This window comes from Sorex araneus, chromosome 7, assembly GCF_027595985.1.
Source record: "Sorex araneus isolate mSorAra2 chromosome 7, mSorAra2.pri, whole genome shotgun sequence".
Lineage (NCBI taxonomy): Eukaryota > Metazoa > Chordata > Mammalia > Eulipotyphla > Soricidae > Sorex > Sorex araneus.
This window is the reverse complement of record NC_073308.1, coordinates 25,840,751-25,912,839: the sequence shown is the minus strand read 5'-3', so window position 1 is coordinate 25,912,839 and position 72,089 is coordinate 25,840,751. Positions and strand designations below refer to the sequence as shown.

The window sequence follows — 72,089 nt, the reverse complement described above, 5'->3', positions numbered from 1 at the left end:
ATACCAACTGTGCTATCACTCCAGCCCTTGAGAATTGTTAACATTTTAAAACTTATAGCAGCTTCTTTTATTGTGGAGTGGAAGGAATGGGTTTGGGCCACATCTGGCCGTGCACAAGCTCTGTGATCGGGGGTCACTCCTGGTGGTGTCCTGGTTACCATATGTGGAGCCAGGAATTGAACCAGATTAGTTGCATCCAAAGGCAAGTGTCTTAATCCTGTACTATCTCTAAGGCCTAGTAGTGGTTCTTTCCCCCATCTAATGCAATCACATTTTTTGCTAAACTCCTTCTTCATTTTTGTAGGGTAACTATTCTACCTTCAATTCTCAGTTTCCATAGCACTTCTTTAGGAATTTGTCGTTGGCATTTTCAAAGGCTCAGTGTCTTTATATATAACTGACAACTCTGGCTTAATATATTTGTCATAATTTGTTATATTTAATGATTCAATTGCTTGTTATACTAGTCAAGGTGGGCCTGTAAATTCCTATGATTTTCCCTCTTTATGTATCTGTCTTTATCCCTTTTAATTACCAAACCTGAACTTCTGAAACAACACACAAAAATACCTAAAAGATTCTCCAAATCTTTGTTAAATAAATGATGAAATAAAATTCTGACTCCCAAACTCTTTTTTTTTATTTTTCTTTTTGGGTCACACCTGACGATGTTCAGGGGTTACTCCTGGCTTTGCACTCAGGAATTACTCCTGGTGGTGCTTGAGGGACCATATGGGATGCTGGGAATCGAACCCAGGTCGGCTGCATTGGAAGGCAAATGCCTACCCGCTACGCTATTACTCCAGACCCTCTGAAACTAATTGATTTCCTTTTTTTTGACTCTGTCCATAAGTTTCTTTCTAGACGCATTGTACACAAAGCCTTATTCACATATCCTCATTTCCATCTCTAGCTTCCTGTATCATTATGCTCCAAGGTACCAACAATTTATGGGGTATGACTTGTATGACTTGTGTCACTTGTCTTCCCGTTGATATTAGAATTGCTCAAACGGGCGCCAGTAACGTCTCCATTTGTTTTTGTCATGTGTTAGTGTAGTCCAATGATATCTGCTTGCTCCAGGAATAGGGAGAACCTCAAACCGTTCATTCAGGGTTCTGACGAAGAAGTCTGACCATCTCGTTGGTGGGCGGCCACATTGTGTTTTGACGTCTTATGAAATCCAGTCGGTAACAGCTCTAGTCCAGGGGTCATCTCTGAAATGCATTACATGTCTGGTCCATCTGATTTTTGACGCCTTGGCAAATGAGACAGTGTCCCTGATTCTTGATTATTGACAGAGGTCGGAACTCCGGATTCCTTCTCTCACTTGAGTGAGATGTGATACTCCTAGCATAGCTCTTTCGATTCCTCTTTGGGATACCCCAATAGCATTCTCATCCTGTTTTTGCCCCAGGTCTCTGAGGCATATGTTAGTGCACGAAAAATGGTGGAATCGAAAAGATGTGCCCGACGTTGGAGGTCCTTCATCCTCTTAACCACTTCTTCAATGTTCTTGAAGGCATTCCATGCTGCTCTCTTCCTCCTGCACAGTTCTGGTGCTAAGTCGTTTCTCATATTGAGTTCTAGACCCAGGTACGCATAGCTGCTGCATTCGGAGATGTTCGTTCCATTGAGATCAAATGGAGCTTCATGGACTAGTTCATTTTTCATGAGCATCATCTTGTTGAGGTTCAGCTGCAATCCGACCTTTCCACACTTGTGGTCAAAGCTGGCCAGCATTTGTGCCACTTGGCTAATGTTTGGTGTTATGAGAATGATGTCATCAGTGAAGTGGAGGTGGTGTACTTGCTGACCATCTATCTTCACTCCCATTCCTTCCCATTCCAGTCGTCACATGACATTCTTGAGGGAGGCACTGAGGAGTTTCAGGGTATGACAAGAGCTTCCAAATATCTAGACTTCAACTCCCTTTCCCTCACAGGTCTGATAATGCCTGATTTTCATCTCCTTCATCCTTATAATTCTGTTTATTATATACAAAAATGTCTCATTTCCATCTTACTTTTGAAATAGTCTTAAAACAAACTACCTTAAGCCTCTACTGTTCCACCGGTAATTATGTTATTCTATACTTGACCCAGATGCAGTACATAGGTCTTAAAATAAAAATGTATACAAGTTATCGTGTTAATGTGTCAGGGAATTATTTAAGATTACCTTCGTAGGATATTTAAGGACATATTCTGTTAACCTAGGGTAAAGAAAGCAGTAATTTTAATGATTATGTGTATCTCTCTGATGGACTTTTTGTATTTGTGATTTTTGTTGTAACTACACAGTCTTATATATTTAATGACTAAGACAGAAAAGATATAACTCATTTTTACCCATTTTCCAAACTGTCCTCCATGAATCGTTTAATTTTTTTTCCTATTGATCGCATTAATTTATAATGGTTTCCACTTTCACCTTTGATTTGAAATCCAGAAACAAATGGTAAAAATAGAATGCCGTTTCTCTTCACACATAAGCAGAAAGATCAGATAATGGTACAGAATAGTCTTTAGACAAAAGAAAGCAGGAACAAAACCAGAATTGCTACATTCTAAGTTCTGAAAGATGACAGGAAAGTCTTTGTTATACATGTGACCAAGTACTTGGCATGCTTAGTAATGTTAGTAATGCCAACCTCATAAGTACACAGTGCCTATGTTTTATTAATCCTTTGTTTAATTATTCTTATATTGTATGACTAAAATAACTTACTCTTAATATATCTTTCTTCTTTGATTGAGAGAATATTAAATTTTTATTTTTTTCAGCAGTTAGTGCCTATTAGCATATTTGAAATGAGAGAAAACTGTCTGTTCCTGCCTTTGATATTGTAAAAGGTAATTAGACTATTTCCTAAAATTACTTTTCAGAACTTTCTTCATGATTATTCTTTTTTCCCTTCAGCAGGATTTCCCTGAACTTAATCTATTAACCATACCTCCTTGGCACCCCATGAAAACTCCATGGTAGAATGAGTTAATGTTTGCACAAACTTATAAATTCACAAATTATAGAGATAGATATATGAATTGTTAAAAATTAAATTTTAGGGAAAATTTCTTCTTTATTTATCTTCCTTATCCATAGTGTTTCATTTCCCTAGAAATGAACTAAACACTCTAAAAGGCTGTGGATTTCTATTTCTTCTCTGAACTGCCAATACATGGGGACAATGACAGAATCCTGTGCTTTGTCTCGAGTAAAGCTGAACCAAGACTACTATATGTTGTTCCACCTGCTCTCCCCTATTTCTACTTGTCCTTCTGGGGGAATCATTGACATAAAGTTCATCCTTATAAAAAGCTCAAATTTATAGGGACAACTTTGTAGATGCTCAAATAAACCAGCACTGTATCTTCCCACCAAGTCTCTTGACTTTATTGTTTCTGCTCATTGACTAGAGTAGAGTCAACTGTTTCACAATTGTTGAAGAGAAAGGGGTTTCTGTTTTCCTAAAAATGTGGATTCTTGGAACTAAAACATCAACACAAGGGTTAAGCGTTTGCCACGCATGGGCTAACCCTGGTTTGATCACCAGCACTGCATATGGTCTCCTAAGCATGGCCATAGGTCATTCTAGAGCACAGAGTCAGGAGTAGCCCCTGAGCACCTCCAGGTATGGCCCAAAGTCTCAACCCTACCCCTAAAATGTATTTGGTTTGGAATGGAGCAGTCAAACTGAACTCAGAGCCCATGCTACTGCATTTCTTAGTTCTAAGAGGTGGATGGTACCTGGTTGTTTTGGGAAACAGATGTAGAAATGTCGAGGTGCTTCTGTGAATGGAAAAGCATCAACTTGGCGTGGTAGAAAAACAAGCTGCCAGGGGCTGGCCTCCTCCTCCGGCCTCCTCAGTCCTTAAAGGATGGTCTTTCTTTGGATTAACAACTTGGCTTCTAGGTGATGTATATGTATTCACGTTACTCTAAATATATAGGTGGCTTCTTGTACATGTTTTTCTCCTGTGCCCATTCCACTTTCTAACTCTTGAATATAATTCCGAATATATTATGCTAGCTTATGGAAGATTTTGTAGGCTTGGATGAGAGTAAGAAAGTAAATCTTCGTGTTATTTACCTTCTCACTTTGATACATTTTTGACTGCCAAGCAAAGGTGTGGGTGACATTTGAAGTATAGTTAACTGATTTGGAAGACACTTTTTTTTAAAACATAATTCTAGAAGCTTTTTAAAAGTCTGAGTGGGCTTTGCACAGCAGGTGGTGAATGACAGCTGTTTGGGCAGAATACAAATGAGAATATCAGACACCTCCACATTATAAAACTTTCAAAAACAAAATATGTTGGGTCTGATATATGACAATGCATATGCAATTACCTATTACTTTCTTTCCCTTTGTTTTTTTCCTCCTTCTTTTATAAAGTTCTGGTTAGAATTCTCCTATAGTTTTAGGTTAATATAAGACTAAACTTTTTATTTTTTAGGCATGGAAACTCCCAAGCAATGTTAAGGAGACCAATTGTGGAAAATGATTTGCCAGAGTTACTGTCAGAGTGACCATAAAAATAACTTAATGTAGAATAAATAATTTAGAGCTCTGAGGTAGCTTTGCCACCTTTATCATTGTAATTAAATGTTGGGGCAGGAACAGCAAGCTAGATGGTCAATTTGAACAGTCCTAATTGTGTGTTTCCCCAAAATTTCATACTTCATTAAGTGAATTCATTTGTACAGGAATAAAGATATGAATCAGAATTTTGTCAAGTTCTTACCATTTCTATTCAGATTCCCCTTACCTGATGATAGAATCTATCTGCTACATAAATTTATCCTTACTCGTGATTTTCAAAAGGTAGTTACTAAAAATAACCAGAAGTGTGGCAAAGGCGACTGAAAGGACTCAATGCAGACCTAGAGTTTGGTTCCAGGACTGCATGACCTGAGCATTGCTTGGTGAACTCTATAAAAAAAAAAAAAAAAAAGTAAGTTGAGAACTGAACTCACATTTAGAATTGGAAGCTAGAAATGAGTGCTTAGTTATGTGCAGATAAACACATATGTACCCTCCTAAAACCTATTATGTAAATGAGGCATTCTCACAAACAAAATGTACAAGCATCCTAATATATCTGAAAGTACCCCTTTATTCATTTAATTGGGATTCATTTCAACTCATTAGCCATTACAATATGCACACAGTTCTGCAGGCCAATGTGATTTTATGGATGTGTTTTGGGAAGATTGTCAGTCCCTACATAGGGCTACGCTGTCCCCTCTGCCAGTAGGATCTCACTGGCGATGACCTCCTTGCGCTGTTCCTTTCATCTGTTTTTTTTTTTTTTTCCTCTCTGGGGCCAAGCAGAGATTTCTCATGCCTATAGATACTGTAACATTTTGCAGTCACGAGGGCATAGGATCCTAGAGGAAATATTCCTTTGCCTCTTATTGTTCATATTAACTTCAGACAGATTCGTAAGAGAAGAGAAAATTTTACCTAAAGACCTATGGACATGTATCTGGACCTGGGTTCCAAAGTAAATAGGACATATGAGTATGTCTGTCTGGAACTGAGGAATGGGGTAGAGGTCTGGACTCCCAAAGAGCAAACAGTGGGCTGACTTACAGAAGCAGATGTTCTATGATTAGGTGTCTGCTCTGTCAGGTAGACACATTTCCCTAATATAAAAATTATTTTTAGAATGAATTCTAAATCTTGGAGAGTCTCCCAATTTTGATTCTTTGCTGTAGTTCAGGGAAGGGAAATTGTTTCTCTTCAGTTCACAAGGCCTCCATTGAGTTAGCTTGGAATAACCCACATTAAGAGCTAACATGTATTTTGGGGGAGGCCCATTCTGGCTATCTTGGAGAAACTTATTCCTCAAGCACAGAGAAATATGAAATTAAAAACAAAGAAAAACGATCTTAGGAAGCTATCCCATAGATATATTCTTTGTATTTATTTTGGGGTGTTTCAAGTATTTCTCAGAGAGCCTGGAGAGCTGCCTGTGGTGATATTACTGTGGACTCAGCTGAACGCTCAGAGGTAGGGCCAGAGAATCCAGTAGGGCCACACCCACCACTGCTTGGGGCCTTGGGGGGTACCTTCTGGCAATGTTTTTAAGCCCGCATGGTTTCAGGGATCTACATTGCATGTGCCCTAACCCCGGTGCTATCTCCCCAGCCCCACACACAATTTCTTACACGTGCAGATCCCTGATTGGCACAATGAGATAATGGAAAGTTTTTGGTTTTTGTTCTTTTTTTTTCTAAATCACTATTATTTTTGACTAGTCGATTCAGACTTGCTCTTCAAGCCCATGTCATCTCCTGAACACAAACTAAGTAGCTTGAGTCTGTGCTTCTTTGCTTTCTTGTCACTGTTTCTTTGCTTGATGATTTCCATTCTGGAGAAGCCTGTATTCTCTTGAACAGATTTCTGCTCTTTCTCTCCTCTCACCTCTTTCTAAGTAATTTTTGTTGAAAAAAAAAACAAATTGCTTCACTAAAAAAAAGTCAAAAACATAGATTTGAATTGCTGGAGTGTCAGTATATCATGTTCCCCCACCAAACCTCCCTCCCACACCCTCCCGTCAACAAACATTCTGCTCATGTCATGGGGGTATAGAATAGATTTTCCTCTCCTTTTTTAAATTCTTGGTGATGATTTCCCCCTATCACAGAGAAAACACTGATTGACTTGTGCTAATTGGTATGAAGAAAAGTATTAATGAAGTAACTATCTTCTTATACATGAGTATGAACAGCCCCCAAACTGAGTAATTCCTTGTATTGCCTGAAATATCATCTTAAGCTAAAGACAGAAGATATTGAGCATGGCTGTGTAGTGATGGGAAGCTGCCAGGCAAAGGAGACTAAGTGAGGGTAAGATTGATTTGTTGCTCCAAGTTCCTGTCTTTTTCACTGACAAAAGTTCTGGAGGCTTAGTTAGTCTCTATATCCTATAAGTGGTGAGGAAGTTCTGGAGGTTGGTTATCCTACTACTTCTTGGTAACAGGGGCAGATTACCCTTGTAGAGCAAAATGTCTCTTTACTAAAAGGTAACTGTTGCTGCGTTCATTCCTTTGGGTTTTGCTTTAGATGCACTGTAGCACTGTCATCCCATTGTTCATCAATTTGCTCGAGCGGGCACCAGTAACATCTCCATTGTGAGACTTGGTGTTACTGTTTTTAGCATATCGAATATGCCATGGGTAGCTTGCCAGGCTCTGCCATGTGGGCAGGATACTCTCAGTAGCTTGCTGGGCTCTCTGAGAGGGACGGAAGAATCAAACCAGGGTGGACTGCATGCAAGGCAAAAGCCCTACCTGCTGTGCTATGGTTGCAGTCCTGAACTTTTTTTAATTGCTAATTGAAAACTTTGATATTAGCATAAGAAAATGCTTGAACTGCCACTGTTTTAGATAACAAACTAAAATAATTCTTTGGCTCATGAGTCATATTTTACAGAGACAAATCTTGCTTTCCTTCAGTTTCCTTAAGAAACTTAGACTTCATAGAAATACAGTTGAGCAAATAGCTTGAGAAAGGAGTAAAGTTATTTCAAATATAATTTTAAAAAAAATCCTCTACACATATGAACTTTTAGTGGGCAATATGAAATTTTTCTCAGGAAATAGAATGATAGAAAAACCAAAAGAACCTTCACATGTATGATATTTACTTTCTAAATCTATGTCTTTATCTTATATTTGTTTCTAGATGTGATAAAATTATTTAAAATGTTAATCATTTTGTTTCTTTTTCTTTTTCTTTTGGCACAACACCAAAAAGATCCCTGAATACAGTGCACAGACTCTGTGCTCAGGAGTTATACCTGGCAGTGCTCAGGCACCATATGTGGGCCAAGGATTGAACCAGGACTGACTGCATGCAAGGCAAAGACTTAACCTCCTGTACTATCTCTCTAGCTCACAGTGTTTATCATTTCAATGTACATCAATGATTCATTGAGAGTTGAATACATAGTATCATGCATGCTGCTCATAAGACAATTTTTATTATGGATCAATCTCCAAATCATAGTGCCAGTAGATATTTCTGGAAATATCAACTGCTTTCTAGTTTAGATTCATTACATAGCACCAATAGTACACTCTAATTGATATTTTACTTTTCTTCAAGCTAAAGACAGATGGGCATGCAAACGTGATATGAAAAGAAAGTGTTCTTACCTCCCCTCGTTCATAAATCAATGTAGAGTCATGTGTCTTTGGGTTATTTGAAAAGATGTGTATCTATTCTTTGCTGGGTTTTTCCCACACCCCATTCTTTACTGTAGCCTGACTCAAGGATTTTACTTTCTAGAGTCCTCATGTATAGCAAGAAAACAATTGGAAATTAGGGTTTTAATGTGACAACTGTGACAAATGTCTCTTTTGAAGACACTTAGCAATTGGTGGTAAAACAATGATAAAGTGATTAGATAACATTGCAGTCTGACATCTGTCTCAGGAAGTTCCCAATGTGCATATAAAAGGTGGGCTCAAATAAACATAAGGTTTCATTTCAATTTGCTAAACTACTCAAAATTACGATCATGATCAATTATAAATATGTAGTCTATTGAATTGATGTCAAAGTGATACTTATAAAATATGTCATTGAATAGTCATTTCTAGTTCTAATCATTGTGTTACGTATAAAAGGTCAAAGATATTTTATCTACTATATTTGCCAAAATTGAAGTGTATTTCTAAGTGAACATGACAGTATGTTATACAGTTTGATAAGAATGATTCTATAAATAGTCAATAAAATGCTCCAGATAGTAGTAATTTTTTTGTTTGCAAAGTGTTCATCTTTCAAGAGGTTTAAAGTATTTTTTAAAAATCTTTGTACTGTTTCCCAGTAACTGAAAAAGAAAACAGATCTGTTCTCTAAAAATGTCACTACAAAAGTAAATTTCTCTTCCAGAATAAATGACCTAATATTGAATAAATAACCCCTAAAATCTATCGTTACTTTTATCTGCTTCAAAATATGCAGTCAGGTCAATGGTCCTATTGAACTCTGCAGTGGTTTGAAATCACCTGATGTATTTGATCAATTTTTCTGTGGCATTTTTTAAAAATGAGTAGTCAATCATGTCTAATTTAACAGTTCACTCATCCTTAGCACTATATTTATGTGACTGATATGTAGTAGTTATTCAATAAATATTTAATGTCTGAATTAATGTCACATATTGGTTACATAAATTCTAAAATAATGCTCACAGAAAGTGTTTTTTGGAGGTTTAAGAAATATATTAATGTTTCTGTTGTTATATGACAATCCACCACAACTTAGAAGCAGGTCAGAATTCTGGGGAGAGCTCAACTGGCTGTTCTGTCAGAGGTCTCTCAAGACTAAAAGAAGACCACTGACAGGGGATTATAAATACAGGCCTGACTGCCCTGTCATTTTTTTTGGGGGGTCACAACTGACAATGCACAGGGGTTACTCCTGGCTCTGCACTCAGGAATTACTCCTGGCAGTGCTCAGGGGACCATACGGGATGCTGGGAATCGAACCCAGGTCAGCCTCGTGCAATTCAAATGCGCTACTCGCTGTGCTATTGCTCCAACTCCTGTCATTGTTTTTAAGGGTGTGACTACTCCCCATATTCAAAGGTTATACCCAGACTCAAGGTTCAGTGTCTATACATATCCTATAAATCAAGGGGCAAGAAACTGTAGAATATTAGAGGTCAGTTTAGAATTCTTTCTACCATAAGAAACAGCTATACACACATAAACAAGGGGCAAGAAACTGTAGAATTAGAGGTCAGTTTAGAATTCTTTCTACCATAAGAAACAGCTATGCACACATAAACACACACATGTTGGTCCAGACAATATGGAGAAAAATACTTATTTAAATTTTATTAGTGTTTCTTCTCTGTTATCTCCTGTTAAGTATAGGGACACATGATTGATAATTCTCTCCATTTAGAGTTAGCTCTTCGGAACTTACTCTGTTTCATAGAATAGTAACCAAAATGTATTGATTTCTTATTAAGTGTCAGTTGTTTTTCTACATTCTTTTATGAGAGTGCTCCCCGTCTGATGCTCTGGAATGCTGAAAGCCCTTACAGGGATTCTCAACCCACTGGACTAGCAGTTTAGTGTGAGGTCCTAAGGATGTGATGCTGCTTGGGTCCTGCTTTTTGGGGGATACTGGAGCCACACCAGAATTTGTGGATCTTTCAGGGCTGAACCTGTAGATGCTCAGATGTCAGGGGGATGTGGTCCCAGGATTGATCCCGGGGAATTGCATGCCAGACATGTGTCTTAACCCCTCTACTATCTTTCCAGTGCCACTTTCTTAAATTCATTATATGCATTAGTTCATTCAATCTTCTAGAAAATGTGTAATAGAGGTCATACCACTTACCTCTTTTACAGTTAAAAAACCTGGCACAAAGAAATGAAATAATTTATCAAAGTCAAAATACTGGTAAATAATAGTGATAGGATACATGTTAACAAATTATACACAGAATAGATATGATCCTTAATTTGATCACTGTGTAGGGTTATTTTAAAAAACAGCACAAAAGCCAAAAGGCATGACTATATGCATTTATTTCACTTAACTACTACTATTCCTGTTGTAGCTTAGGAATCCTAGCTATTCTAGGATTGACTTGAAATATAAAATCAAATTGAGAATGAACTTCAAATTCAAAATAATTTCTGTTTAGCAGTATTTGTGGTGATGCTAAACAACCTTTCTATCTATTGACATAAAAATGTAGGGGGGACGACACAAGGGGAGAGGGGACACAATGGTAAAATGACTGGCACATCCCGATAGCACTGTGAGACTCTGAAAGAAGAAGGGGTAGATGAAAAGCACTTAGCTCACTTTCACTGAGTCACAACGCCAGACGTTGACCTCTGGAAAGAAAGGAATTACAATTATGCAAGAAAATGTTATTTTTTTATTGTCAGGTGGTTTTTGGCTCTTTGGTGGGGAGTCTGAACATGCCCCTTTATTTCCCAAGAATTGATGGCGAGGCAGTTTCAACAGTTTCTCTTTGTTCTCTCCTACATCATGGTGCAGTTACTGATTGACACAGCACACTTCTGTTTATTCATCTAAAGAGACAGGCGCTTGAAACTCCCAAACCCATCAGGAATCTAGACGTTAAGACAGGGTTCCTCAGGGGGGTGGAGACTGGGTGTGGCAGCGAGAAGCTGCAGAAGGCAGAGGGCAATGTAGGAGGCTCGTTCCCAAGCCCCAAGGTCTTCGGGAAGAAACCCAGAGTGACAGAGGCCAAGCACTGGGGCAAGGCAGCGGGGCTAAGTAGCGCGGGGTCTGAGTGGTCTCTTTGCGATGTTTTGTAGCATTTTTCATAACATTTTGAGGAGTAATCCTCTTTAGTGGCTTAATAAGGTTCAAGAAAATTGGGTTCTTTATCAAGGAAAGTTCTTAGTTAATTCTGATTTAATGGAAACAGGGTTGGAATCAGTTGGGTAATTCCAGACTGACTGTAATTCTAGCACTTTTATTAAACTAATGTGATTTTAAGATAAAGAAGCCACAGATCAACACATATCTTTCACAGTGTTTTGGTTAAGAATGCAATTTTAATCCGGTTCAACTAGACAAACAGGAAGCAGAGACTATATAAAAATTTGTGTTGGGAAGCTGGAGCAATAGCACAGGGGGTGGGTGTTTGACTTGCATGCGGCCGACCCGGGTTCAATTCCCAGCATCCCGTATGGTGCCCTGATCACCTCCAAGAGTGATTCCTGAGTGCAAAGCCAGGAGTAAACCCTGAGCATCACCAGGTGTGAACACCCCCAAAAAACAAAAAAAAATTGTGTTGGTCGCCATATTTTAAAAAGTAGTCTTATTTATTTGGTGAGATGAAGAGAGATAATCAGCATAAATATAAAACTGACTTAGAATTGCCTCGACTTGTGGAACTGCAAAGAGAATAGCATTACTAGTGACAAACAGCCGTGAAACATTTTCTAAAGCCAATGAAAAGATAGATGTAACAATACAAAGGACTGCTCGCTCTTAGGATTTCTTGTTACCCACCAGATCATCTCTTCACGGCTCTCGGAATGAGATTGCATTAGTGGACATCACACACAAAAAAGTTTTTTTGTAATTGTTGAGCCATTTCCTATAATAATTGCTTTCTTAGCCCTGCGGTTGGTTTTAAAAGCTTGAATTATGAATATTTCATATTATATTATTTTCATATTCCATGTGCATACCTCACGCAAATTAACTTTCTTATAGCCTCACACTGACCTTTACCTCATTGAAGGAAATTAAATTGTGAAATGAATCTGCTTTGGAAAATCTGTTCTAGAAAATAAATGTCTCTTCATCTACATTGCTGAGGTCCCTGATATGTCTTTAGCATTTTGAGTTGTCAACATTATTATATAGGAAAATAAATATCTAGCTAATTGTTTTAAATTAGAACACCTTGTTTCATTCTGACTGGAAATGAAATAATAAAGCTTAAAATGTTAGAATGCAGTAGTAAAAGAATAAACCTTCAACAATTTGCTTTTAATTATTTTAAAATTAGAGGGTATTTTTCATACCATAGTCTAGCATACTTAAGATATTCTCAGGTTGCTGAAAATTAGCAAAACACATATTGACCCACAAAAGCAATTATGTAAATACACTGAAATGCCTAACTTGTAATTTCAGTAATATACTCACATGTTAAAAAGCAAAAGATAGGGGCCAGAGAGATAGTGCAGTGGGTAAGGTGCCTTGTCTTGCATTTAATCCATAGCGCCACATATGTGGTTCCCCAAGCCCACCAGTGGGCATATAGTTAGGCCCATAGCACCATTGGCTACAGACCTCAAACAAAAGAAACAAATATTTTAATATGTAAACCAAAATGTTTACATATAAAGAGTGACAATTAGTAGACCATTTTCATTAGGTAAAAATAAGCTATATTCTATTTAATTAGAGTGCTTTTAAAGTAATTTAAAATTTGAGATGAGTTTTGAGGAAAACAGAATTGCAGTCTCTATATTTTATGTTTACGAAATCTCAGCTGCCTCCTAAAAGCTACAAATGTAATCTTATGTTGTTTGGTGCCTTAATGTCTTCTGTGCTAAAGAAGAAAACCTTTAAATTTCCCATATACCATTTACTTTAAATTCACATTGCCTCCTACTTTCAAAAGTCTTCAGTAATATTACATGGACTTTAATCCTTTATCTAAACATCCTGATTCAATTTTCATATTAAAGTGTTTTTGAATGTAACATTATGCATGGAATGAAAACTAGAAGTATTGGTGTTTATTCTTTTGCCTAGGAACAGTTTTGCTTGTAAGCCAGCTTTAAATGGAACAGAGCTACTCAAGGAAAGTTTATGTAGTTTAAAATAATCTCGATGAACTATTACTTAGCTTAGGAAGATGAAGTCCAAGGGAATAACCAAGTTTGTGAATTCAGATTAACCTGATTTCAGAAATTTTAATTTTATTCTTTTTTACTATTTATTTATTTAGCTAGTTATTGGTTTTTGGGCCACAGGCCACACCCAGCAATGCTCAGGGGTTACTCCTGGCTCTGCACTCGGGAATCACTCCTGGCAGTGCTCAGAGGACCATATGGGATGCTGGGGATTGAACCCAGCTTTACCTGCTGTACTATCCTCCAGTCCCAGGAATTTTAATTTTAAAGGGAGTAGAAGAATGAGTAGCATAAAGACGTTCACTCTTCAAGATGGTTCATTTTGGAGGGAGCCAAAACAAAGACTATAAAATCAATAGTTGTTTTTGACCACTTACATGTAAAATATTAATGCACACATAAATCCTCTCTTTTATTTGAGTAAGCTTCATAGGAATTAATATTCTTCTTTTGAAAGCCCTAGACTACCCATCGGCTCACCCCTATTCCTAGAATTCTATCCAAGACTACATTTCTTTCTGTGTGATTTAATTTTTTTGTTACAAATTCTTGTTGGTTTGGGTGCCACCCTAGTACTATGCTCAGGGTTTACTCTTGGCTTTGTGCTCAGGGATCACGGTCACTTCTGTTTGTGCTCTGAAGACCCTGTGTTATACTTGAATATGAAAATGGGTCAACTGCATATAAGACAAATACCTTAAACCCTCTACTATCTCTCTAGTCCTTGTTTTGCTAAACATGTTATTGTCCCTTTATGTAATGCAATTTCTCAAATTATATTTGAGTATATTTATATATATCAAATATATTTCAAAGTATATTTGAGCTGGAGTGACAGTACAGTGGACTGGGCAATTGCCTTGGATATGACAAACTGGGTTTGATTCCTCATACCCCATACAGTCCCTCAAGCACTGCCAAGAAAAAATAAAAGGGTATTTTTATCAAACACTTGTAAATGTATATTCAATAACTGAACTTTTTCTTCCTCATTTGTGTCAAATTTGACCTACATAGTCACTTACATTTTGAAAATAGTTAAGTAACGAACCCATTTTTATATCTTTGTTAAAGATTCAACCTTATAACATAGAGAAAAATTCACTTGTGATCCACATTTAAAATGAAATTTTTTTACTTCTCATGCTTTTTATTACAAGCACTATTTTTCATATCAACATTTATTTTTAGATGCATAGAATTATGGAAGCATCAGATATATCATATACTTATTATCAAAGGTTATCAATAATACTTTTGTAACACAAAGAAATAAACAAGTAGCTCCAATTATGTCTATAGAATTTAACCAAATGTGTAAAAATTAAGTAAACATTTATTTTAAAATGAATTTATGAGATTAATTTAAATGATAGGTGACATATATCCTCAGTATAAATTCCAAAGGATGAATTACCTAATTGACATTTTATAATTGAATTTATTAAGCTAAATGTGCAGGTTTTCTTTAGAGTTTTGTCCACAACCAGCATATAATTCAGGGACTATTATTGGCTCTGTTTGATGCTCAAAGGATCATATATATGGTGCATGGGTAAAGGTGGGGTGGGGTGAGTGTGGTTATTTAGGTGAACCATCATTGACTATGTCTAAGGCAAGGTATGCATCTCACCCCTGTATTATCTCTTCTTATCCAACCAGCAGGTCTTATGAGACATAGTCTCTCAGTACTTCCAAAAATAATTACATCTATAATTGTGTATGCACATATGTATCTATAAATCAAATGTAATTCTGATAATTATGACTAACAAAATTTAGATGCTGTACAATTAACTTAATAAAATTTCCTCATATTCTCATAAAATAAAATTGCCTGTTCATTGCTCCCTATATTGCCATTCAACTAAGTTGCAGTGTCTTTGACATTGTATATATAAAATTAGAGGAAAATACTTGGCTTGAATATAGTTTTTATTTCCTTCAATATTATAGCGACACAGAGTCTCTGGCCCCTGAACCTGATTGTCTTCACCGGTGCTCCTCAGAGCGGGAGGGTTGAGTTTCCCTCCTCACCCCGAGCAGAGCCCCAGCAGCTGAAGACCTCTGGAGCCTAGCTACAGCCATGCTCAAGGCCCCTTTCCACACGTTTGGACGAGCCTCACACATGAAGGAATTGGCAGAGGAACCCAGGTGTGTGGGACCCGGGGCTGAGATCTCCAAGCCTGCTTGGATTGGGACTGGGCCTCTTTTGCCCAATCTCCCATTTTCCAGTAGCTAGGCAGTCACCCACAAACAGCCCCCAGTGCCGTATAATCCCACCAACAACCAACATCCAGAGACTATAAAACCAAGCTCCTATAAACGCATTGCCTGGAATATCTTATAGCCTAGTTCTCTCTCTCAGAGAACCTAGCAAGCTACTGAGAGCTTCCTGCTGCATGGGAGAACCTGGCAAGCTCCCTGTGGCATATTCATATGCCAAACCAGTAACAATGATGGGTCTCATTTCCCTGACCCTGAAAGAGCCTCCAATGTGGCAGCATTGGGAAAGACTAGTAAAGAAAGGCTTCTAAAATCTCAGGCTAAGACAAATGAAGACATTACTGAGACCGCTCGAGAAAATTGACAATCAACGGGATGATGATGATGATATAAAAGTTCACTAAAAGATTGATTTTGGCAAAAATAAATTTGAAGGAAGGAATCTAGTTTCATTCTACATTCTGGTAATAGTTTAATCAGAAGAAAATGAGATGAAATTTTGGACTGATTACTGTATTCACTGTTTTATTAAAAGAGAGTTCTGATACTAAGTATCCACTAATAAATTTTTGAGATAATAAATCAATGATGTTGAATATCTGAGTCATGATTTACTTGGATTCTTTATTATTGATCTAAAACGACAGATGACTTCATCATTCTGACTTATGAAATATGAAAGGTTGATGGAACAAGATCACTAAATCTCCTTCTAGTACCTGAACTAGTACCACAGAACTATGATGGAATAAAATTTAAGTAATCTGCAAATAGTGTAATACAGTTTCTTAGTAATGAAGTAGATTTTACTTATCAGAACAATGTCATGTTTTGAGTTAAATATTTAAAATCTTGCTAATGTTCTCATTACAATAAAGTCTCACAGTGCTGTATTTGTAATAAAACATTGCTTTTAGAAACTATTATTATACTTAATGTGTCTGTCGTTCTGATTTTGTACGTTCTCTCTCCCTCATCATCCGTTTTTGTAAGCCAGCAATTATATTTTCATGCACTCTATCTAGAGTTCATTTCAAAGGTAATATCATCTGTCATTTTGAGATATTTTAAATATTCTATTCATGGCTCCATTACTCTAGCTATTACAGGTCATATTTTTAAAATTAAGAGATAAAGTTATTTCAAATACTACTATTAATTCTAAAATTATGTTGTAATTAGTAGACATAAATCTGATCTTAATATTTACATTAATAGCAAATTGTTTAGATGATAAACATTAAGTAGATTTTTAATTATAATTAAATATTTACTTGTCATACAATGCCCCAAGGGACCCAGCCCTAGAAGTGGACCTCCACTACCCCATTGCCACCATGCTCCAGGCCACTTTCCACAAGCTTGGGCCAAGCCACACGCACTAGTGAAGTCCCACAGAACCCAGGTAATGCGGAAATTTGTGGAACTTTGTGATCTTGGACTCAGGGCTCAACAGGACCTGGGAACAGAAATCCTCTGCCTGCTACCCCCAATCTCCAGTGACCCTGGGATCACACCCATAAGCCATTTCCTGCTGGCTCCAGATAATCTCATTGGCCACCCTCCAGAACTCACGGATTCTCCTGGAAGGGAGCATAAAATAAGGCCCCCATAACCGTGCCACAGGACCCCAAGCCAGCCTGTTTCCACTCGGGGCTCCCCAGAGGTGGGGGGTGGGTGAGAGCTCTTTCTGCTCCAAGGGACCGAGCCCTGGCAGCTGACTGACCTCCACTACCCAACCGCCTCCACGCACCAGGTTGTTTTTCCACCCGCTTGGATCAAGCCTCACACATGACTGAACATATTCCTATTCCTGGACACATCATCATAGAGGGATGTATATATGTATATATATATACATATATATATACACATACATATATACATATATATATACACACACACACACATATGTGTGTGTGTGTGTGTGTGTGTGTACTACCGAGAGTATCCTGTCTGTATGGCAGAGTCTGGCAAGCTCCCTGTGGTGTATTTGATATGGCAGAAACAGTAACAATAACAGGTCTCATTCCCCTGACCCTGAAAGAGGCCCCAATCATTGGGAAAGACGAGTAAGGAGAGGCTACTAAAATCTCGGGGCTGAGACAAATGGAGATGTTACTGGTGCCCACTTGAGTAAATCAATGAACAATGGGATGACAGTGATTCAGTGATACAATGCATATTCTGATTAAAAGATTAGATATTATTTTAATTTATTCTCTTTGTATCAGAGAGTCTCTCACCCGCACGCCTGGCTGTCTTACCCTGGGCCCCTCAGAGAGGATGGGCTCCAGCTTCCCTCCCCACCCTGAGCAGAGCTCTCGGCTGCCAAAGTCCACCGGAATCCAGCTACAGCCATGCTGGAGGCCCCTCTCCACACATTTGGACAGGCCTCAGGCATGAAGGTACCGGCAGAGGAACCCAGGTGTGTGTAATACCATCAACAGTCAGCACCCAGAGACTTAGAAGCGAGTTCCCAGAAGTGTGGCCACGTGATAGCTTGTAGCCTACTTCTCCCTCTGGGAGAAACTGGCAAGCTTCTGAGAGTTTCCTGCCTTGCAAGTTTCCCATGGTGTATTCATATGCTAAATCCAGTAACAAGCTGGATCTCATTCCCCTGACCCTAAAAGAGTCTCTAGTGCGACAGGATGGAGAGGTTACTGAGCCCGCTGGAGAAATCGATGATTAATGGGGATTTCGTGATTCCTGATTCTCTTTGTATATTACATGTCATTAAGTCATATAGATAAACATGGTTTCTCTTTGTTATATATATTTAGAAGACCAGAATTTAAAAAATAATGGTAATAGAGATTGTAATTAATTTTAATTTTATTTTTTCTAGAATGAATTAATTTTGCGCAGAATTTATACATTATTACCATCATATATTTATATATTTGTTGCCAGCATATCTAGGCTCTTGGAATTTAGAGAACTTTCCCATGAAATCTTTACTGTTACTTCAAAGTCAATTACTGGACATGTCTCAAAAAATTGCTGAAAAATATCTTTGGAATATATGTACAGTGGTAAGTGCCTGGATCATCCCCTAAGGATGCATCCAGCCATTCAGTAACATGAAAGTCTTTGGCCAATTATTCCAATTTTTTTAAAACTTCATAGATTCTGTTTGAAAATGAGAAAATTGAGATTGCATGACACATTTCCTTAATAAATACTATTTGTAATACTCAAGGATTAAAAGTTCTATTCTCATGATTTTAATTTTTTATTTTATGTTATTTATTTATTTTGCGTCCTTAGTTTCTCAGTCTAAAATAGCTAAGATTATATGACTGCTATGATTTGTTCTCATTGTGAAGATAAAGTAGTTATGATTGCTTACTAATTTTAATGTCCAAACTAGAACTGGAATTCTCTTCTATTAATATTTTGTATCTCAATCTCATTATTCACATCTACACCTGAAGCAATCTTTAAAATATATCTTATGTTGCATAGTATTAAATCTTGTAATGCCCTGATTAAGTTTTTTAATGGCTTCTTTTGCTCACAAGCTGTTTAGCATGGCTGGAAAAACCTTCTATAAATAATATATTCTCTTCAGCTTTATTTACTGGGTTGAATTTTATTTGATAGGATTACTAGATTATTTCTAGAGTCCATTTTTTCATCATGTGTTTCTTTTAAGTTGTATCACCATGAGATACACAGTTACACAGTTGCTCATGACTGGGTTTCAGTCATACAATGTTCTAACACCCATCTTTTCACAGTGTGAAACACACATGATTTTTAAGAGTAGCTAAATTATGAATTTCTCCTCAATTGCTTTTAAAAATATTTATAAGCCTAATTTTCTAATTAGAATCTATGTAAAATATCATTATCTTATTATGCCAGTCCAAGAATTTGCTAAGGACTTTCTCCATGAAGTGAAAAATATGGTATTATGTGGCAGAGAAAGTGCACTTTATCCTGTAGACAGTAGAATGATTGTAGGTATAATCTTTTAATACTTGGAATATAAATATATATATAAAAGTCATACATATATATTTAGATGTATGTACAACACATTGAAAACTTATTTTATTTACAAATTATTGGCATTCAGTGGTTGGAAACATAGAAAGGAATAGCATCTGGAGAGATGGTTTAATGCAGCTGAGCACAAACTTTGCATGCAGGAGACTTGGGTTTGCGACTGCACCAGATGGTCCCCAAGTACTGCCAAGAACAACCCAGAACACCAAAATGTCCCTCAAAAAAGGGGAAAAAAGGATCAAATAAACACAGTAGAATGCTATACTCTAAACTTCTTGCAAAAGAAATAATTGATGGTTACCAGGTTATTGCTTTGCTCATGACTGTGCGATTATTTTAGAGATTTTATTACTGATGTTTCACAATGTACATGCTTATTAACAATATAATAAATCAATTTTATGAGTTTAATTATGAATTTTAATTAATTGCTACATAGTTTAGTTTTGTGCATCATGTGTTTTTTACATTGATGCACACTTATTAGCATTTTTTAACCTCTACTCACTTATATATGTCTTATTTTGCCTTCACATCATTTATGGTTTTTATTTAATCACCATTTTGTTGCCTTCTTTTTCCTTTACTTCCTCCTTGTCCTCTTCCTCCCATCTCCTTTTGCTTCTTCCTCTCCTTCTCCTCTTCCTCCTCTCAGAGATCACTCCTGGTGGTACTCAGGGTACCATATGCATTTCTTGGGATCAAACCCGGGTTGGCTGCGTGCAAAGCAAATGTCCTACCTACTGCACCCAAAGGTCCTATTCTGGCCCCCAAATGTTTGTGTGTTTAAGATGCAATGTTACCACACCACCACCACTATCAAAGTGCCAATAACCTCCTTCGTAGTCACTAAGACTGTTCCCTTTACAATCATCCCCCTTTGAGAGCCTCAGTTTCGCTCTGAGAGTTTATAAAAAAAAAAAAAAAAGCCTAACATTTTAAGGCAAGTTACCATGGAAATACATTAATTCAATATGTAACCTTAGAGTATAAAATATACAGATGAGTTGTAAAAACACAATGATGTGATCTGGTATTTTGCTACAATTCATAAGATTGTCTTGTCTTTTCATTCTTTAGGGTGAAACAAGACACTTGTGAAAATTCTGCAGCAACTGGTCATGTTTACCTGCATGGGAATACCAGTCGCTCTAACATCTTTAATGACATACTCCACAATATCTTCTTCACTTTAGTATTCCTACCTTCTGGTTTAGTGACTGGAAAAAAAAAAGATGAATATAACAAACAGTTACTGAGCAGTCGGGGTCATTCTAGAATTAAATTGGAATGGATTAAATTGATAACAGGCAAACTATATTGAATATTTAAACATGTATTTAATATATTAAATATTTAAACTATTTTAAGTATACATAATCACTTGTATCACTTGTTATCCCGTTGATCATGGATTTGCTTAAGACGCCAGCAACCTCTCCATTCATCCCTCTCGCATGCTAGTGTAGCTCAATGGCGTCTGCTCGCTCCAGGAAAATGAAAAGCCTCAAACTGTTCATTCAGGGTCTTGACAAAGAAGTTTGACCATCTCATAGGTGGGCAGCCAGGCATTCTTTTGATGTCATGGAATCCATGGCTTCTACTCAGATCATTTTGATAATCATGTCCACCTGCCCACATACCAAATTCTGCAGGATGGATATGTCATTCCCAGCGTTCTCCCTTCCAAAATTTGACACTCCATTTCATTGGTAAAGACGAGTATAGCACCTGGCCCAGACAAGGTCAGACCCAAACACCTGAAGAATCTGCCACCAGTACTCATCAATACACTGGCTCGGCTCTTCACACGCTACCTGTCTGAATGCAAGGTTCTGTCCCAGTGGAAAACCAGCAGGACCGTTCTGTTGTACAAGAAGGGAGACATCCATGACATTGGCAACTATCGCCCGATCTGCCTATTGTCTGTCATCTACAAGTTGCTCATTGGAATTATCCTGAATAGGATTGGCAGAACACTAGATGAAGGACAACCTGGAGCAAGCTGGGTTTCGAAAAGGATTCAGCATGATCGACCATAACCACATGGTGACCAAACTCATTGCGGTTTCGTAAAAGTTCAAGATGCAGCTCTGTCTAACATTCATCAATTTAAAGAAGGCCTTTGACTGTTGAGACTGAAGTGGTCATTGAAGCCCTAGACAAACGGCTTTCAAACTCAGTATATCAGGATCTATATACTGATTACAGATTCACCACCAGCATCTCATCATTCTACAAGGAAGTGATCATTGACATAGCCGGGTGATACCATTTCACCTGGGCAGGAGGAAGAGAGCAGCATTGAACGCTTTCAAGAGTGTCGAAGAAGTTGTTAGGAAGATGAAGAACCTGTGGCTCCAGGCACATATTTTCGACTCCACTGTTCTTCCTGCACTAACATACGCCTCAGAGACCTGGTCCTATGAAAACATGATAAGAATGCTATTCAGGTATCCCAAAGAGAAATTGAAAAAGCTATGCTTGGAGTACCACAGTAATACATAAAATATGTAATATATAAATATATTACATATTTTAAACATATTTAATATATTTTTATACAAACATACTACTTATTCCATTTCTACTGATTTTTACTCATTTTAACTAATGTTTAAATACCCCATATTTGTTCAGGGTGATAGTTCAAAGGGTGGAAGACATGTATTGCATGCAGGAGTCCCAGGTTTGAGTTTCAACATTACCCTGAGCTTCCACACACCAGTGTGAGTGGGACCCATCATACCTAGCTGGGCCAGCCTCTCTGCCAATGATTTAAAAACATTTCAATTTCTTCTCATGTAACAATATATTTATAGATTAGATTAGTCACTGTCATCCCGTTGCTCATCGATTTGTTTGAGTGGGCACCAGTAACGTCTGTCATTGAGAGACTTATTATTACTGTTTTTGGCATATCCAATACGCATGGGTAGATTGCCAGGCTCTGCCACGCAGGCTCGATACTCTCGATAGCTTGCCGGGCTCTCCGAGGGGGTGGAGGAATCGAACTCTGGTCAGCCAAGTGAAAGGTGAACGGCCAACTGCTGTGCTATTGCTCCAGCCGCAAACCAGATTAGATTAGTAATTAGATTAATGACCAGTGATTATATTAGTGATTAGGTCAATGTTGGGTTTCATATGTTGATGATAATCTTTCCAGATGTTTTAATTTGCTTCTTTGCAGCAGTAGTATTTTTTTAAGAATCTTTTTATTTTATTTTATTTCAGTTTTTGCTTTTTTGGGGTCACACCCAGCCATGCACAGGGGTTACTCCTGGATCTGCACTCAGGAACTACTCCTGTTGGTGTTTGGGGGACCATATGGAATGCTGGAATTGAACCAGGGTTGGCTGCATGCAAGGCAAGTGCCCTCCCCGCTCTGCTATCCCTCCAGCCCCGCAGCAGAGTTTTTTAAGCATGATTTTGCTATATGTTGGCAACTCCAAATTTAATATTTGTCTTCAATAAATAACAACTGTTATTTATTTTACCATCTATGGAAAAGTACTATAAATAAGTTTTACACTTATTATGCAGACTGTCTGGATTGATGCAAATGTTTGTTTCTATTAATTTAAAATATTTTAGGTATTTTGATTATAATTTCAAAGGTTTAATTTATACACTAAAATTTGATTTGAAACTAAGATTCCACATAGTTTGTACACTTTTCTATAAAGTAGATGTTCTATAATTACCAGTTTATAATGGATATTTTTATTTTTCAGAGGCAATTTTGCCTACCATAATATTGTTTTCTCTATTCTTTTTCTAATATAATCCTTAAACGTTAACTAAAATTATGGTATTTTGTTTCTTTGACAAAGTACTATTGTTGGTTGATTTATGAAGCTAATAAAATTAGCAAAATAAACACCAAGCCTTAAATAAAATGAAACATGCTTTGAGTTATTTCTGCATTCATTTTATGAAGTGCTTGACTTTTGTTCAAGAAATGGGTATATTATTATGAGTTTTTTTTTCAGGGGGGCACATCTGGCGATGCTCAGGAGTTACTTCTGGCTCTGCACTCAGAAATTATTTCTAGTAGTGCTTGGAGACCATATGGGATAGCAGAGATAGAGCTTGGGTCAGCCATGTCCAAGGCAAGCTACCTGCCCACTGTTCTATTGCTACAGCCCCGTGTGTGTGTGTGTGTGTGTGTGTGTGTTTGTCTGTCTGTGTGTTTAAAAGAAAATAAAGAAGTTCAAAATATGACAGAACTGATATTATATTTTATTTTCTGGGCTTCAGGGACCCCAAATGCTTGAATTCAACCCAAATCTATCTTTAAAGACATTTAGTTTTCCATATATGACCTATCAAAAAGAAAAAAGGTAAAAAAAAACAAAAAAGGAAAGAAAGAAAGAAGGAAAGAAAGAAAGAAAGAAAGAAAGAAGGAAAGAAAGAAAGAAAGAAAGAAAGAAAGAAAGAAAGAAAGAAAGAAAGAAAGAAAGAAAGAAAGAAAGAAAGAAAGAAAGAAAGAAAGAAGGAAAGAAAGAAAGAAAGAAAGAAGGAAAGAAAGAAGGAAAGAAAGAAGGAAAGAAAGAAAGAAAGAAAGAAAGAAAGAAAGAAAGAAAGAAAGAAAGAAAGAAAGAAAGAAAGAAAGAAAGAAAGAAAGAAAGAAAGAAAGAGAAAGAGAGAGGATAGAAAGAAAGAAACCAAATTTTATGTGATATATTCCTTCATGGATTTTCTTATTTTCTATAAAATTATTCTATCTTCTTAGAGCAAGGGTGCATATACTTTTTACCTCTGAAATGTCTCTCAGTAGCCACACTTCTTGCCTTGTTCTTTTGTTTGTTTGGACATGAAACAAAAGATACTTTAGAGGATTTCAGATGTTTTAGGTAGGATCAATAAATATCAGAGGATTGAAATGAACAATGCTAAGCCTTTGTCTTTAGCTCAATGTGTGGGCTACTGTTGTGCACGGGGAGACACCTTTCTGAGGATGTTCATGTGGTGAGGGAAACCAGGTGCTGGGTTTTCAGTCACAGGTAAATGACCTATTTCTGCAAGTCCTTCTTTCAGTCCGAGCTCAGTAGTTTGTGCACTTTCCTGTTGCCTTCTTTCACTTCTTTAATACTTTATTCTGTTTTTTTTTGTATTTTGTGATATTATTAGTCTTATTATCGTTATTGTTTTGGTTTGGTGGCCACACCTGTTGTTGCTTAATATTTACTCCTGGATCTATGGTCGGGATTCACTCCTGGCAGTGCTCTGGGTATTATATGTGCTGTTGAAGATTGAACAAAGATTGGCAACATAGAAGACAAACCTCTTAGTCTTTGAACTATCTCTCTGGCCCCAGAATTCAGCTATAGGATCTCTGTAGTTTCAAGATCTGTGAAGGTGTTAACATAATAAATAAATTCTGGTGTGATTATGGAGTGTCTTATTTCATAACTTAAATGAAATTTTGAGTACGTCTGTGAAATATTACAGATGAAAAACTTACCTATTTGTGGTCATAGAACAATGCTATTTTAATTTACCCAGGATTTTTCTGTGAAGATTAGAAAGTTAGCAACTTAATTCATCAATAAAGCAATCATACTTTTAGAGACTTAAAAAGAAAATACATATTAGTCAAAGAAAAATTAAAATTTAATTTCAGTTGAACTTTGAAATATATTTTTATATTTATAAAGTATTAGGAATTGATTTAACAGTAACAATATACATTCTCAATGATTTCTATTCTAATACAATTTTCATAAAGGAAATGTACCTATATTTAATAATATGGAGGATAACAAGTAATCAATGGAAAATATTAGCAGTCAAATAGATACTAAGTATATGAATGAAGGTTTTAACATATTTAATATAATAGAGGTAATCTATAGTTTTTATATTTTATATTTCAACTAAACACTTGCTAAGGTCAAATATATAAAATGGTTTAAATATATCTATAGACCATGAAACACACATCTAAAATATTTTCTTAAATTTGAGACATATAGTTATTAGCAAAATTATTCACATGATTATTAAATTATTGTTCAAGATTTGGAAAAGAGAATGATTAATAAGAGAACACTTTGGTGTATACAAGTCAGTGTGGCAGCTAGAGGAGCAAACAGAGTCTTAGTTTTCTTGCTTCTTTATCATCTCTAATTTATCTTTTTGTCTCAATCTTAAAAGTCTAAAAGTAAAGCCCTGTTAGTCCTCAGAAAATCTCTTGTGGACATTTCACAAACCAGTGACCATCCACTATTTCAGTAACAAGTGTATTCCCAGATAAGATGATCCACTCAGTACCAGCCAGACCTGTGCATTCTTTCTTGATGTTTCTGTGACCAGCAGAAGTGTGCATTATGTAGTTATGCCCAAGCTCATTCAGGAATGGTTCCAAATGTGAATCCCATTCTCAGTGATGAAACTAAGCTGAGTAGAAACTCAAAGTTCTGTAGAGATAAATGTATTCTCCCAAAGGGGATGTGTGTGTGTGTGTGTGTGTGTGTGTGTGTGTGTGTGAAGCAAGACCATTTTTGTTGAATGAAATTTACTTAGACATGAAGGAGAGAAATACATGTTCAGAGAGAACATGGGTTTTTCCAGAGTGGAAAAAGTAAGTATTCTATATAAATATTCAAAGGAGAACATAGGTTTGAGAGAACAATCCACCCTTAAAGATCTTATCTCTGGTTTTTAACTAGAAATGATTTGTTGCTTTTTTTAGCCAGTGTGAGCCAAAATTTAGGGATCAAATATTCCCAATGTAATCTATGCTCTTTGGAAGAGAGAGAGTTGAAGCAATATCATTATAGAAAGTGAATAAATATATGGGTATCTGAGCATTATATTGTTTATATTTATAAAAAATATACAAGGAAGATATTTGGTAAAACCTTTGACAGGGTCCTCAGAAGCTTAGCCTTAACTTTACTAATGTACTAATACTAATTTCTACTTCGTTAAACCCTTTTAATTTAAAAACTATGTTTATAGGTAGAATACAGTTGAGTAGAAGTTTTTATATAGAATATATTGGTAAATACCACATCTATTGTTCAAATAAAGATTCAGTTTTCTTTTAATTTATTCACATAATGTATTTATAACATATTCTCATTTTTCTTGAATATTTTCTATAACATATTCTCAGAAGTTTTCCTAGCAAACCTTATTTTCTTTATAACCAAATGGCAACATCTGACTTAACATCCTGAAATTCATCGTAGGTAAGTGAGCGTGATTTTCTTCGAAGATTTGATGCTCTTTGTGGTCTTCCTTCTACCAAGTCTAAATAGATGTCAGATCTCAGAAACCGTGTGTAGCTGTCTTGTTCCATAAGCTGATACACTCTGCTTTGTGCTGCCTCAAAACATTGAAGGGTGGGTTGACTGATATTCTTAGTAATGACTTCTTTGGTGTGGAAATCAAGGTTCACCTGGGTGTAATTGAAAATACATGATTGTCGTCAATCTGCTTAGGAAAACCCCTTTCAGAAACACTATAGAAGCAAACCTTTGTTGGAGCGGGCATAGAGCACGTGACTATTGGATGCGTTTTCTATTGCTGGTTTAGGGAGTCCGATGCTTTATTTCAGGCTGATGTTTCATCTGGCTCTTCTCTCCCTGTGCTTCTGGTCTTTCCAGGCTACTTTTAAGTACTGGGAAGTTGTAAGGGTAAGTACTGATGCCAGCAGGTGGTGAGGATTATCTCCTGTACTGCACAGAACAACTGGAGCTCAGATTGTGACCTGACGGTTGGGACTTGAGATCTGTGCCATGCAGGGGCTCATCACAGACTATCAACTGGTTCCATGATGGCAGAGGTGGATCAGGAGAAAGTGGCCATTTCTCTCTTTTCTGCCTCACATAAATCACCCAGGAACCGGCACCATTACCATGGGAATAATTAGGTTTTACTCATTTTCAGAGTGGAAACATCACAGAAAAATTGCACTGAATAAGTGCAAACAGTGAGCTCAGGGGCATATTTAGGATTTCATTGTGGTGCTTTTGTTTCATCTGTAATTTTTTATTGTATGCTGAAATTAGTGTATTTATTAAATACACAAAACTATATTTTTGTCAAAATATTGCTAGTATTTTGTCAAAATACTGCTAGATAGCATACAGTTGAGTAGAAGGTTTTATATAGAATATATTGGTAAATACCACCTGTATTGTTCAAATAAAGATTCAGTTTTCTTTTAATTTTAAAAGAAAACAGTTTAAACAGTGGTAACTTTTTAGGAAGAGGTTCTTTTCCCTTGTTGTAAGCTACAACTTGCTCTCTTTTTTCCATGTATAAAGTGGTCTTATAGAAAACAAAATAACACAGTGAAACACATATCAGATTGAAACATACAGAAAATAAGAAAAATAATTTTGTATGGAATGAATAAACACAAACAGTGAAACCTCAGGGATCATGTTTCTTTATAGGTAAACACCATTCTAAATATATAATAAAATATGTAAATTATTTTTTGAGAACAGCATAGAAATATTTGCTAGTTCATAACTAGCTAAGCAATTACTATGGATAATTATCTTATATTGCAGTAGCAGTCAGAAATCACAACAAAGGATTTTCATACCAAGTTTGCCTTATCACTTTATTAGGGAATTTTTGTCTATGAGGATTAGGTGAGGGAAAATTACTTTAGGGCAAGCAATATTTTATATAGAAAGATGAGCTATCATTAAAATGGAGCATGATATGAACTTCTTGATTTCTTTTGCTTCATCACTTACATAAATCCTGAGTTTCTAGAGATGTTGCCTGTGCAAAGGTGATTAGCATGATAAATGAATGATGCTAAATGTTGTGACTTGTAGTATTTGCTCTCAGTCTAGACTGTAGAATAAAAACAAACCTAATGAGTGACTTCAAATATCATTTCCTTTCAAGGCACTATTTTACAATGCATCTTATTTGTACTTAGAAATCGATGTAAATAACCATTGCTATTGTTTTTCCCAAATCCCGTTCTTTCTGGCAGAATGTATGGGGAAACCTATTTGTTTTTTTCTCTCACAAAAAATTCAAACTGCTGGGTGCAGTAAGATGATACATAAGAAAGGTGGTAAGGCATTTTTCTTGAATATTTCAGACACTGGTTCTATCCCAGGTACCTCATATGGTCCCCTGAGCCCACTAGGGGAGATCACTGAATGCAGAATCAGGAGTAAGCCCTGAGCACTGCCAGGTGTGCCCTTCCCTTTCCCTCCCCAGAAGAAATGCAATTTCAAATTGTTCTAAAGTTTCCTAGTCATCTTTACCTCTTGTGGAGCATCACTACGGATAAATTTTTCATATATTGTTTTTGCCTTGAGGAGAATTTGCTCAGGGTCTTTGCTTTTCTTGAAATCTTCACAAGCTATCCAAAATTCAATGTTTTCTTCACTGAATTCTGTTTTAAGAAATCTGGTAAAAGTCTTCAATCCATCTATCGAGAAAAGAAGTGAGAGATTGAACTGCAGAATATTCATAAGAGGCAGTATCACTTTGTACTTAAAGTCTGACTGCAGGTATTCCCAGAACAGCCATGTCTTCCCTCTGAAACAGCTCAACAGCACATGTTTTGCTCCGTAGCTCCAAAGGACCTGTAAATGTGTTGTTATCTTCACCGCCCCAGAAGGAATATCAATCTTACTGAAACAAAACTGAGATCCTGGGACTCAGAGGGACTCGGCTCCAGACCTTGCATCGGGTCTCTTTTGTCTGTACTTCTCCCTGAGGTATGCCTGTGAGTGAGTGTGTGTATAGGTGTGTGTGTGTATGTGTGTTGATATTTTACTGAGCCATTCCCTACTTTTTTTCACAAGTTTCCTTTTATTGAAGTAATTTTTACTATACTAGTAACTACTAGCCATTTAGTAGTAACAAACGGTATGCATTCTGAAAATAGACTCTAGACCGAGCACGATGACCACTCAATACCTCTATTGCAAACCACAACATCCAAAATGAGAGAGAGAGAGCAACCCCTACTTCTGATCAAGATACTAGTAATTTAGGATTTGGAAATTCTAAGACTCTTCACTTCCATGGTGTGTCTGGTTCTCTCCCCCACATTGCTTCATTTACAAGACTTGGGAGATTTACAAATCCTTAAACTCTCACTAAGTAGGACAGAATTTGAGTATGTGTTTAAAATGCAAAGAGGCTTCCCACAGTCTCAAGTCAAAACAAGGCTAGGAAAAGAAAGAAATGGGGCCTATATTATATAGAACTGTGGGGAGTGAAAACTTTAAATTTATACTTATCTTCCAAGTGGTTATTCAATGTATTTCTCAAAACAAAAGATAGCATACATGTTAGAAACAACTTGATATACAATCATGAAGGATTTCCAGAGATTCTGGGGTCTCCTTTTTTTACTTTTATCCCTAATCCCCATGAATATATTAGAGGTATGCTTTGTATTGTGGAAGGTAGTATGGGTTCAATTCGTGCTGTTAGGTTCTATGTTCTAAGTGAATTCCTTTTCTTTTCTGTCCCACAATTTCTCAGTATTTCAACATAAGATAATTATCAAAATACCAGTTAATAGGACTTAGATACTTGAATGTGTTAAAACATACTCAGTGCTTAAAACACTATCTGGTAAATCATGAATATTATATATGGGTCTTGGTGTTTTATATCAGTGATGCTGATGATATTAATGACTCTTCTTACTAAGATTCAATCAAATTACTTACTTTTATTAGTCAAAATGTGGCAGACTAACATAATTTGAATTGAAAACTAGTGCTTTTTCAATTAATTTTGACTTTTAGACTTTTAAACAGTTACACTTAATTTTGAGAAAATTTTAAGTTCATAGGTTGTTATAAACAAATATTAGAGATTTCATGTACTATTTATCCAGGTTCCAACAAATTAGCATCTATCCAGATATAATAAAGTATAATAACCAAGATAAAAATAATGAGAAAATCAAGTACAGAACATTTCTGTATTATAGGGACAGCTGAGATGACCCTTTTATAGATAGATTCAAGTTTCTTGAACTCCTAATATTTCTTTAAACTCAGAGAACCACTGATATATTCGACACTCCTAAAATTTTGTCAATTCAAGAAGGTAATATACATAAAAGCATTGTATAAATAATATTATTTGAGTGACTTGTTTTTCTCAGGACCATATGATGCACATTCAATGTTTTATTTCTTTTTTTAATTATGTGATACGTTCTATGGCATTGATATGTCACTAATTGTTTAAACTTTAACCCTCTGAAAGTTTTTTATTCTAATTACTAATCACTAATTACTAATACTTAGGTTGTTAAATAAAGATGCTCTAAACCTAAATGTGTGGATTTAGAGGCGTGGGCTACACATAAAATTGCTGAAAGTTAACTCCTGGTTCTGTGCTCAGAAACTGTCTTGGTGGTATTTGAGAGACTTGTGGGAGTATGAGCAGTGCCAGAAATTTGAACTGGAGATGGCTATGTACAAAGCAAGTGCTTTACTATCTCTGTTTCCCAACATGTATGTATAGACTTTTAAAAAGTTAATGCAATTCATTTTTCTCTGCATAAATCATCAGAAGTCAAATGTTTCATCATGTTGCAAAAACATCTAAAATATTTAAGGTAATATTTTAGAAACATTTAAAAGGTAGTGCCCATAAAAAGAAAATATTTTTCTTCCAGATTTTTCAGAAAAATTCATATTTGAATTGAAAATAAATGATATTTGTGTTTGTTTTTGTTTTGGTGTTGTGCTCTGCAGTACTTAAGAGTTTACTCCTGTCCCAGTGCTCAGGGAGCACTCCTGACTGGGCTTTGGGAATCAGGTTGTACCAGGAATCAAACCTGGCAAGCACCTAACCCACTGTACCATTGTTCCAGACCTAAATATAAATGATGTGAGGGTAGTACTAATTATATTTGTCTCACTCTTTCATTATGACCCTTTCAGTCTTTCTGCTATCACTTGTTACTCGGAGAAATTCTATAAGATCTGTTTGGATTTCTCTCTCTGCAGTATTTGATGGTATTGACCCACTTCCCTCCCTTTTAAAATACTTTTCTGCCTAAGATTATAGGCTATCATCTGCCCTAATTTCTAAACTCCTCATTGTGGTCTCTTTCTGCAGTTGCCTGGTTTGACATAAGTTCTGTTCCCCACTTTAATGTAATGTTAACTGGGATCTCTTATTTATTTATTCCTCTTCTTTCTCCCTTTTTCTTTTTACATTCTCCTATCTTACTCCAATATTGTCCATGAAACTCATTTTCCTTTTTGTCCCAGTGTACTTGAGTCATTGTTGCCAGTACTTGTAGGCAAAAGGAGGCATTGTAATCTGGATAGAGAAAGTTCTAAAGTAAATATGACATTAAAATATGGTAATCCTTTTGTGAGAATGAGAAAAATAAATTTTAGTTGACTTTATAGATTCTCAGTGTTATTGGCACAAAAGATAGTTTTTTGAATAAGTTTTCTAGACTTGTGTTTTTGATCTGTTCTGCCTCATTTATTTCCCAGTAAACTAAAATGTGCTTTCTATCTAACATCCTAAATAATTTTTACCAAAATGACTTACTGTTATTTTCAGAGAAAATGTTTTCAGTCCATATGTTACTTCCCTCTATGACAGGAGGCACGATACGTGTAATTTTTCTCCATGCCATCCACGGTCTTGAATTTGCTCTTACACCTCTGCTACTCTTCTGAATACTGAGATCATCCCTTTATAATCCTTCCTTACAGTTCATTTTCTTGGTTAATCAACTCAGTACTCAGATACAATGAACATACATAGAGTTCATCTCCAGATCAGAACTATCCCTTGAGCTCTAAATTCATATGATCCAATGCTGGATAAATATTTCCACTGAATTATTTCCCCATAAAGACTTGAATTAATTTTGCAGCTGAATTAACTATTTTCATACCAAACCTTTTCATAATGTTTCCCATGCAGCAACTTAAATTACAAGTCTGTCGTGGATCTATAGGAACCCACCATATATTCATTCATATGTTCATAGGAATCTCAACATACATGCATACATGTAATTACCATAAACTGTAGGTTTGGGAAATAGTCAGCTTTACCATGCTGGGGTTCTACTAAAAAGAAACAGAAATACTTATCCTTTGACAGTATGGCATATTAGTATATAAGATTAATAGTGTACTAGCCCATTAAATAGTCCCTATCTAAGTTTGATGCCATAAAACATTTAATTTTGTTCTATGTTCAAGATTATCAAACAGAATTTTTATTATGAGCTGACTTCTCCAAGGAAAAGAATTGGTTACCAGTGATAGTTTTATTTTTGAATCTATATTAAGTTGGAACTCAGTCTCCTAACTTTTGCTATAATGAGTCTTATGAGTGTTAAGTCCTTCTTAGCATGAAAACAAAATTCCAAATTGGCAAGATTCAGTTTGTGACAAATGCCAATCTGTGTGCTGCAAGTAAGCTGACAAGTATTTCAGGAGGTACACCGATCCCTCCTGAGTGTTACCATAAGCTATTCTATGTATTCCTAATTCTAGTGCATCCGTAAGTTTTACAGATTTGCTTTGTCTGTGTGTGTGTGTGTGTGTGTGTGTGTGTGTGAAGCAAGATAGTTTTAGTAGAATGGAACTTAGAAAGACATAAGCAGAGAGTAAGAGAGAAATATGAATTCAAGAGATAACTTGTATTTCTCTAGAGTGCAAACACAAAGCAAAGAGACATTGAGACAATCAGGCAAGATATGTTGTTCAAGAGAGAAGATGGATATTAAGAGTAAGCCCACTTTGATTTCCTAACTAAGGGCACTACAGTACTGGAGTGGTAATAGAACTTAAGTAAATTAAAAAAAATAAATTGAGGGGCATAAGTGAGAGTTGTAAAAATTATAATATGGGTCAGACAGATAGTTCAGCAGTTATGATGCTTTCATGTGACTGACCTGGGTTACTCCTTAGCATCATATAACCCTCTGAGTGATCATATGGGTCCCTGCTAGGAGTGATCCCTGAGCAGAGTCAGGAGTAATCCCTGAGTACAACTATGTGTGGACAAACACCACCGCCAGCAAAATAATTAAATGATTTGGAATGTGTAGGACAATATACTGAAAAATGAGAAGCACACATGTGGTACTCTGTAGATCTTTGACAGTTAACTAGTCAAGTCATCTACATGGACAGGAAATTTTCTGGTAAGTCAAGAAGAGAAGAACAGTCAGGAGAATAAAAATGGAGGTATGCGAATATTCCAGGGCTGGGAAACTTTGGAATTCTGGTACAGTCATAATGGAATCATCAAAAAAGAAGTCATCCTTAACCTACATTAATGTGTTCTGGAGTAATGACAAATTTAAAAGAGATTGTACAAAAGGCTTAAAAAAATAATATGTCCAGATGGAATCAAGAGACTGTGTCAGTGACTTAACTGACTAGTGGAAATACACTTTAACATTCTTTAAAGGATGACATCATAAACTAGATACCTATATACTCCATGCTCAAATATAATAAAAATGTACTATTGCAAATGAATGTCTAATATTAGTGTAAAATGAAAATGTTAATATAAATTAGTCATTAGTTTCCAAAATGTTGCTTTAGATAGCATGTAAGAACATTTTAAAAGCCATTGTTGAGATGTTGACGCTGTAAGAGTTAAAGAAGACATACTGAGCTAATAGATGTGTGAAAATGGGGCAGAGAAATTGAAGCAATATAAAAATATCCAAATGGACATTCTAAAAATAAGAAGGAAAATAACTATCTGAGATTAAAAAAAAGTCATTAGGCAGCCAGAGAGATCATACAGTGGGTAAGGCTCTTGCCTTGCATGTGGCCTACTTGGGTCAGTTCCCAGCATCCTATATGGTCCCTGGAGCACCACAGGAATAACTCCTAAACACAGAGCCTGGAGTGACCCCTGAGCATCATACAGATGTGGCCCTAAAACCAATAATAAAAGTCGTTGAGTAAGTTTGACAATAGATTAAAGATAGTAGAAACTACAAAGTCCTTTAAATTGTAGGTTTGAAGTATATTTCTTTCTAAATATACAGAACAAGTAGAAGAATATAAATGATAATATACAAAATAATGCTAGTAATCAAATAAACTGAATTAAAAATTCTAAAATGAACAGGGATTTCAAGTAGATAAAGACAAATTATCCAAGATGTGACACATTCTAGGATGTAAAATGAACCTTTTCTGTTGAAATATTGAATGTAATCAAAGTAAAGAGAAAGTAAAGTGAAATTTATCCACTACACAAATGGCATTGGGGGCTGGGGAGGTGGGGGGGGCGGTTACTGTGGTTCTTGGTGGTGGAATATGTGCACTGGTGAGGGGATGGTTGTTTGAACATTGTGTAACTGAGACTTAAGCCTGAAATCTTTGTAACTTTCCACATGGTGATTTAATTAAATAAGAAAAAGAAGGAAATTTCTAAAGATAGTTATCCTAAAAAAGTAGGCTCTATAGCCATAGAATTTTACTGCTAGTAACATAGCTATAAAAACCTCCAACACTTGGAAATAGAACAGTACTATACATGTATTTCATGGGCCAAAGACAGAATCACGAGAGAACTTAGAAAATAATAATTGAACTGTAATGAAAGTACAAGAATTCAAACTGTGGGACATAGTTTAAACAATAACATAAAGCTGACTATTTGAAATGCTAAGCTAGAAAATAAAGGTAAGAAAACATAATTAAGTTTCCACTTTAATAAATTTGAAAACTAAGGGTAAATTACCAACAGTAAATAAAAGAAAAAATGAAATGAAACTGGAAGTTTCTTTGAAAATAAAAAATAGAGAAAATTAACAAAACTTAAAGTTGGTCTTTGAAAATGTCGGTAAAGTAGAACCGTTCACATGATTCATTCAGAGTAAGAAGAAAATCAAGACTATTACCACAGATTTTATATATATTTCAGGAATAGATTTTGAATATTATAAATTATTTTATGTATTTCATGTATACAATAAATGTATCAAATGAGAAAATTATCGAGAACTGAAGCCTATCAAAGAGAAACTGAAGATATAGAAAATCTGATAGTGCTAATTTAATTACTATATGTTTATATGATAAATGCCTCCATTCCCAGTCATATTTAGTGAATTCCACTAGGCAGCAAGGAAAAATGTACTTACCTATTACAGAAATTTCTCTGAAAAATCATGGAATGATCAAATTTCCATCATTCTTTGAAAAGACTGACAAAACTCTTATATACATATATATGTATATAGATAGATATTTCTTTGTTCTTCTCCTGAGGAAAAAAAGACTAAGAAAAAACTAAAGAAGAAAAGCATAGGCAATATAACTCCTGATCACAAATGCAAAGATTCTAATCAAAAGTGAAAACTTGAGTGTGAACACATAAATAATAAAGGAGAAGCAAAATATATAGCATTATGTATGAAAAACACTGCTGAATTCTTCATATATTCATTTATTATATTTTTTTCTCCTGAAGATTCTTCCTGTGGTCAGTGACTATTTCTAGTGTTAACAATTTCATACAGAAGGCATAATTTTGTAGAATTATGGCAAAAACTCAAGAGTTTTCACATATACATATTTGGAGGATTTGAGGGCTATTATATATATAAATATATATATATATATACATTACCAGATTCAAGCTTACAAAAGATGTTTGGAATATGCTCTATATTAATTTTTATAGATAAGGAAATTGGCAAATAACTTTAATAACCTTAGATCTAAATTAAGAAATTAAGTTGAACAGGTTTATGTTTCTCATGAAGACAACTTGCTGTATTAAGAACAGAAACAACTCTTGCACTTTCTTATCCCAGAACATGTAGAAATATTACTTTCAATGGAAAAAAAAAAAACCTTTGCAGGTGCATTTGTGGATTAGCACCTTAAATTAGGGATATTAATCTGGGAGTATCCAAAGGACTCAGTCTAATCCCATGAGTTGTTAAAAGCAAAAGAGGAGCTGAGGTTGACATAGAAATGCCACCTCAGGAATAAAGGGGGTTCATTGGAAGGAGGTGAGTGAATTTCAGTATATGGAGATATGGGGTGTGGCATGAAAACTTTGGCTAAGGTGTGAAAATGCATGTCTGGCACATATATAACAGTTAGTGTTATAAGTCAATGCTATTTGAATTAAAAATAAAAGTTTAAAAGTTAAAAGTTTAAAAGAAGGGAGACAGAGGTCAGAAAAATGCAACAGAAAATCTCGTTGTAAACTTAAGTCCAAATGAGAGAGTTATCAGCTAAGGAAACAGGGTGGCTTGTAGGAAATGAGACAGTCCTCAAGTGAGCAACAATAGGAAATGGAGATCTTGGTTCAAAACTGCAAAGAAATCATTCTGTCCAGAACTCAAATGACAAGAACAAATAATCCCGCCCCCCTCACTTTCCAGAATGGACAATGACTTAGCAATGCCTTTTTTAAAATGGGTATTTCCCCGACTCATTAAACTGTAAGATAAATTTGTATTAAAGTTATGGTGATTCATATCAGCAGCACAAAGAAAAATACAACCACTAAATTATATTTTATGGATCTCCATTTATTTCTACTAGATTGAAAGCATGTCCTTTGTTACAAAGATCATTTTTAAAAATTTTGTAAGCATTTTGTTTAATATTAAACAATTTGAAACAGGAACTTAGTTTCAAAGGCAGTAGTCCTATCTGTCTTTTCTTTTTTAGCCTACTACTTCTTCCACTGAAATTTTTATGGGGTGTGAGCAGATGCTACCATTTTTTTTTTCCCTTGGTAAGTTGACTGAGCACCAGATGTGAGTGGTTAGATGTTAGCAAAAACAAACAAACAAAACAAAATGAAATTAAAACAACCCAGGAAGACAAATGAAGGTCAGACTCACAAGACTTTAAGAAGATATTGTAAGGCTGACAAGCAACTTGTCACTTGTCTAACATCATTATATGCTAGTAAGATAATTCCTCTTCAAATACAACCACCTTAAAGAGAAATCCCAAGTGGCTCCAGAATGACTCAACACATTATAGTCACTGTGAGGAGATAAAAGTGATGAATATGAGTGACATTAACTACTCTTGTTTCTATAAGCTTTTGAATCATTTTGCTAGACTGCATTAAATCAGATTTGAAAGCTGTTTCCTCAAATATCTGATACATTATATGTATATATTTATATAATATATATCTATAAATACTGTATGTATATTGTAGTAGTGTAGGGATTTATCATCTTAAAATATTTTAAACCAAAATTGCTTCCAAATTGAACAATATCAAGTCAGATATGGCGATTTTACCAATATATGCTAGCACACTGGTCCCCACAAAGATTATGGTTCTTCTTTAGTTCCCACTGGCTAAACTCCCTTTTCCCCAACCGCCATATATTTTTTACCCCTTATTCATTAGCACATGAACTTGTACAAAAGCATATTTAGAATGATCTTTCTACTGTACAAACTCCATACTTTTTAATTTTGGAAAAATTTTTCTGCATCCTTTGAAGGCTTTGGGTGACTATAGAGCCTCATATTGATGATTTTAGAAAATAAGATAAAGAGGCATTGTTTGGTTACTAAATTGATAGAAAACTTGAAACCATAAAAACTTAATTTCTTCCCATTTATGTGATCAGAAACATGGTTTTGTTGCATAATCTCTAGTTTGAATTTTTTGCCATTTGCCATCCCTCCTACCTGAATTCCACTGGCTTTTCTCTAATAATCTGGAAAGAAGCAAAACGATAAAGGTTGACATGCCTTCCCATACTTCAATCAAAATTGAAGTAAAATTTGAAATATGGACAAGGCATAGTTCTCTAGAATCAAAATCCATCAAAAGCAACAATCTGTGGATCAATTGGCTTGAACTTATTTTTTGGTCAGAATTGTTAAAACATTTTATCATTTTGTCCCTTGAAGAATAAATTTAATGTGATGAGAAAATATTGCTTAATACCCATACTTCTATACTTCCTTTCATTTTCAAGTTTCTAAGATATTCCTCTTTTATATGAGTCCCAAATTAATAACCAATTCTACTTAATTCAATTATAATACATATCCATATATATTTCTATTACTTGTATCTTGTCACTTGTCATCCCGTTGATCCTCCATTTGCTCGAGTGGGCGCCAGTAATGTTTCCGTTTGTCTCTGTCGGGTGCTAGTGTAGCCCAATGATATCTGCTCGCTTCAGGAACAGGAAGAGCCTTAAATTGTTCATTCAGGGTTTTGACGAAGAAGTCTAACCATCTCATTGGTGGACGGCCACTCGGTCTTTTGACATCCCGTGGAATCCAATTAGTAACATAGTAACAGCTCTAGTCCAGCGGTTGTCTTTGAATTGTATTACGTGTCTGGACCATCTGATTTTCGATGATATACATATATATATATATATATATATATATGTATATATGTGTGTGTGTATTTCTATTTAGTTGCTATTTGTCTCTAATAATCATCTCTAGAACTGATCAATTATATTATAACAGAATTCTGAGATTTGTTACTTGTTTGGCAGCTTCTTTAACATAGATTTATCAAAACCTCCTTGTCTACTTATTAGGAAATAACTGGAAGGAAGACAACAGACTGATTGTAAGAACATTTTAAGTTTTTAAAAAATGATTTGGGGCTAGAGAGCTAGTACAACTGCTCAAGTGTTTCGCTTGCATATGACAGACCTCAGTTAGATTCATGGCACTGCATATGGTCCCCCAGAGCTCTGCCAGGAGTGATTCCTAAGCATGAGGTCAGGGCTAAGCATTGAGAGCACCTGCCTAGGTGCAGCCCCCAAACCAAATAAATAAAAAATTAAAAATTTATAATTGTGCTCTGCCGGTTTTAAAAACCTACAATTGAGTATTATTGATTTATTATTATGTAGACATTATTTCTTCCTAATAAGGGGCATTTTAGCCTTTTTCTCTTTTGTTCCTCTGTTCATTTTAAATGGACATTGATGTAAAGTTGAAATAAAATTCCTGCTATTTAAACAGTCAGTCTAGATCAAAGCTTGTTTGGAAGATGAAATATTGTTTTATTGGGTTTAAGAATAAAGTCAGTTTGACCTGAATGAAAGAAAAGAATTCTTTTGATTTCCAATTATTCATCCATATGTTATGTATAAGCATATCTTGTACAGTTTTTATTTTATATAAAAATATTTACTAGTTTTAGTTAGGAAAATTGATATATATATATATTGTAGTTTACCCTTTTATTGTATAGCATGATTAGATTTACATAGATTGTGAAATAGTTATCACAGTAGTTTCAACTAAGATTCATTTTCTCATTTGTATTCAAGAAAAGGGAAAAAACCTACTTTGAATGAGAATGGATCAGTTTGGAAAACTAAACTAAGTTAATAATTGTCATGATTTTTGAAGACTATGGTCATTACTTTTCCTATGAATATATGTTGACTAAAATAAAATGTTTTGCACTGAAACCTAAAAGGGATCACCCATATGCCAGGAAACATATCTATCTCATTTATAAAATACTTAATATGAATCAAAAACTGTATTACATATTCAAAGTGCAATAATGTTAATTTTAATATAAGATTTAGAGTTTGCTAGGGTACTACATAGCGCTATATGCCTTTATTGAAACAATTCACTTAATTTTCATTTGAGTTTTGTATGATATGTATTATTATACTTACTTATTAAGATGAAGGTAAGATTCAGTGTTAAGTAGCCCCAAATTTTCTGTTGGCAAACTGAATCCCTGATTAAACACAGACTTTTGAATCCAAGTTTATCTTATTTTTAATTATAGGCTACAGTGCAAAAGTACCATGAGGAATAATGTTCCTACTGCTTAGGAATCTGGAAATTAAAGGGTAAGGCTTGTATATCCATGCCAAGTACTAAGGGAAGACAATTTATGGGGTGACTCATTCTGTTTAAGCTGCTGGACAAGGTCAGATTGCAGACATTGCCAGTCTCTGTGATACTATGCAAAAACCTTTTAATATCATGGTTAGTTCTGAGTTTGATACAAGCGTTCAAAACAAAACCACAGCATTCATATTGGGGGAAGGGGCCAAAACTTAAAAGTGCTCACAGTGAATGGATTTCGTTGGCAAAATGTGAATATAATAGGGGAAAATAAATGCTGATTTAAGAAATGAGCTCATGAATGAGAAAGTTCATTTATTTAAAATTTTAAGTCAATTATTTTCTTGAAAGTAATATGCAACGTTGTATGAGATTAATCCAAGCCCATTAACTACTTCCTGTTTCTCTTTGGGCAGCTGCATTAAGCCGGGTCACAATGGAACCATTTTTCACACAGAGGCAGTAACTTGCAAAACAGTCCTTTAGAAGGCAGCAGTGGTGAATGCAGCTGCCAAAAGTGCTTGATAGAACCTGGGATTAGAATTCACACTGGAAGAAGCTGGCTCAATGTGTCATACAAATATGAAATGCTTGTAATTGCATGTTTCTAAATTGAAACTCTGGCATCTGTTGGAGTATTTTTCTGATGCCAAGAAACCAAGTGAAACAAAAAGTTAAGAAACTCTGAAGTTAGAAATCCAAGTACAGTATAATAGCCGAAGCACTAGGTTGCATTGTTTCTCCTTTATATCTGGTTTCCTAATTCTTGACCTGTCACAGAAAACTGTGGTTATTTTAGCAGTAATGATTTATCTACATGATCCTTTTATGTTTAGGCTAAATTTTACTTATATTTTAGAGAGACTAAGAAACTGAGAATTTGTTATGAGGGTCATCTAAGAAGTTTAACTTGGACCCAAAACTGTGATCACTTATTTTGTGGAAAATTGATAGCTGGAAATTGGGAAGGGTAACCTGAAAAGTCACAGGCTGAAAGGTGGAAGGGTGGAAGAAGCCTTCATTTCCTTTTCTAACAAGATGTATGTGTTTTCTTGAAACTTTTTTTTACTCTATGTCAGTAATAAGCATTTTTCGATTTAAACAGTGCATAATTTTTAATGAAAGGTGTCCAATGACTATCATTTTTGTTTATTTCTGACCTAGTATGAATTATTTTCAGATTTAAACTGAATAGATTTAGAATGTAAAAAAATAATTCAGATTGTGAAAAGCCCAAGCAGGCATTAATGAAAATATAGAAAGACCAGAATTATTTGCAATGACTCCTTTGATGCTGCAGAGGAAAAAATGAACAATGGTATAGTGGTGAAAGGAATTTTTTTCCCCCCCAAAAATTTCTTTTATAAAGAGTAACATTCTCTTTCATATCTTCAGTTATCAAGTATGTAACACTATTAGTGAATCTCTTTTTTAATTAATTGTTTTTCTATTTTTGTGTATGTGACTACAAAATTCGTAAAGATTACCGGCAACTAACAAATTTTAAACTCTAACCTGTAAAGTTCTCATAAGTCTTGTTCTTTTCTCTCAATTTCTCATTTATAAAGGTGCCAATATCTTTCTGTTAATTTGAATTAAAACATGGGAATTTGGTTCATTCTTTTTCTTAATCTCTTATTTCTTACTCATTTCATTTACAACAATAATATACATTCAGAATATCACCATATTAATTCATTTTCCTTCCAAAATAGCTCTTTCTCACCATGAATTGTATCATATATGTGTAATAGCTTTATAGCTAGCCCATTGTATATGAGTCTAATTCTTCCTTTCTACCTTAAGAGCTTTTTAACATACAAACTCTTAAAAGTAGCAAATCTTTCTTGAAGTATGTGTGTGTTAATATGTGTATGGATGTTTGAGTATAGTATCCCCCCCTTTTTTTCTTGCTCTTGTCAAGTCATTAAAAATGAAATAGCTTTTATCATTTGCAACTACAGACATTTTTAGGTGAGTAGTTTAAATTTTGGGACTGGAGCAATAGCACAGCAGGTAGGGCATTTGCCTTGCATGCAGCTAACCGGGGTTTGATTCCTCCATCCCTCTCAGAGAGCCCGGCAAGCTACCGACTATATCCCACCCATACGGCACAGCCTGGCACATTACCCATGGCATATTTGATAAGCCAAAAAACAGTAACAACAAATCTCACAATGGAGACGTTACTGGGGCCCGCTCGAGCAAATCAATGAACAATAGGATGACAGTGCTACAGTTCAAATTTTATTTTTACTTCACTATTAAAATAATTGTATTTGACTTTCAGATTTAAAATACTAGTAACATTGTGGGAAAGGATGGGGGTAAATTCAATGTAATATTTCTGGCACTTTTACCATGAGCAGTGTTAATATTTGAATGGATCAATATTGAGACTTGTTATTTGTGGTAACCACTTTAATACAAATTGATGATAGCTTTTTAACATTCCCTAAACAAAAAGAAAAGGAATTTGTAGATTCATTGTTTTCCATGAAGTTTTAACTACCTGCAGAGCAGGATGATTCCAGATTGCCAGGAGAAGATTTTTCTTTAGGACTAATTACCCTGACTAAATCTTTCTGAATGAGTCATGAGAATATAATAAAATTATTGCATATAAACTTATTTAGTTAAAGAAATAAATCCTGTTATATATTACTTTCATTTGGAATTTAATCCTATAAATGATGATTATCCAGTTGGGAGTAGACTGGAAAACAGGAAAGTATTATTCAAATTATTGATGATAATTTTTTTCTATAATAGCAGTAACAATTTCTCTATGTGTGGTGTTAAATGGATCTTTGTTTCTTATTCATCATCTCACTAATCCTGAGAGAAGCCTGATTTTGTTGGAGTTAAAGACATTATCTCCATTTACAGTTGAGAAAGCAGAAAGTTGGAGTGATTAGAGAGCTTAACTAAGATTATATCACTATTATGTTGCGGAAGGGAACCAGAACTCAAATCTCAAAGGAACCCTAGACTAACTTTCTCCTAGCAACAAATTCAGTTTATTACGTGAGCCCTTAATGTTTGCCAGAGAATGTGTTAGGTTTAGGTATCCACATATGAAAAGACGCATTCCCTTTTAATCAGTTAAATCAGAAAAAAAAATAAGAAAGAAACTTTCTTCTTTTCATATACTTTGCTGAAAGTACAAAAGTATCAGGATGTGCCAAAAGGATGGAAATAAAATAAGATATAAAAAAGAAACAAATTTGAAGGACATCAATTTTGAAGTTTTATAATGGTTGTAGTTAATACTGAGATCGGATAAGTGCCTGAACCAACATTGTGGTAACCTAGAGATTTGAGGTTGAGACAGATCCTACTTATGTTTGGTTAGGATTTTAATAACAGTTAAATTGTTGGATATTGGGAAGGAAATTCTACCAAACAGGAACTGCTAGCCTATTATGCTGAAATACAAAGGAAAGAGAAGCAAATTACTTTTTTTTCCCCATAGAAACTTTCTCTCTTACTACTCCCTTCTATTTTCTTTAATTGCATCTTTTCGCCTCAATTTAAGCCTTGATTTTTTTTCTGACTCATTTTTCTTTCTTGGAGTGAATATTACATCTTAGAGATAGTCTCTTCTTTCACGGGAAGAAAGGGGTGTTTTTAATATGAGACTGATACCAAGGACAGTAGAGACAAGGGCCAGGAATATTGCTCCATGGTTGGAAGGTTGAGAAAGCTGGGGGAGAAGGCAACTGGAATAGAGAAGGGATCACAAAGTTAATGATGGTTGAAGGGATAGTTCCACATGGGAGATGTGTGCTGAAAGTAGATAAAAGACCAAATGTGATAGCCTTTCAGTATGCGTATTGCATATTGGCGAAAATGTCTGCCATGGAGGCAGGGGAAGGAGTGGGGGATGATACTGGGGACATTGGTGGTGGAAAATTTACACTTGGTGGAGGGATGGCTGTTCCATCATTGTAAGACTGAAACTCAAACATGAAAGCTTTGTAACTGTATCTCACGGTAATTCAATAAAAAAAAAAGAATGTTTTCATGTATAGTCTGCAGAAATAAAATTCTCGAGTCTGTCACTTCAGGGAAGCATGAGCTGAACTCAAAGACCTTGGAGACAGAAAGACAACGGCAAATGCAGAAAAATACAGCAGAAAGTTGAGGTCAAACAAGGGAAAATGGTGTTTCATCAAATGGAGCACAGTCTGAATGACAAGTGCTGTGCTGCGCTGCAAGCTATTCCAGCAACAAGAGCCCTTCTGTAGTGGGAGGGTAAGGCAGAGGAAGAATTTGAGGTGTAACTCAAGCACTGGGCTTGAGGAAATGGTGATATTTGGTAAAGGTTAAAGGTTGTGTCTTAAGCAGACTACGTCATGTCATGTTTAGTGTAGAAGATTATGATCCCACAATTGTCTTACCCCAGTATATAGTTTGTTCAGCTTGTCAGTTTTGCTACCTGAAAGAAATTATGGTCTGAATAAAGAGAAAAAGAGGGAGTCACTGCTGCCTGTGTAAGCTGATCTGAAAGAGAGGCTGCAAGGTGAGGATTTTCCTCCTTTCACTGGGTGGAGACTTAGAGCATCAACCTCCGTCTACCAAGTGCCACCTGAAACACCCGCTGCTTCTCTCATTTCCTACAAAATTCTGCTTTAGCATTGGTGATTAATATAAGCAGTAGAGAATTTATTTTTAATTTTTATTTCTATGGAAGGCAGCTATGCTCACCACTATGGGCTGTAGTGATTGAGCAGCGGGTAGGGCATTTGCCTTTCAAGAAGACTACCAGGGTTTGATTTCTCTGCCCCTCTCAGAGAGCCCGGCAAGCTACCAAGAGTATCCCGTATCCCCCCTGCACATCAGAGCTTGGCAAGCTACCCGTGGTATATTCGATATGCCAAAGACAGTAACAACAATCTCACAGTGGAGAAGTTACTGATGCCCGCTCGAGGAAATCGATGAATAACAGGACGACAGTGACAGTGTTATTTCTAGAAGATGTACGAAATATCAATACAAAGAGGTACTTTAGGTTTATATCAGTCCACACTGAAAATAAGATAGATGATTTGGAATTCAGCTATACCAAAGGTCTCATTGAGAACCTTAAAAGAAGACAAAATAACAGCATTAACTATAGCATATGTATTTTAACCACAATGAGTAATTCTTAAAATTAAAAAAAAATAAGGTTCTCTTTGTTAACAACTTTATTATTCACTTGTCTCTCATAGAAGCTTTTCAGTGACAGCCCATATTGTATGGTTAATTACATACATATTTTTCTATAATTTTCCAGGAAAAGACAAATTATTTGGAAAAATTGATACCAACCTTTATGGGAAAGCAGTTTCTCAAATGATTCACCCCACATCACTGCTTCTGCAGGAGAGATTCTGTTTACAAGATAAAATGTTTTATAATGGATTGTGTAGAAGGTCTATTTGTGAATCTGCTTCAGCATATTCTATTCTATACCTCTGTCTTTTCAGTCATATTCCACATGATTGGTCCTTTATTATTATATAATGAAGTTAGAAACTTAAAATCATTGGAAACATTTCTTCTGGAATTCACCTAGCATATAGAGTAGGATTAAATATTGGTTGCTGAGTGTGTGGATTATTTATTTTTTTAAGAAAATATTACTGATATGCTAGGTCAAAAAGCGCATGAAATAGCTGTGAAAAAATAGGTCTACTATTTTTTTAATTTAGCAAATGGAAGAACGTAAACTGACTAAACTGAAATTTTTTAAACTGCAACTTCCTTGACACTCTTACCGCATATGCCGCAATGTTTTATAAAGGAAGTTTAACTAATAAAGCTTGAAGGAAGTGGGAACTATGAAACACTATTAATATAACAGATATTTTAGAGGATGATAATTTAGAAGCTGCATTATTTATCTTGTGTTTTTTTGTTGGTCATATTTTATTTTATGTTTTGTGAGCCACACCCAGTAGTGCTCCAGGGTTAACCCCTGTTCGTGGGCAGGGGACTCTGTTTGGTTTGGGGACGAGGGATTGAACACATTTAAGTCAAATACCTTAATTCCTGTATTATTTTTCAGTCTCTTGGGCACATTTTGCAAATAGATAAAATTGTATTATATTACTATATAAGTTATTCTACTTTCAGCTTAAGAAAATGTTTGTTGATTACAAACACTGTTTTTTCTGTTATACTTGCTATTAGAGCAATTCACACAAAAAAAGAGATACTGGTATCTCTTTTATGTGACATCATTGCCTTGTGAAAACTCTTACAGTAATGAGTATTTCATCAGTTATAAAGAATACAATGTATCATTTAAATTTGACAGGTTTGTGATTTTTAAAGAGCACTCTTAAATTTTTATAAGATTATTTTAATTCAGGCTATTAAAGTGTTTGAATTTTGTAAAATATTTCAAGCATTTTTAGAATGAGAGCTTTAACCTTCTTTATATATTACCGCATAATTTCTATTAAATAGAAATTTTTAATTTCCTCTTTCGTAAATCTTTAAATAATGGAATCAGCAACATCTTCCCAAAATAATTAAAAATTATTCACCTTCTTTCTTGGGCCAAGTGCCCAGATCTACTGGAGTGAGTCTCTTCATGAAACTCGAGTTTCTGCACAAGAAGACTGAACCTGTTTCTTTTTTCCTTAGCTCTGCAATGGAAAGCATTGTGTCAGGACAATTTGGATGACACTTAAAATCTCTCTCTCTAAATATCAAGCAAATTTGGAACCAGTGATCACCTGAATACCCCATTTCTCTCCCCCAACTCCCACACATTCTTATTGACTTTTAAAAGAATATCATTTAAATATCATGTTTCCAGAGGAATAAGGACACATATGTAAAAGATTTTTCTATTTCTCCCTCAGTGACTATAAAGGGTGTGAGATTATACTTCAATAATAGTTAAACCCGTTTTTTAGTTCCCAAGACAGCTGCACTTTTTAAAAGAAGGTATGTTAGACTTAGCAGCTCTTTGCTTCTAATCAATAGATATTTTAAGTGTAATACATGATACATCTACTGTATTGTCAAACTACATTTCAACCACATTTCAAAAACAAGCGCTAATAAATATTCAACACATCAACCCTGTTTTTAAACATGCAGGCTGATTTAAAAAATATAATTTTACCTGATTTTGTCTTCTTTGCTTGTTTCTTCTTTTCCCGAACCATGTGTTAATTTGAAAAAAGTTTTTTCTCTTGATTCACACATATTTAACTGAGAAAAGAAAAACAATGGTGTTTCCATCTTCTCTCTCTAAATTGAAGAGACATGCATTTTCCTAGACCCTTTGCTTTTTGGTACTGTTCCATAATGACACATGGTATCACCTAAAGTTTTCAACTTTCAGCAATGCATAAAAATCTAGAAGTCAAGACCTATATTTTCTTTCTCTGTGAATATTTAGGACTGAGGAACTGAAGGAGAATTCAGCCCTGAGTTGTTTGAGGAAATGATGCTACAAATTTGCAGAATTACCGTTGGCCTCTCAGATAAAGACTTGCATTACCACAAGGCAACTTCTCTTTCAAGTTTGTGTAACGAAATGAGGCTTTAATATAACCAAATAACACTGTCATTTCCCACAGGAACTTTCCAAAAGTGCTTTAGTGTGTTTAGTATGTGTTAAAATGTTCTTTGCAAAGTACTTTGTAAGAGATATCTTGCCTGTTTGTAAAGTGTTTCTTTTTTTATTTTATTACATTGAATGAAGCATATTACACTGAATTGATAAAGTGCTTTGTAATAATTATATTTAAATACATAGAGAAATAAGACTATGAATCTTAAAGTTTTAAATTTAAGACAGGCAGTGGAAAACACTTAATTCAACTCTTTTTTAAGCACAGATCTCTTGAATGATTTTAGACATTTATGAGAATTCCTACTAGTTCAGGAGAAAATAGATGACAGAATCCAAACATCTTTTTTTTTCTTAGAACTGTAATTTTGTTTTTTTTTTTATTTTCAATTTACTTCTGCCACTTTTATTATTAAAATATTCTTTTTAGTGAAATGTTTTTGTTATAACTTTTGCACTATTAAAGAAACTATCATTAAAGCAAACAAACATCCTGCTGAATGGAGGAAAATGTTCACACACGTAATTCTGCTAAATGGCAGAGTTTAAGAATTTAACAAATTTAGAATTTAAGATTTTTTAAAAACATAACAAAATTCAGACAGAAAAACAATAAATTAACTTTCAAAAAAATGGGAGAAAAGTTAAATACTCCTTCCAAGAAGACATACAGATGGTGTAAGTTACATTAAAAAAAAAGTCATCGTCACTTATTATGGAAAAGAAAATGAAAATAAAGATACCCCTTAATACCCATAAGAATTACCTATGTTAAAAGGCCAGAAACAGCAAATGCTGATGTGGTTAGAGAATAGGGGAGGAACTTGAACTTATTGTATGAAAATAATCTAGTTCAGATTTTGTGAGAGCAGCATGGATTTTCTTCAACAATTTAAAGTAGAGGAACCAGGTGAACCAACAGCTTAGTTCTTTTTCCTAGGTGTCTATCCCAAGAATACAAAAACACTAATTAATTTTTTTTAAGAAATACATGCACACACACAACACACACATGCACATGTACCCCTATGATAATTGCAGTACTATTGACAGTAACCAAGAACTGGAAATAATCCAAGCGCCCCAACCGCAGAGGAATGGAAAAACGGAACAGAAACAAAAACTGTGGCATATATACCCAATGGGATCCTGTTCACATGCAAGAGAAGATGAAGTTCTGCATTTCGCTAAAACATGGATAGGACTGAAGGTTATCATGTTAAGGAATTAAGTCAAAGGAGGGAAAATATTGGAAAATCTAACTTATCATTAGTGTATAAAGAAATAATTAAAAAAGAAGTAGAGAAACAGGGAATGTCCAATAAAATTAAGTTTGTAAACTCTTACCACAGTAACAAGTCAGCCATAAGGTATGGTAGGCTGTGGAAGACAATATCTCACATTTTATGGAGATATTGTCACATATCTCACATCAAGGATCACAGATACTAAATTTTTCTTTTGGAAAAGTCCTCTGGGGTCAGTGAAGGAATATCTCAATTAATAGTAGAATGCTTTATTATCTTCCAAGACTTTTATTCTAGTTTCAAATGCTATAATTTCTCTAAATTGTTGCATTTTAATTTGAAGTTATATCCAATAGAATATTCATTTTATCATCTTGAATTATTGATTAATGACAACCAGGAAAATAGTTATCAGGTCCACCAGTTAGGAGTTCAAAGGACTTGCTAAATTAAAATGAAAGAATATACCTATCTTTTCCTGATTTTATAAATTTTATTTTGATTTGCTATTTTGGCATGTGTGTTTGTGATTGTGTCTGTGTGTGTTTTGCCAGGGATTGGGCAAAGATCTCTTGCTTTTACTTGGAAAAAAAATTAAAAATTGTCCTTTACTGAAAATTTTTTAAAACACAAATAAACAAATAGAAAATTTGTGGTAATTTAATCTGAAAGCAGATTCTGATGATACAGATTGCACGGTCACCACCAGGATGTTCCTTGCATTCGCTACAGTTGTGTGAGCCTTCATTATTTTAAAGGTGTAGATCCTATCAGTAGTTCATGAACATCATAGCTAAATTTCTAAATCCAGAGGAGTGCAAGACAAACTTGGAGGAGTAGCCAAGTATCCATTATAAGGTGTATTGAAAATGTGTATAGGAGGTGTGATCCACAGGCTTATAGAAAGATAGAAAGATTTTGTGAAAATAAGACCCAAAGAAACTACTTATAAAGCCTATACAAAGTATGAAAGAGAATTAGGAGTGGTGTGGATCTACTTTTGTGAATATAGACAGGTGGAAGCAGAAGAAAGAAAAGACATGGATGTGCATAGTGACTTCAGCTAATAATCAGTCTTTTGGACAACGATTTTCAAACAGTGAAAATAGCTACAGAGTCCCTGTGATCCTTAACAAAAGAAACACAGATAAGGTAAGCCCTCCAGCCTCAACAGCTTTTTGTAAAGATGTCAGAGCAGGGAAGAAATGGCAATCTCATTTAGAGACAGAGAAGTTTACAACAGTGCTCCTTAAATAGAGCTAAGAATGCTGTTTTAACTGAAAGGAACCATGATCTAGTCCAGTGAAAGCCACAGGGCTACATACTACAGACTGCTAGAAAAAAGCTCAAGAAACTTGTAAAAGTGTAAGAGTCTGAACAGCAAAATGCTACATGCAAGATGGAACTCCAGTTGGATTAACTCCTTTGTCAATTTTTAAATTTATGTTAGTGAATAATATTAACTATGATCATGGCTATCTTTTTAACTGACTCACAGAGTTAGAGCTGTATTGATATTCATGTATCCTATTATCCTACTGACTTCTATTATTCCATCTATATATGATCTGTTGCCTTACTGAATTGCTTTTATTGCTCATGCAATCACAATTTTCTATTGCTTCTCTTAGATTTCCCAAATAATCAGATTATTTATAGATATTATTTGTTTGATGCTCCTAAAATTGTGATAATAAATTTCAGTTCAATATTGATTTATAGCTTCACTATAATAAACTCATAGTTAGAATATTTTTTCTTTTCTTGATATAAGGAGAAATCAAGGTTCACTAAAAGGAGTCAGATTCATATTTATATTTTATGAATGAGCATGTTTACATAAATATGTTTCTTATTCTAATGTAGTAACTTTGTATGAAATTTAAATATTTTTTGATTTATTTTCATGTGACTTTGTTTTCTTGTATGTCCAGGATTTAAGAGTCATAATTGGTTGGTCATCTATTTTTTTTTTTGTGGATGGAGCTAGAACATATATTTCTTTTTCCTGAGAATATATACTATCTCTTTTTAATAAGGGCTACATTTGAACAAAAGAGTTATGAAATACTAACGAGAATCAGATGTGGTATTAAAGAAATGTCACTCATGACTAAAAGCAACATTAATTTAGTGAAGATGCAACTTATTCCATACAGGAAATAAGCAAGCTGGGCCTAGCAAACCTTATCTTAACCATTTGCAAGTTAGCTAGTAATGGAGTCCATTAAAAATTACTCAAGGGCCAAATTTCACTATCCAACTTGAGGTCATTTGAATTTCAATAATTTTACAATTTAAATGGCCTTAACAGATAGCTAAAGACTTACTTATATCATCGGTTACATTGTGATATTAAAAAAAAAAAAGAATTGTCTATCTACTCTCAGAAACTTTTAGAAATTGATCTATTAGCATAAAAATTGCTTAATGTAAGAAAAATTAAGCCTCTTTTCTCCTTTACTATTAACTCTATCTTGGGTAATCAAATAGGAACTGAAAGATCTTATAAAGTACTCTGGTCAAAACATAATAGTAACATCTAAGATTTTGTCCACCAACAGACAATTATGTGTACTTATTAAGCACTGATGTTTGCTAATATTATGTGCTTTCAAAGAGCTTTCCGAGAGTAGGAACCTGACCATACTCAATAGTTTTTCAAGAAATCCTGCTGGAGTTTGATTTGGTGTCTCAAACCAGTCACTAATTAGCAGAAATGAAGAGGTTAGAGTAGCATATTGAACTGCATTATAGATGAGCATCAACAAGATCAAAATTGTGGGGGAAACATTAGTCCAATTCTTCAAATGGAAAATTATAAGAAAAAGAAAGGAATTGAGGGCTGGAGCAATAACACAGCGGGTAGGGCGTTTGCCTTGCATGCAGCTGACCCAGGTTTGATTCCTAGCATCCCATATGTTCCCCTGAGCACCGTCCGGGGTAATTCCTGAGTGCAGAGCCAGGAGTAACCCCTGTGCATCGCTGGGTGTGACCCAAAAAGACAAAAAAAGAAAAAAAGAAAGGAATTGAAGTAAGGAATGAATTAAGGTATAAAAACCTCTAAGTGAAATCTGTGTTCTCAAATATTGCCCGCCTAGTCACCTAATTGGTTCTAGTTAAATATTTGAATACATATATATATATATATATATATGTTTATTCAAGATCATACCTGATAGTGCTCATGTGCAGCTCTGAGGTCATTTGTGATGCTATTCAGGGGACCATGCAATGCTGAGTATTAAACCTGGGCCCCACATGTAAAGCATGTGTACAGTCCATTGAACTCTTTCTAGTCCTGTGTACCCTATTTTATCTAGGAAACACTCATTATTGCTAGCAGTCAAGTAGTTGAAACTAGTGTGCTATTCTGCTAGCTACTTTTTTTTTTTTTTGCTTTTTGGGTCACACCTGGCGATGCACAGTGGTTACTCCTGGCTCTGCACTCAGGAATTACCCCTGGCCGTGCTCAGGGGACCATATGGGATACTGGGATTTGAACCCGGGTCGGCAGCGTGCAAGTGCAAGGCAAACGCCCTCCCCGCTGTGCTATCTCTCCAGCCCCTCTGCTAGCTACTTTAAGAGTAAACTATACAAAGAGCATGGCAAGGAAATTTAAATTCCATAAAATAAATCACGATATCTTTTCCATATCTATCTCTGAGCTGTTTTGGAACATAGTAATTTGATTACTTTGATTGTGTTGCAATACAGCAACACGATTCAAATACTGGATCATACCAGTGATCTAAGTTTCCAAAATTCTGATTATTTTAATTTGAAGAATAAAATATGATGATTAGGCCCACTAATCATTATCATAATGAAATAAATAATGTGAAAAGCATAAAACAAAGCCACTCATCACCTATAGTTACAAAAGCAGAAAATCTACAACTTTCCTAATGTCTACAGTAAGAATAGGCTCCCCGAGGTGTTGAGATAGCCCACCCAGAGTGCTTAGCACAGGTCTTCCCAAGATGCTTTACTTTGTCTGGGGAAATGTTTCAAACTGAAACCCTGACCATACAAGGAAAACTTTACCTAGAAGAAAGAGAAGTGGTATTACCCAAATTCAGCATTTTTGCCTGAAATAATCACTCTTTCAGGAAACATCTTTGTGACAGCCCAGAGAGGTAATTACAGAACATCTGGTTATAATCATGAGTTACCTACTCCTTGTCATGTGAGACCAAACCCCTTTCTTTCCTCCAAGTCATGATTCCTCATGCCACTCTCTAATTCTTGAGCTCAGCCCTCAGCAGCCCTTTTTTAAAAAATACATCCATGTATATACTTTGTAAGGATGCCTCTGAATGTGTTCCTTTCCCCTCCCGGTGTGCCTGATGGTCCTTTAATTGCTTGATTGGTTAGGGAAGAACCCAAAGTGGTAGGAGGAAGTTTCTTCTCCAGCCCAGTGGTTTCTTGGGGGGAAATTCACAGGTAGAGAGGCAAAAAGAACACATGGTATTTCACTCTGGCAGTAAGAGAAGTATGCTGTGGGCATAGATGCACGGGGCACTTGATAGAAGTGCTCCATGAGAATTTTCACCTCAATTACCCAACTAATTATAAAGTAGGATGGATGGATGTCCTAGTGCAAAACTGACAGTGTACTAGTCCAGGAAAACCTTAAACCTTCCCCCACCTTTACGCTCTTCTACCAGTCTCCAGGCCCCTGATAATTCTTCTACTAACAACGTTCTATGCCCTTAGCTACTTTGATGGTGTCACATTATCCTGTGCTTTAAGATCTGATTAACAATTGCCCATTACTTACATTAGTCATATCTGGTTCCGTTTTCCTCAGCCATGACAATGTCTTATTCTTTTCTTGATTTTCAAATTCTCTGCAATTGGTGTTCACTTCTCAGGTATTTTTTAGACTCTCTTAATTTGGCTTTTTGTAATCACTAGGCCAGGGTTATGAGTTTCATCATTTGCTTGATTTATGAGTTTTGGAGAAAAAGAAAAGGAAGTAAAAATGCTCTTCTCATGAAAATGTGTCACTGGGTAAGTACTGTTTCTATTGGCTATACTACCTTAGATTCCTTTACTGAAGGAGTTTGTCAGGTCCTCCACTAAAAAGCTTGTTTTCCTAAGTTTCATGTTCTATTCTTGAAAAGCAAATTACTAAGTACATACTCAGGGATGAGGGGTACAGAATTAAGTCCCACCTCTTAGAAGAAGGGTGTTTTACAAAAATATTCAAATACTATTATAAGAAAGATTTATATAATTTATTTTAAATCAATAATTAATCATCATGAGTTAATGTATATTTATATTTCCATTTATAATCTTATACTACAATATTTATGTTGTTGTCTTATAGTTTATAATCATTACAAGTTGCTCATTTAAATTGATTCATTACTGTACACTTTTTGAGAAGTAAAATATACCGTATACCTTATTTAAACTTTGGGAAACAAAATTATTAGGCATTGACATCTCAAAAATAAATTCCTTAATTATTATGATGAACATGACAGGAAAAAATCTTAATAAAATAATATAGAACTGTTAAAATAGATAAAAAGCATAAGTCCTAATTACACCTTTATGCCTATTTTAAAAATTAATAATATTTAACAACACCTTATTTTTTAAATGATGTTTCCTATGTAACCAGAATGCTATTAGTGAACCTAAAAATGACTGGAAATCTTTTTTTAAAAATAAGTTTTATTGGGTCACCATGAAATACAGTTACAAAGTTGCATGATTATATTTCAGTCATATAATGTTCCAGCACCATCCCTCCACCAGCGCACATTTTCCACCACCATTGTTCCCCATGTCCCACCAGTCACCCCCACCCTATTCCACTCCCTGTCTCTAGGCAGGTACAATCCTTCTTACTCTCTCTCTAATTTGGGGCATTATGATTTGCGATATGGATACTAAAAGACCATCATGTTTTGTCTTTGGTCTACATTCATCACTTCTTTCCCATCCCGGGCGATCCCTTGAATCATCATTTACTTAGTGTTTCCTTCTCCATTCTAAGGCTGCCTTTTCCCCCACCACATGCGGACAGCTCCCAAAACATGGCGTGATTCTCCTGGCCCTCATCTCTACTCTCCTTAGGTGTTAGTCTCATATTATGCTACTTTATGTTCCACAAATGCGTGCAGTCATTCTATGTCTGTCCCTCTCTTTCTGAGTCATCACTTAGCATGATGTCCATCCATGTCCATCCACTTATATGCAAATTTCATGATTTCACCTCAATGACAGCAAATCTTTTTTTTTTCTATTTATTAAAAAAATTATTCGTGAATTACTGTGAGGTACAGTTACAGACCTACAAGCTTTCATGTTTGTGTTTCAATCATACAAAGATCGAGTACCCATCCCTCCACCAGTGCCCATTTGCCACCAACAATGGTCCCAGCATCCCTCCCACCATCCCCACCTCATCCCCCCCACCCCACCCGGCCTCTGTGGCAGGGCATTCCCTTTTGCTCTCTCTCTCCTTTTGGGTGTTGTGGTTTGCAATAGACGTACTATGTGGCTATCATGTTCGGTCTATAGTTTACTTTCAGCACACATCTCCCATCCCGAGCAGGCCCTCCTAGCACCCTTCACTTAGTGGTCCCTTCTCTATCTGAGCTGCCTTTTCCCCTAACGTGAGGCTGGCTTCTAAGTTGTGGAGTAATCCTCCTGGTACTTATCTCTACTATTCTTGGGTGTTAGTCTCCCATTCTGTTACTTTATATTCCACAAACGAGTGTAATCTTTCTGTCTGTCCCTCTTTTTTCTGACTCATTTCACTTAACTTGATACTTTTCATGTTGATCCACCTATTTGCAAATTTCATGATTTTATCTCTTCTTTTTTATTTATATATACACTTTTTAATGAATTACAGTTACAGACTTACAAACTTTTATGCTTATTTTTCAGTCATACAATGATCGAGTACCCATACCTTCACCAGTGCCCATTCTCCACCACCAATGATCGCTGTATCCCTCCCACCACCCCCACCCTGACTTCATCTTTTCTAACAACTGCATGGAAAACATTGTGTAGATTTACCAAAGTTTCTTTAACCAGTCATCTGTTCTCGGGCACTTGGGTTTTAATGACTGGAAATCTTAATTATGAAATTTTACTAGTCCATAATCACACTTCTTTTTTTGCTTAAAAATATTTAACTACCATTAGAAATATTAGTTATGCTTATTAAATGATTTTAATATAAAATGTACTTTCTATACCCCCTCTACTATTTTTTATGACATTAGTCTATTAAAATAAGTGATTGGCATACAGACTTCTGTCTATTGCCTATATTTCTGGTTTATTGAAAATTAGAATGAAAATTATGTTTTTACTCAGTTCATCTTTGAAGAGTAGGAACCTTCACAGATGATTATGTTCATCTTGTAGTGAGTCATATGAAGGAAGTCACTGAAAAATCTAAACATAGTACAGTGGTAAGGTTGCAGCGATATCAGATCACTTTGGGATTCTTTGAAACTTTGTAAGTGATTTTTCCATTCATCTAGTCACAAAATGAATCAATAGCACATATAGAGAATCATTGCCCCAATTTTTCATTTAACTTATCAATACAAGATTATATGATTTAACTTTATATTTTCTTCCATTTGATTTCTGCGGATTTTTTTCTGCAATTAGAAACTTTTTGGCAGGCACTGAAGAGATATAGCATTTAGGGTCTCTGCTTTGCATGTGGCTGACCCAGGCTTGATCTCCTTCACCCTATAAGATCCCCCTAGCACCCCCTAGCATAGCCAGAGGTGAACCCTGGACATAAAAATAGAAGTAAGTCCTAAGTAACACTGAGTGTGGCCCAAAATAAAAACTATGTTGAAGAAGACATTTTAATTATTCTGAAATATAATATGAAAATTTAGATCAATACTTAATTTTTTTCCTGTAATTGCTACTTTTTAATGTTAATCAGTTTTCTCCATAGCACACATAATCCCCTATCTATATTGTTTTCTATATCTTTCTTTTTAGAATATAATTTTGAATTCTAGACTTTTTATATTTAACATGTCCATTATGATTCAAATATTTTCTTTTTGATGCACAAATTATCTCTGGCCTCTGGGCTCAACTTCAAAGTGGATCCTGTCTTATTAAGGGCCAGCCTGTTCCTTTATTGCTTCTAGACTTTCCGGCACATGCTCATCTGAATATTTCCTGTCTGAGCTGGAGAGTCATTTATATCTCCTAGAAGGCCAGCTCACGTCTTTGAAGGAAATTGTACTTAGAATATTGGTACTATGTGACTGATCTCTGCTCTAAAGGTTGTTGTTGCTTCTGCAGTGAAATACATATCTTGAAAAGAAATTCAAATCATATCTTCTTTAATTTAATATCTTTACCTTGCACTGAAAATTACTTTGAAAATATCATGCCATTTCACATATTCTACAATGTACATAAAATAAATTTTAAAAAGAAACAATAATATGATTCCCCAAATAAAGATACTGAAAATATACTTACATTTTTTTCGTGATGGTTTTTATTTCTTCTTAAAATAGATCCAAAGGAGCTATATTCATAATTATATAACAAATATATATACATATGTGTATAAAGTTCTCCCAACTTATGATAAAAAATTAAACATCTGTAAGTTCTGCCTTGTAATTCAATATGTTAAAAACTACTTTCTAATCATTCTTTATCTTACCTTGATGCTTTCACTTAACATAACTCCCTTCAGAAATAACCTCATTTCTATTTTTATCATACTGTGGGAGGATTTCATAGTCAACGATCATATGAATTGTTTCTAAGTATCTATCAATATAAATAGGACTCCAGTAATGGCCCTGTTATTATGTAATTTTGTTTAAACATCAGATTTTTGGGGGGATAGAAATTGCTTTTCTGAATTTGAAGGTGAAGACTTTGCTGAAAAGTTGGGTTGAATACCTTGTAGCCTGACCAACAAATTATATCATAAAACTTTTGGATATTTAACAAATAATAGGTGTAAATTATCCCTCATTGTTTTCTCTTTTTGTGCTCTTGCATGCGCAGCAACTTGGTTTATTTCTCTCCATGGTTTTAGGACTCAACCCCAGAGCCTCACATGCACTGCAAGTGCTCTATTACTGAGCTACATCTCCTGACCATCACATCGTTTTTTTTTTAAGTTAACTTTTAATTTTAAGTAATTCTAGTTATTCAGACAAATTTCAATAAACAAAGTGAGTTTAAATATACCTCTCATCTCAGCAAAGTTAATATCTTTCATATTCATGGCAGAATTACCAATTTAAGAAAATTACTGTTGTTAAAATGTTTCTCAACAGCTTAATTGAAATAACTTTGACACATAAAATCATATATATTAAGGTGCTGACATTGATATTCTGATACATCTATACTTTGTGGAAAAAAAAACTCAATCAAGCAAAATAGTCACGATTTTGTAAGTGTGTAAAGTCAACTGAGGAGATAAAAAAGTTAGAAGAACTGGTATTTAGAATGTCATGATGTCTCATAGTGTGAGAAATCATATTTGACTTTTTCAATGCAATAGCAATGCCTGGAACAGACCATATCACTTTGTGTTAGCATATCCTAACAGTGAATTAGTGATTAGCAACACTTTTTTTGAATGAAGACATAAGCAAACAAAGTAAGCATGACTTCAGATTATGATCATTTATAAATGAGTTACAGATAATACTGAGCTCAAAATCCTTATTCTAATGTATTTGTTATTTCATTATTAAATGCAATTTTGAAAAGTCAGTGTTTCTTCCAGGGCACATGGTTCACATTTTCCACGTTGAGCAGCTAACTTAGAAGAGACCAGTCATTTAACTAAGCACGTATTATAGTTGTAAGCAACTTTGCTGGAAATTTTCACCTAATGTCATTGCTGTTTTAATTTCAGTAACATTTAACACTGAGTCCTGCAATGCTTTAATAATAAATTCCTTCTCAACTCACTCTGCTCACTCCCACCATGGTTCTTGTAAAGGTAAAGGTAGTTGTTACTTTCACATTTCCTTTGTGGTTTCGATTAAATTTGCTGGTGTTTATCAATAAATCCTGATGCCTCCAAGTTACTTTCTCTGGGGAAGAATTTTAGGTGGTTTGTGATAAAAATAAACTTTGAGAAACATTCTTAATAAAACTTTAATTAGTCGTATTTTTACTTGATTCCAAACTTTGCACCTTTCAAACCATATTTCTTAAGAGTCAGTCAAAGAGTTTTTGTTCATTTGCATAAAAAAACAATGGCCAATGGCTCCCTTTTCAAGCCTATGTTCTCCCTTGAACACTGATCTCTCTTGCTTGTCTCAATGCTCACCTGTTTCCACTAGGGAGAAGTCTGTGGTGTCTCTCAAATGTTTTTCTCTTCTCTCTCTTCTCACATCTTGTAATTAAGCTTCAATAAAACTTGCTTCACATACATAAAAATATATTAGTGCATAGATGAATAAAATGAGATCCCTTCCCGCCCCACCCAAATTATAGGACTAATGTCAAAATGATAGGAAAATTGGTAATAACCAAAGTACTTTGTGGTTGTGTGAACAGATGAGCTTCAGAAATCTTTCACTTAAAATATTGTTTATATATGGGCTGGAGTGATACTACAGGGTGCTTTCATTGCACTTGTCAACCAGGCTTGATTCCCAGTGCTCCATACAGTCCCCTGAGCTCCAGCAAGAGTGATTCTGGAGCACAGAGCTAGGAGTAGACCCTGAACACCACTGGGTATAGCGCCCTAACACACACACACACACACACACACACACACACACACACACACACACACACATATATATATATTTTATCTCATTGGATTCCTAAGAAGGACATATTTCAGGTTATCAAATTAATTTCTTTAGAAATATAATTAAAAGTAATACATGAAACATTTCTTTTTATCTTTAAAATAATTTTCTTCACTTTATATTTAAGTATGTTTCTCATGGAGTTCATAAGAATGATTCAATACTACAAGTTGACATTTTCCTTCCTGTCTAGTGCAAGTTAATGAAACTGAGAGAAAGAATATTTCAAGACATTAGTGTGCAGTGCTAGACAGGTATATTTTTGAGCAAGGATGGTTCATCAAACTTTCATTAAGACCAGGTGAAATATTCTTTAAGGCCCTCTCATTCTTATACTGTCAGTCCAGAAATGGGCTTTCAAGCTCCTGAGTTGACTTGAAACTACAAAATATTCTCTTGAGAGAAGATACAAGCATGAAGTACCCTGGTTTTGAGGAATCAGTAGGATTCCTGGCATAGTAGAAATCTCTTAACTTTGACTGTAGAAATCAACCCTGAATAAGGCTGGAGCGATAGCACAGAGGGTAAGCTGTTGGCCTTGCACGCGGCTGACCCAGGTTCTATTCCAAGCATCCCATATGGTCCCCTGAGCACTGCCAGGGGTAATTTCTGAGTGCAGAGCCAGGAGTAACCCCTGTGCATCGCCAGGTGTGACCCAAAAAGCAAAAAAAAAAAAAAGAAAGAAAAGAAGTCAGCCCTGAAGAGACTAACTTGCTAAGTGAAATGTTATAATCGGGGTCCAGACAAAATGGTCAAGTCTGGTCTAGCCTTTCTGTAAAACAGTATGGACAGTCCTTCAAAAACTAGAAATTGAGCTTCCATACAACCCCACAATACCACTTCTGGGAATATATCCTGAGGATGCTCAAAAGCACAGTAGAAATGACATCTATACCTATATGTTCATTGTAGCACTGTTCACAATAGCCAAAATCTAGAAACAACTCAAGTGCCCGAGAAGAGATGACTGGTTAAAGAAACTTTGGTATATCTAAACAATGGAATACCATGCAGCTGTTAGGAGAGATCAAGTCATGAAATTTGCTTATAAATGAATAGATATGGAGAGTATCATGCTAAGTGAAATGAGTCGCAAAGAGAGGAACAGACACAGAAGGACTGCACTTATTTGTGGAGTATAAAATAACATAACATGAGGCTGAAACCCAAGGACAGTAGCTACAAGAGCCAGGAGAATTGTCCCATAGATGGGAGCCTGCTTCATGAGTGGAGGGGAGAAGTCAGATGGAATAGAGAAGGGATCACTAAGAAAATGATGGCTGGAGGAATCAGTCGGGATGGGAGATGTGTGCCGAAAGTAGATAATGGACTAAACATGATGACCTCTCAGTGTCTGTGTTGCAAGCCATAATATCCAAAATTAGAGAGAGAGTATGGGGAACATTGTCTGCCATGGAAGCAGGAGGAGAGTGGGATATGGGGAGTATACCAGTGATATTGGTGGTGGGGAATGTGCACTGGTGGAGGAATGGGTGTTTGATCATTGTGTGATTGTAACCCAAACATAAAGCTTGTAACTACCTTATGGTGATTCAATGAAATTAAAAAAAAAAGGTCCAGTCTGGTTCTGAGGAGCCACCTTAAGATGATCTCTCAGAAATACCTGCTAAATTGGTTTTCTTTTAGAGTTTCCTTTTATTACCCTCCTTTGATTAATTCTTTAAATAGAGACTAAGTTAAATGTAAACCAAATGAGTTTTCTACCCTTGAGTATGTGTGTCCTTTCATATATTATTTATTTATTTTGCTTTTTTGGGTCACACTAGACAATGCACAGGTGTTACTTCTGGCTTATGCACTCAGGAATTAACTCCTGACAGTGCTTGGGATGCTGGGAATCGAACCCCGGTTGGCTGCATGCAAGGCAAACGCCCTACCCGCTGTGCTATCACTCCAGATCCTGTGTGTCCTTTTAATAACAAAATTGGAATTAGAGTTTCTATTGCCTTTCTTAAAAATAATTTTGTTATTTTCTTTTTAACTTCACCCTCCTTCTGCTGGGATTTCATCTTTCACATGATCCTAAAATCTCTGATAGGCCCACAAATCCTGTGCTGTTGTTAGTTATTTTTCTACCTTTGTGCAGAATAGGTGAAGATTTTCTGTGAGGATCAAAACAAAGTCCAGGAAGTTGTGACATGGACCTTTCCTCATAGTGCCCCAATACCATTTCCACCTGCGATGCTGTTTGAAGATACTGAGAACTTTCTCATCCTATCACATTCACCTTCATATAAATATTTTTTTTAATTTTATGAAGCAAGTTGGGAGAAGACTAACCAAATTCATTGTTATTTCTATTGAATTCCATGTTTATGAGGATGTATGTTTGTATCATTGAATATATCTTAGCATCATTGGTTTTCTGTTGATATTGTAACAATTTACTGCAAATTTAGCATCTCTAAATAACACAAATATAAGATTTTTTACAGCTTAAGACATCAGTAGTTCAAGATTAGTGTCACTGGGCAAAAATTAAAGTATCTGCAGGACTAATTTTTGATGAGTTTTGTTTGATCTCTAAAGAAATTTTGAAAATAAAATGATTTATTGGGAAGAAGAAGGAAAAGGAAAAGAAACTTTCTAGTCAGCAAGGAACTTCATTGTATTATTCTCATCCCCTTGTTCAAAGATTTACTTTAGCAGGCACCAGTAATGTCTCCATTCATCCCAGCCCTGATATTTTAGCAGCCTCTCCTTACTCGTCTTTCCCAATGATTGAAGGCTCTTTCAGGGTCAGGGGAATAAGACCTGCTGTTGTTACTATTTTTGGCATATTGAATACACCACGGGGAGCTTGCCAGGCTCTTCTGTGTGAGTGGGATACTTGTGACAGCTTGCTGGGCTCTCCGAGAGGCATACACACACACACACACACACACACGCGCGCGCGCGCGCGCGCGCGCACGCACATACACATATATACATTTATCATTGTATCATTGCATCACTGTCATCTCGTTGCTCATCAATTTGCTCGAGTGGGCACCAGTAACGTCTCCATTGTGAGACTTGTTGTTACTGTTTTTGGCATATCGAATACGCCATGGGGAGGTTGCCAGGCTCTTCCGTGTAGGTGGAATACTCTTGGTAACTTGCTGGTCTCTCTGTGAGGTATTATTGTATATATATATATATATTTTATATATACAATAAATATATATATATATATTTCCCTCTATAATTTTTTGGAAAATGGGTAGAGAATGTCTTATGATGTGCCACACAGCCACGCAGTCCAGGAATATGTTCACTGATGTGTGAGTCTTGGCCAGAGAGTGTGGAAAGCGGCCTGGAGTGTGGCGGCGATTGGGTAGTGGAGGTCAGCTGCCAGAGCTGGGTTCTTTGGGGCAGGGAGGGCTCTCACCTGCCGGCTCTGTGGCACCTCGAGTGGAAACAGCCTCTGGCACAGAGTCCTGTGGCATTGTTATTGGGGCCTCAATTTATGTTCCCTTCTGGGAGAAGCAGCCATGAGTTCTGGAGGGTATAGGGTTAAGTTTCGAGTTTTGGTTTGGCTGAGTTAAAACCACTTTCTTACCTTTCCTAGCTTCTAAAAGCAGCTATTTTCTCCTTCCAATGAATAAAATGTCAGTTTGAGTTTTTCAACTTTGTCAACCCCTTACCACTGTCTCCTTCTCCCACAGTTTTTATTACATTGATCCCAGTTGGGAAAGTCAGGTTAATCTCCCTATTTTAAAGTACATTGACTAGCAGTCTTCATCCATTTGTTCTCTTAATTCTCTCTTCCCATTTAGTATGAAGTATTTATAGGTGCTAAATAATTAGGCCTCAACATTATTCTGCCTACAAATCATATTTAGATTTATATATATAAATAATATCATGAAAGTAGGGTTGGGTAAAAAATATCATTCTGATTTGAGAATGTGTTTGGTCTAATGACAGTGAATAATTTTGAAGGTGATTGTGATTGAGTCCACATATATTTTATTATTCAAATGTTTTTCAGAGGTCAGGTAAGAAATGTTATCATAGAAAATTAAGGATGTCTTATTTTTTTGTCTGTATGTATATTCCATTTATGGACTGGAGCGATAGCACAGTGGGTAAGGCATATGCCTTGCATGCAGCCAACCCAGGTTCAATTGCTCCACCCCTCTCAGAGAGCCCTACTGAGAGTATCCTACCCACACGGCAGAGCCTGGCAAGCAACCCATGGCATATTTGATATGTCAAAAGCAGTAACAATAAGTCTCAAAGTGGAGACATTACTAGTGCCCACTCGAGCAAATTGATGAGCAGCTGGATGACAGTGCTACTGTGCATATTCCTTTTATGTGCTTTACTCCTTATTTCTGGTAGAAAGTGCTCCTGGAACTTACCTAAAAGGATTTAAGAACTAAAGTCAAAATTCACTGTCACTGTCATCCCGTTGCTCATCAATTTGTTCGAGCGGGCACCAGTAATGTCTCTCATTGAGAGACTTATTGTTTCTGTTTTTGGCATATCCAATACGCAGGGGTAGCTTGCCAGGCTCTGCCTCTCGGGATCGATACTCTCGGTAGCTTGCCAGGCTCTCCAAGAGGGGCGGAGGAATTGAACTCGGATCGGCTGTGTGAAAGGCAAATGCCCAACGGCTGTGCTATCGCTCCAGCCCTGAAAGTCAAAATTAAAACTGGAAAACTTTGGATTTGGGGTGTGGAGAATGTTGAGAATGAGGAGAAGTTTGGTTGCCTTTGTCCTTTCTCCCCCTCCTCCACCTCCAAAGAAAGGTTTTTCAAGGAAAATGACAAGGAAGCTGAGTCTTCATGATTTTCAGCCTATAAGGGAATTTATTGGTTACCTTTGCACTGACCAGTCTGTATCCTTGTCCTTCTAAATATAGGTCGCCCTACTACTTTCCTATATACACTCTTTATTATAAGCATGCAGGCAAGGGACAGTTTGCTAAACATGCGTCCACCATCTTTCTTCCTGCTAGTTTGTTTCTATTAAAGCTTTTCTACTCTCTTTCACCTTGTCTCTCAGTTGATTTATTCCCTCAGTGACAGCAAAACTGGACTTTCAAGGCTAAGATTCTTTTAATTGAAGGACATATTTAAGTTATTCTCCAGGTCATGGTCAAAATAAATGGAAAATGCTCTGAAATTGAAAATATAATTCCCCCATTTGTAGGTAATCTTCCAGGTTCCCTGATATATTTAGGAAAATGATATTTTTATATCAATCTAGTTTTACACCAGGATAGTTGTGCTACTTTCAGTGTTTATTGATCAAAAAATAAAGATGAAAGCAGAAACTATGATTTTATTAATTGTGCTAAATATGTATAAAATTCATCCTAGGACATGCATAAGTTTCAGATAACAGAGCACATAAGTGTATGTTAATAGTTTACATGTTTGTTTTATGTACATGAACTTTCATAGCCTCCTTGTAGTAAGTCTATACTACAGAGATCCATGGTAACTCAGAATATGAGTTACATACAAAACAAACCAAGAAACTCTACTTGAATCTACATTTCTGACTTTTATCAAAAGTATATTTTGTCCAGATATTTGATTACTTTGAAAAATAAAAAATACTTCAATTTTGATGCTGATGGGCATGAAAAGTTTCATGCTGAGTGAAATGAGTCAGAAAGAGAGAGACAGACATAGAAAGACTGCACTCATCTATGGTATATAGAATATCAGAGTGGGAGACTAATACCCAAGAACTGTAGAAATAAGTACCAGGAGGTTGACCCCATGGCTTCGAGGCTGGCCTCACATTCTGGGGAAAGGGCAACTCAGAGAAGCGATCACCAACTACATTGTAGTTGAAGGCCATGTGGGGGAAGGGAGTTGCGGGCTGAATGAGGGCTAGAGACTGAGCACAGCGGCCACTCAACACCTTTATTGCAAACCACAAGAGCTAATTAGAGAGAGAGAACAGAAGGGAATGCCTTGCCACAGTGGCAGGGTGGGGTGGGGGGGAGATGGGATTGGGGAGGGTGGGAGGGACGCCGGGTTTACGGGTGGTGGAGAATGGGCACTGGTGAAGGGATGGGTTCCCGAACTTTGTATGAGGGAAGTATAAGCACAAAAGTGTATAAATCTGTAACTGTACCCTCACGGTGATTCTCTAATTAAAAATAAATAAATTAAAAAAAAAAAGCAAGAACCTAGAAATCAACAGGGAAAAACCCTGAAAATTCTGAAACAAAAATATGCAAGTAAACTAATTTTTATCTGTCTTGAGTAGCTGTCTGGTATGCAATAAAGTGATAATCAAAATTAATTTAATTTACAGAATTTAGATATGCTAATTAAGTATTACTTGATAATTTAACCTGAAGACTCTCAGGCAAACTCTTCAAAACTGTTGAGTGAAATGTATATTCAAATTTACTCTTGATTTCAGCCTTCAAAACATAGAATATTGTAATATGAGACCAATATTCAAGAATAGTAGAAATAAGAGCCAGGAGGATTGGTTCACAGTTGGAAGCTGACCTCAAATGCTGGGGGAGAAGGCAGTTAGAATAGAGAAGGGACCACTATAACAAAGATGGTTGGAAATGATCGCTCTAGATAAAAACTGTATATTAGAAATAAGTAAAAGAAGAAACATGATAACCTCTTAGTACCTGCATTGCAAACCATAATGCCCAAAGGGTAGAGAGAAATACACAGTGAGAGAGACAGAAACAGAGACAGAAAGAAGGAAAGTGACTGCCACAGTGACAGACTCAGGGCAGGGTGAAAGGAGGGAAATGGGGACATTGGTGATGGGAAACGTACACTGGTTGGGGGATGAGTGGGGAAGCACTGTATTACTGAAACTGGACCAAGATCAGCTTTGCAACTCTGTATCTCATCACTGTATCACTGTCATCAAGTTGCTTATTGATTTGCTCGAGTGGGCACCAGTAATGTCTCCATTTTGTGACTTGTCGTTATTGTTTTTTTGGCATATAAAATACACCACAGGGAGCTTGCCAGGTTCTGCCCTATGAGCAAGATACTCTCGGTAGCTTGCTGGGCTCTTAGAGAGGGGCGGAAGAATTGAACCCTGGTCGGCCTCATGCAACAGGAATGCCCTACTGCTGTGCTATCGTTCCAGTCTGTATCTAATAAAGACTCAAAAAAAATAAAAAAAAGGCTGAGGAGAAACACAGTGACTCACTCCCTCTGACCCCACCCCCCATAAATCATGAGAGAAAATATTAACTAATGCTACTGCTTTAAAATACCAACTGTGACTGTGGTGGCTGAATTTACAGAAGATAATTGATGTACAAGGATTTATTATGAATGGCATCCTACTGCCTAATGCTAGCAACTTGTTCTCCTCTGATCCTTTCCATTAATATAGGCTGAATGTGCTAAAAACAAAATACGATGTTCACCTATGATGAACATCAAACCCAGACATGGGATAGATATTGTGTAGGCATTTTTAACAGTATTAAACTCTTATTTCTGACACTGAAAATACATTGCTTCATTGATTAGTTGTCTGTGCTAGAAATATTGATCTGTTTTATGAAAAAACAAAACATAACTTTTAGAAAATAATAAGAATGTTTTTGATAAGATACATAAAGATTAATTAGAATTGGTAAATATTGTACTGTATGTATTGTCTTTCACTTAAGTTTTCCTTTTCTTCAGCCTTCCATTTCTGGTTAAGGATACAATTTACTAGACTATATAGTGTGTTAGTGTGTTAGAAAAATGATACATAATAACATTTAAATAAAAAACACATTTTAATATTGAACAAATTATTATTTGAATAAACCATCATAAAGAATAAACAAGAAAACTAAATTGCTTTATGACATAAGAAAATGTAAGTTAATAAAAAGCAGAGGACAATGTTAAATTATTTGGCTGAGCTCTTGACCTTGTCTCATTCATTTCAATTACATAATATCTTTTAGATATTACATCTTTGGTAATATTTGTCCAAGGACTCATACTTTTAAAATATTTTCACAAGATTACTTATACAATATAATTCATTATTTTTAAAGGAATATATCCATTAACATGTTGCATTGATATTTACAACTAGATAACTTGTTTGATTTTAATTTTTAACAGTACTTCATCTGTATTTAAATGATCAGGAACCTACTCAGGCACAAATGATATTAGCATTTTATATTTTCATGGTAGTTGATATGCTCTCAAATTTGATGGAGAAAGGGAATTATATAAAAGAGTGATATTGGCATGTTTCCATTGCTTAGGGCTAAGGACACAGAACATTTGCAGATTAAATAGTGCGTAAATTTTAGTTGATGTACCCATTATAGGCACCATGACAGGCAACAGGATGCACAGTGTGAAACAAGACTCAGAGTATCACTGGAGGCTTGTTCTTTGAAATTTACCAAGTCCGTGGTTATTAATAGCATGTGGAGTAGAAACCCACCATTGTAGTTGCATTTACATAACTGAGCAATGTACTGAAAATTGATTGCTTATCATCCAATTTTTGTAATTAACAATTGAATCTTTCTATAAACTATTAATTTTTAAAAATCAGACTTAATCGGAACATTTTCTTTCTCATAAGTATTAAATATACATTTACGGCAAATTTCTAGGACACAAAAAACTTCCTTGCTTATTGATCATCTGGCATTTGAAATGTTGAGATAAAATACTTGCTTGCCATTACATTTATAAATTAATCATTTGATTCGAAAGGGAATTTTAGCTTCACTCAAAAATTTGGTGGATAAGTAGAATTGGGACATGTCTAGATTAGGCAGTAGGATATCTAACAAAAGAATAGCAAAAAAAATCTTGAGTTTTATATTAGAGTTAGCTGTTTGATACTTAATTCAAAAGAAGCAATGATGAGTAGCTATAATGAACATCAATTTTAGCCTCTGCTTGTGCTGGGCTCATAAATTACTAACCATGTGACCTGCAGGTCATTTTGCCTCACTCTGCTTCAATTTCCTCATTTTTTAAATGTGGATAATAGTAGTACATACCTCAAGAGATTGTCATGAGGATTAAAAGAGTTAATATAAGTAAAGCACTTAAAATATTGCCTGACATCTTATAAGTGCTTTTGGAAAAAAATGTATTAAGTCATTTGTTATTATAAGTGCCTATTACCTATAAGGCACTATGCTCTTGTGAAGTCTCGAAGGTGAGGAAGTTGTGGCCCCCTTTCGCAAATAGCTTAGAATAGTGTATGGGAGAATTGGGCTTTCATAGATCATGTCAATAGAATGTGTTAGGTTCATAGTACGATATCAGCGCTGGTTGCTATAGGACAAGCTTGGCTCTTATTTTCATCAAATAGCCTATCTTAGCTGCTTGTTGAAGATAGGAAGTTATCCAAGGTAAGAAACTGAGAAATTCTCTCTCTCTCTCTCCCTCTCTCTCTCTCTCCCTCTCTCTCTCTGTCTCACACACACACGCACGCACACACACACACACACACACACACACACACTCCCTCTACACCTTAAAAAAACCCTCCAAATAAAATATATTTTCTTAAAAAAAAACTGAGAAAGGCCATTTCATTTATAAAATAACATGCAAGAAATCACAGAAGCATAAAATAACATGCTTTATGGAGGAAATTTTTCACAAGCCAATGTGGAAAAACATAATTTTGGGACAAAAATGTATGTGTATGGAAGTGGGTGTCTAGAATTCTGAAGGTTCCCTCCCCCTCTGCCTTAAGTTATTAAAAGTTAATTAAATGCTTTTAAGTTCACCATTGAATCTCCAGAGTTTTGTTGATCACAGCATGAAATGTGTAGGACCTGCTCCCAGCTTAGTGTTCCGAGGTCATTCCTGGCAGTGGTTGAGATGCCACATGCAGCGCCACTCATCTGACCTGGGACTCCCACATGTAAAGCATGTGCTCCAGCCCTTTGAGCTATCTTTCTGGTCCACTATACTTCTTTTAAGTTAAGAAAATGTGGAGATTCGACCCAGGTGGCCATGCCTTTGCAAAGCTGAGTGGCTGCGGAACGAGTAGGAGCCAGAGCCAGCTATATGACTTGGGGTTCCAGCAAGTGCTTGCAACCATGTATCAAGACTGTGAACTAAGCTTTTGCCCCAAGCCAGCTAATGGAGGAAATATCCTTCTTCCTTGGTCTCTCTTCCCTCCCGGAGGAGGCGTGGTATCTGACATTTTATGGATCCTTTGAGCAGGTATGAACTTTGTGGTGCTGAAAAAAAAATGTGTTTTGAACTTGAAACAGCGGGACGGGACGGGGCCGGAGCTCGGGTTCCGGCTGAGATTCGACCCGGGTGCCCATGCCTTTGCAAAGCCAAGTGGATGTGGAAAGAGCAGGAGCCAGAGTCAGCTATATGACTTGGGGTTCCAGCGAGTGCTTGCAACCATGTATCCAGACTTTGAACTTAGCTTTTGCTCCATGCTGCTCCAGGAAGGCAAATGATTCAATTTCCAACTTAAATCTCCCTGAACTTAATTACTAAGATACAGAAATTGTAAACTTTTTATCTCTTCATTCTCATCAGTGGAAAACTAATTATCAAATATTTCCTTGTCAATAGGGCTGTATTCTTGGGGGATAAATTCCAACAAAAATAGTGAGTCTGTGTTGAAACTCCAACAACAATAGTGAGTTTTGTGTTGAAATATGGAATGTAATCAAGAAAAGGAAGTGAAATTTATTAGTTAGGCAGGGGGGGATTTGAGGGGTGAGGGGTGGGATGTATACTGTTTTTTTTTTTCTATTGGTGGTGGAATATGGGCACTGGTGAAGGGACAGGTGTTTGAGCATTGTATATCTGAGACATAAGCCTGAGAACTTTGTAACTTTCCACATGGTGATTCAATAAAATAAATTTAAAAAAAATAAAAAAGTAGGATACAATTTAAACAGAATATAGTAATATGACTGAAATTTTAATTATTATTTTACTAAATTCCATAAAATAAATATTATTTACTAGAAATTCACCTGCATGAAGCATAAATATAAGAAATTAACTAACTTATACTTCTTTTTCTGATATGCAGTTAATAATGATTAAACTTTATTGTGTATGTTTCTTATTTTCCTATTATAAAATGTTCAAATCTTAATAACTACAGTCTCACTATCACATGTGTAGTACTGCTTTTGTAGTTTTCAGTTGTGAAAGTAGCAATTTCCTCATTTTTTTCTTTATTATTTTATATTTTACTAACATGCTTTCCAGAATATCAATCTACATTCAAATAATTGACATTTATTTTTAATTTTATATTTATATTTATACATTTCATGAGAAAGATATTTTAGATTCAGGTGATAAAATCGATGCCAAGAGCAGTAACAACAAGTCTCACAATGGAGACGATACTGGTGCCTGCTCGAGCAAGCCAATGAGCAACAGGATGACAGTGCTTGTATAAATGTTTTAGTAATCAATTATGTGGGTATTGTTTCTAGGCATGATAGAAACTATGTTAAATGAAAAACTAGAAATAATTTGATCGCTGGCCATGTGAGTTTATCCAACAAATTTTAATACAATATTTATAAAAATGATAAGATCTTAGTTATGGATGAAAAACAATTTCAGCACAACCTTGTTGTCTGAGGGGGTGGTAGAGTGTAGAATATCATTGGTTTGTCCTTTCTTCCTTGCCACAAAGAGTTTAGGTTTGGAAAGGAGTGGGTATACCCAGGATATTGGTGGTGGGGAATGCGCACTGGTGGAGGAATGGGTGTTTGATCATTGTGAGATTGTAACCCAAACATGAAAGCTTGTAACTATCTCATGGTGATTAAATAAAATTTAAAAAAAAATTAAGAAAATGTGGAAGGAATACTTGGGGGATAGATAATATACTTGAGAGTTAATCTCCAGAAGCACAAATGAAGCAAGGAGGCTTGGTAAAGAAACTATAAGAAAGAACAGCAAGGGGCTGGAGTGATAGCACAGTGGGTAGTGCATTTGCCTTGCACGCGGTGGGCCCAGGTTCAATTCCCAGCATCCCATATGGTCCCCTGAGCACTGCCAGGGGTGATTCCT

The 72,089-nt window shown here is 35.7% G+C and overlaps 1 protein-coding gene across 1 annotated transcript; it reads right to left on the bottom strand.

Annotated features, from left to right (window-relative positions):
• Positions 1 to 26,726: 26,726 nt before the first annotated feature.
• RGS18 (regulator of G protein signaling 18) lies at positions 26,727 to 47,686 on the bottom strand. Its single transcript, XM_004613028.2, has 5 exons — positions 47,568 to 47,686; positions 46,981 to 47,082; positions 45,758 to 45,819; positions 28,883 to 29,049; positions 26,727 to 27,039 (listed from the first exon to the last, which is right to left on the bottom strand). Exons 1-5 carry the CDS (start codon positions 47,684 to 47,686, stop codon positions 26,782 to 26,784), a joined length of 708 nt encoding a protein of 235 aa, XP_004613085.1. The 3' UTR covers positions 26,727 to 26,781.
• Positions 47,687 to 72,089: the final 24,403 nt, after the last annotated feature.

Excerpts from the sequence above, each read along its gene's own strand:
- RGS18 (XM_004613028.2), bottom strand. The coding sequence starts at position 47,686 with ATGGAAACACCATTGTTTTTCTTTTCTCAGTTAAATATGTGTGAATCA. Across the intron at positions 47,083-47,567 it reads AGCAAAGAAGACAAAATCAG|AGCTAAGGAAAAAAGAAACA; the intron begins GTAAAATTATAT and ends TTTCCATTGCAG. Across the intron at positions 45,820-46,980 it reads CACTTGGCCCAAGAAAGAAG|AATCTCTCCTGCAGAAGCAG; the intron begins GTGAATAATTTT and ends TCTTGTAAACAG.